Source organism: Symphalangus syndactylus, chromosome 4 (genome assembly GCF_028878055.3).
Source record: "Symphalangus syndactylus isolate Jambi chromosome 4, NHGRI_mSymSyn1-v2.1_pri, whole genome shotgun sequence".
In the NCBI taxonomy this organism is placed as follows: domain Eukaryota; kingdom Metazoa; phylum Chordata; class Mammalia; order Primates; family Hylobatidae; genus Symphalangus; species Symphalangus syndactylus.
This window is the reverse complement of record NC_072426.2, coordinates 84,165,451-84,236,500: the sequence shown is the minus strand read 5'-3', so window position 1 is coordinate 84,236,500 and position 71,050 is coordinate 84,165,451. Positions and strand designations below refer to the sequence as shown.

Here is a 71,050-nt window from a genome sequence, read left to right as displayed (position 1 = left end):
TTCTGTGTAGTACCCTGGCCCTTTTCTATGAGTATGACCCCTCTAAATGTCTCCTGGGGAGAGGACATGGAGGTGGAGCACCTCCAGGAAACCGTTGAAGGTCCCGGGTTGTTCAGCTAAACATGACCAAGGGCTCACATTGTCAAGCATGTACCATGCGCTGGCCCATGAGTGGGGAGCTTGAGCCTGGACTCGATCCTCCCAGCAAACCCATGAGAGAGGCCCTTATTAGCCTCATTTTACTGTAAAGGAAACAAAGGTGCCAGGATGGGATGTAACTGCCCACAGTCAAAGAGCCACTAAGTGAGGGGCCATGCCAGGGGCTTGGGCCCCTCTTACTTCTAGGTGGACTCTTTAATACTCAACCGGTACTTCATAAGTGCGGTCCCTGGAGCAGCAGCCTCCACATCACCAGGGGCTTGTGAGAAGTCCAGAATCCCTATCTCCATCTTCACAAGCTTCCCTGGGTGGTTGATCCATTTGTGCATTGAATTCTAAGTGCTGTCAGCCTCTGCTTAGCCTGGATAAATTTTGGGGAGGTGCATTGGATGTCTTCATGTCTCCACAGCAATGTCTTGTGCAAAGGAAGAGAGCAGCACATCTAGGTGGGGGAGTTGCAGGGAGCTGATTGACACTCAATGTGAGAAAGGCATCACTGAGGACGAGCATCATCTTTTTTTTTTTTTTTTTTTAATTTGTGACAGAGTCTCACTCTGTTGCCCAGGCTGGAGTGCAGTGGCTCGATCTCAGCTCACTGCAACCTCTGCCTCCCGGGTTCAAGCAATTCTCCTGCCTCAGCTTCCTGAGTAGTTGAGATCACAGGTGCACACTACCACACCCGGCTAATTTTTGTATTTTTAGCAGTGACGAGGTTTTGCCATGTTGCCAGGCTGGTCTCGAACTCCTGACCTCAAGTGATCCACCCACATTGGCCACCCTAAGTGCTGGGATTGCAGGCGTGAGCCACCACATCCAGCCACTAGCATCGTCTTGACATTACGTCAACTGCTAGGGATAGATGAGCTCCCTGCCACTGGAAATGTACAATGGAAGCTGATGACCCCTTTCCTAAGACAAGGATGGATTCAGATATCAGAAGGGACCTAACTATCTTTTGGGACACCAGGCTACTTTTGGGGCTCCAGTATGCAAGTGGCAAGGATGCAAGGTCTCAACAAGGGGTGGCCATAGGCACACGATGGAAAACATTTGCATACAAAAGGGGAGCTCTGTGGCGAAACCTGAACTCTGTGCACGTAGGAAACATTTTGGCCCAGATACACCATGAAGTTGAACACACCTGTTTGTACAGGTCTTCCAAATCATTCAGATGGGAAGTCCAAAGTGAGTGGAGCAAACTCGGAGCCACATGCCCGAGCTTGTCACCACCAGAGTCTTGTTTAGGCTTCCTCAGTGTCACCTCACAGAGCCGCCTGAACGGAGGGCTATTCCCTTCCACCAGGTGGATGGGTGTGCTTCTCCCTTAGCTGCTGGCTTCTAGCAGAATGTTCCAGCCTGCCTAGGCCTCAGAATCATCTGTGCACTTGTTAACACTTATTATTCATCCCAGCCCTATTTCCAGTTCACCTCATCAGATTCTCCAAGTGTGAGAAAGAGTCACTGTAGAGCTGCAAGTTCCTGGGAGGTTCTGGTTCAACCAGTCTCACAAATGCCACTCCAGAACAGAGTTCCACATCTGGGCCCCACATACTGGCCAGGCACTGCCAGGCCCAGAGTTCTGCTCAGAGGACACCCTCCTGTGGATGGTTAGGTGGAGGTAGGACCTGGGGCAAGAAGAACTCAGAGGCACTACTTTCTCCATGTGGAAGCGGTGAATGGGGAAAGGCATGACAGCCCTCGAGGGCCACCCAGTGCAGCCTCCAGCCATGCCCAGAGCCACCTGGCCTGCTTCCTCTTGCCACACCTTCCTCTCCTCCTCCAGGTGTGCCCCAAAGCTCTATCAGGAGGCTACTCTTCCACAGAAGGGAGGAGGGACATTGTTAGAAATAAAGACTTCTCTTTGAAAGAAAGTTAAAACTTTCCCTCTGAAGGTTCCATGATTGAATCTGCTGAGATAAAGTGACAATAGATGGATTAACCAGAGAAAAGGCCTACAAATTTATTAACATGCAAGCCCAGGGGAGCTGCACGAAGTGTGAAACTCTAAGAAGAACCAGATGGTTGAAACTTAAATATCCTCTTCGTAGAGGAGAGGGAGTTGGGGGTTGTAAATCTGAGGAAGAGTAAGTGATTTTTTAGGGAAGATAAATGGGCCCAAAGAACAAACAATGGCCTAGAGCAAAGTTCCCCTGGGTCCAGGGTGTGGTATCCACTCCAGTCTTCTTTCCAAGCCTTCTTTCCTGTAAGTTCATCTCTGTTTGACAAGCTAGGGAGGGGAGTCCAAGACAATTGCATTCCTTCTGGAGGAACTTCCCTTAGTCAAGAAAGCCCATCTTTGCCCTCTGGGACAGGCAAAGAGGCGTGGGACAGGGTCTAGAGAAGGTCAGAGGGATCTTGGTTCTGGGGCTGCTTCTTCAGTTCAAAGTATTCAGCATGTCAAGGCAACCACACTTTAGGGTAACACTTTAAACTGGGTGAAGCCTGGGGCTCTGACCAACGCACGTAGATGTATGAGGATGAAGGTGCTCCACTGACCACTATCCCCAAACAGGGAGTTAACCTTCTTGTGCTCATCATTTGCCAAACTGTGGTTTAGTTTTTAAGTCTTTGCACTGTCTCAGAATTTTTCTCGAGCCTCAGCTTGCTCCGGGCACTGTCACATGGATGCCATTTCCCTGGGTCCTTGTCTGGCAACAGTCCTGCTCCTGGGTCCCAGCCCCAACTCCCATCCCTTGTGGCCATCCTTCCTGAGCTTTAGAGCCCTCCCTTAGGCCCCTTCATGAGAACGTTGTCAGCACCTGCCTTCCTGTCATTCGTGATCATTCTTCTATTGGCTCATGTGGTCCTCTTTCCCATTTACAAAGGCCATATATGTCATCGGTCTCCTTCAGCATTCCCGTGCTTTCACCAGCCCATTCCTCCTCACTGATGTAGCCTGAAAGAGTCAGCAGGCCAAGTCAATAGTTAATTGAACAGTTGGCTTCTAGCAGAGACTGCCAGCCGGTGCTGACAGAAGTGGAGACCTCGTTGCTGCTTTCTTTCACTTGTAGTCCTCATGTACTTGTGTGAGGAGTGACCCCTGCACAGGGCAAGGTGATCGCAGTGCCCCCGCCCCCCATCTGTCCTGACTCACACACAGTTTCTACATCTCCATGCACAGGGCAAGTTGATCTCAGTGGGCGCCCCCATGTGTTCTGACCAACACAGTTACCACATCTCCACTGTCCAATGTGCTGGTTTCCCAAAAGGCGGATACCTGTTGATTGAAACCTTTTGACCAACGCTCCACATCACTAATCATTAGGGAAATGTAAATCAAAACCACAATGAGATACCACCTCATACCCAATGGATGGCTACTATCAAAAAGAAAATGGAAAATAGCAAGTGTTGATGAGGGTGTAGAGAAATTGTACACTGACTGGTGGTCCAAGCCATAGTCCTGGTTGCCATCCCCCCTGCTCCCAATCTCTTGCCCCCAATTCAGTTAGGCCCCAAACCTGTCAATTATACCTCCAGGTACTTATCAGTCCATCATCCATCTGCACCCACCATCATCCCTCACAGGACTGTTGCTGGCATCTCTTCACTGCTCCCACTTCTATTATGACCTCCTTCCCAACTGCTCCCACAGGGTAGCCTGAGGTCCTGATTAATGCACCTTCCTGATCCGGGAAATACCAAAATGTTCCTGCTCACCTCAGGATAGAGCTGGGCTCCAGGGCACAGCATGCAAGGTCATCATGCATTGGAGTCTCCATCCTCTCCAGCCTCACCGCCTGCCTGTCCCTACAGCTTCTTTACACCTCGGCTTCCCAGAGCTACTCCGAGATGACCAAACAGACCATTTCCATGCCCTTTCTTTCCACATGCCCTTTCTTCTGTGGCTGTGTTAAACTCCCCCTGCCTCAGAAGGTGAGAAACTTTGACCCCCTCCATCAAAGGTGGGAAAACACCATGCCACTTCTGCTGGTCCTCTGGGATACACACTCCTGAAGTCCCAGTGGTCACAGAGGCAGTCTGTGTATCCTAGGTCACTCCACCATAAGGAAAGCCACATCAGTCCATATGGAGAGATGGTCTGGAGGAGCCCTGGGACCATATGTATGAGAGGGTATACTAGGCTGGTTTTATGTGTGTGTTTTTTGGTTTTTTGGTTTTCTGTTTTTGTTTTTGTTTTTGTTTTGAGAAGGAGTCTCATTCTTTGCCCAGACTGGAGTGCAGTGGCACAATCTTGGCTTATTGCAACCTCCACCTCCTGGGTTCAAGCAATTCTCCTGCCTCAGCCTCCCGAGTAGCTGGGACTACAGGCAGGAGCCACGATGGCCAGGTAAGTTTTGTATTTTTAGTAGAGACAGGGTTTCACCATGTTGGCCAAGCTGGTCTCGAACTCCTGATCTCAAGTGATCCACCCGCTTCACCCTCCCAAATTGCTGGGATTACAGGTGTGATCATTGCTATAAAGAAATACCTGGGGCAGGGTCATTTATAAAGAAAAGAGGTTTAATTGGCTCACAGTTCTGCAGGCTGTACAGGAAGCATAGTGGTATCTGCTTCTGGACAGTGGGGTGGGGGATCTAAGGAAGCTTCCAATCATGGCAGAAGGCAAAGCAGGGGCAGGCACATCACATGGCAAAGGCAGAAGCAAGAGAGAGAGTGGAGGGGGAGATGCCACACACATTTAAGTGACCAGATCTCACAAGACCTCATTGTCATGAAGACAACACCAAGCCACAAGGGATCTGCCCCCATGACCCAAACACTTCCCACCAGGCCCCACCTCCAACACTGAGGATTACAATTCAACATGAGATTTGGATGGGGACATATATTCAAAGCATATCAGAAGGAGAGGTGGCCAGCCAGTTTGGCATGCTCATCAGTACTGTTTCAGCTCCATCCATGGGCTGACAGAGACCAGGTTCCTGACTCCCAAAGCTGTGAAAAGCAATGAAGATTGTTGTTATTTTAAGCCACTAGGTTTTGGAGTGCTTTATGACACAGCAACAGATAACCAGAGCCCTCCCTTTCTCCCAGTCTCCCTTCCCTCTCTACCCTCACACAATCCCTGAAACCTCACCTTCTTCCAGCCTTCTCTTGTCCACTCCCTGTGGGTCCTGATCTACAGACTTCTCTTGACTACTTCCTGTGGGTCCTGACCTACAGCCTTCTCTTGTCTGCTTCCTGTGGGTCCTGACCTGCAGCCCCCTCTTGTCCACTTCCTGTGGGTCCTGACCTACAACCTTCTCTTGACTACTTCCTGTGGGTCCTGACCTACAGCATTCTCTTGACTACTTCCTGTGGTTCCTGACCTACATAGAGCCTGCTCTTGACTATTTCCCTTGGGTCCTGACCTACATACAGCCTTCTCTTGACTACTTCCTGTGGGTCCTCACCTACAACCTTCTCTTGACTACTTCCTGTAGGTCCTGACCTACAGCCTTCTCTTGACTACTTCCTGTGGATCCTGACCTACAACCTTCTCTTGACTACTTCCTGTGGGTCATGACTTACAGCCTTCTTTTGTTCACTTCTTGTAGGTTCTAACATACAACCTTCTCTTGTCTGTTCCCTGTGGATTCTAATCTACAGCCTTCTTTTTTCTAAATTCTATGGATCCTAATCTTACAACTTTCTCTTATTTACTTCCTAAGGATCCTAACTTTATAGCCCTCTCTTTTCTACCTCCTGTGGATCCTAACCCTACAGCTTCCTTTTGTCTAATTTCTACACATCCTAACTTTACAGTCTTTAATGTCTTATTTCTACAGATCCTAATCTTACAGCCCTCTCCGACCTAATTCTTATAGATCCCGACCTTATAACCTTCTCTTGTCTAATTCCTCCAGAATTTAACCTTGCAGTCTTTTCTAATTTCTAGAGACCCAAAACAGATAGCCTTCTCTTGTATATCTATTATGTACCGTAAAGTACCCTAATTAGATGCCGTGTCCCTCTAGGAGGCTGTCCCTGATGCCCTAACTCCTAGCCACTCACCTCACTTTCTTAGTCCACCAGCACTATGTACTTCTCCCATCACTGGACATATTGTCATTGCCTATTTAACTGTTTGTCTTCCTAACTCAGGCAATGGTCAGTTTTGGAGGGAGAAATTTTGCCTATCCACATCATGTTGTATCCCCAGAGGCTAACACAGTGCCAGGTACAAGGTAGGCAACTAGTAAACATCTTTCAACTCTTATGTTGAGTTTTTATTTTCTTATTTTAAATTGTTGGGTTGAAGCCAGTAAAAAGAATTTTTTGGAAGAGCAACCAATGCCATGTTGATTGTGTTTCTTCACTTTTCCCAACTAGCTATTAGACACCATGTAGATGAGCTCCAATTCCAAGTCACAGTGAGTGCTTTCCCCCAAACCCCCATGTGGTTTCTAGACTGAACCCCACAGACGGGATCTCAGGTATCCAAGAACAGGCGTCCTGCAACGTAACCCCTACATAAGTACTTAATCTAACTAATGTTCTTTGATGAGAAATGTCATGCCTGCCAAGAAAAGGAGGCCAAAATTCTTGCCCAGCACTCACAACAACATCCAAAGCTCAAATTAGAACTGAAGTATTATTTGGTTTTGTTATGATGAAATGATGAGGACATTAGGCAAATTGTATTAAGTGAAAGTGGTGGATATGCCTGAATTCTGTGTTTATTACCACAGGGATAATTCAGCTTCAGACTACAGTCTTCATTGTGTTTGTTTACCAAGTGGGAAGGCCAAGTTAGTACAGATGTGCTTTTAACTTTTAAGTCACCTAAGAAAACACAGGGGTGCTATTCTTCAGGACCAAGAAGGTAAATTAATTAGTTATTTTATTTCTCTTCTCACTCAATCCAATGAATCTGTCTAATTTTAGTTTCATAGATGAAGAAATAAATATTATCACAGGAAAAAATGGCTCCAAAAGATAAATAACATCACTACCCAAAACATCCACACATCCATGTTTAAATCTGTGGGTAGAATTTGAACATTATGAAGCACAGAGGAGCTTTCAAAACTTCTAGAGCATCTAAAGGATGCTTTACATGTTCATATCTCAATCAATTTTTCTATGAGTTTTTGAAACAGGTGGCTTTACAGGTCAAATCGGGTGGCTCTTAGGAAGTCATATTAGCCACTAAGAGTTTTTTAATGTCCCAGAAAATTCCAACAGCTTCCTTTGAGCATGTTCTTGAGGCTCCAAAAACTTTAAACCAGCTGACCCAGCTAAATGAATTTGTTGAAGGAACCCAGACCACTCTGTGTTCCTACAGCATATTATCATTGCTGACAGGGATGGCCCACCCAGCTCCCACACTCTGCAAGGGTCAGGGGTGGGGCAGAAGCCACCAGAAGCAAGGAGAAGGTAGGAAGAAATTCCCTCCAAAAAATGCCCACATCATATTAGAATCTAGTCTCAGTCCTCCAGGCTGTTGGCAGAAGATGCTAAAGCCTATGGTTTGATTATGGCCCCCAAAGTCCATGTGTTGGCAACTTATTGCCCAATGCAACTATGTTGAAAGGTGGGACATTTAGGAAGTGATTAGGTCATGAGGGCTCTACCCTCATGAATGGATTAATACTGTTACCTCAGGAGTGGGTTCCTGATGAAAGGATGAGTGTGGCCCCCTTTCCTTTATCACACACATGCCCCCTGAGCCAGGTGATGCCTTCTGCCATGCTATGATGCTGCAAGAAGGCCCTCAGCAGATGCAGCCCCTTGATCCCTAGCCTCCAGAACTATGAGCCAAATAAACTCTATTGTTTACAAATTAACAAGTCTGTGGTATTTTGTTATAGCAGCACAAAATGGACTAAGAAGCTAAGGGCAAGGGTTTTTCTAAGTAAACCTGAGCCCTGTGTTGATGGCTGTAGAAAGGATTTACTAGGTATGAGACTTTCCTCTCTGCCACTTAGGCAGGGACTCCAGCAACCCAGGTGAGATGTGTCCTTTCAAGGTATCATCATCAGTAGACCCATAAAATTGGGTCATTCTGATTTACACCAAAAGCCTTTTCAACTTTTAGTGGGACTTTTGTATCAAAAGGATATGAATAATTTTATCATGCTCCATGAATAAGCTCTTAGCTGAATTTACCAGCCACTAAAACTAACCACCAAAACTAACTGAACTATACATCATGAAGGCATGTCTCTTCTGTCTTCTCTTCCTTCTGCATGAAAAAACTAAACAATTTTTAGACATTGGGCAATAGGCAGCATAGGACTGGAATCCTGAAGAGAGGGCACAAGCACAAGGTGAGTCCCGGGATTTTACCAGCTTATTATCTGAAGGAAATTTTCAGGCTGCGATGCAGCGAGGGGAAACCCAGCAAGAGCCTGGTGGTTTGTCTTTGTAGCCACAGAGATCAGAGTTTAAAGAGACCCAAAAACCCAGAATCTGCAGGGCAGAATACTGGGGAGAAGGAAGCGTCACAGAAGGAAAGCTTTGGAAGTGTGCAGAGAGGTCTCCTCAAGTCTTGGGCTTAGTAGTGTTATACATACATGTGAGAAGAAACTGCTAGGAAATGAAGTACCAGTAATGCATATGCAGAATAATCCCCAGGGCTCATACAAAGCTGGGAATAGTTCACGTCCTACCCATCAGAGTGGAAATACCTCACAAGACCCAGGTCATCGGCTAGAATCTTCAGAAGGGTATCACTTTGGAGTGAAGCTAAATAAGTCTTAGAATAAAGGCTCACTGGCTCTACCTTTTAGAAAGCTTGAAAGCAAGCTTGAAATTCGCAGTGTCCTATAGGGTAGCCACTAGCCAAATATGGCTGTTTTAAATTAAATGAAATTCAAACTTTAGTTACTCAGTTGTACTAGCTAAGTAAAAAGTGTTCACAAGACACATGTGAGTAGTGGCTATCCTTCTGGACAGTTTATAGAACATCTATCAAAATAAGTTCTAAAGGATCCAACTAACTTCAAGTAACTTAGTTGTTCACTGTACAAAATATGACTCCATTTAGAAGAATACAACAAAATCCAGCAATTTTCAGTAGCCAATCAAATATTACCAGACATGTAAAAAGCAGAAAAACACAACTCATAATCAGGTAAAAGAATTCACTCAATAGAAACACACCCTAAATAAAAGAAATAATAAGCAACCAGACAAAGGCATTCAAACAACTATAATAAACATGTTCTATACATTCCAGAATGTAGAGAAAAACATGAGCATGATAAGGAGACAACTGTAAGATATAAGAAATAATCCAAATGTAACTTCTGGAGATAAATATTACAATATCTGAAATGAAGAATATATTGGATCAAATTAACAGCAGATTAGACAATTAGAAGAAAATGCCAGTGAACTAGAAGATATAGCAAGAGAAATTATATAAAATAAGACACATAGAAAAGAACTTTTAAAAAGTTAATAGCATTAGTGGCTTGTGGGACAATATCAATGGGTTTAATATACACTTAATTGGAATCAAAGTGAGGAAGAAAGAGATAAGGAAAAAAGTTCAAGAAATAATGGTTGATTTTTTCCAGATTTGGTGATATAGTTTGGATGTCCCCTCCAAATCTCATGTTAAATTGTAATCCCCAGTGTCGGAAGTGAGGCCTGCCGGGAGGTGATTGGATCATGGGGCAGATCCCTCATGGCTTGGTGCCATCCTCACAGTACTGTGAGTGAGTGAGTACTCATGAGATCTGGTTGTTTAAGTTTGTGGCACCTTTCCTCCCCCACTCGCTCTTGCTCCTGCTCTTGCCATGTGATGTGCCTGCTTAGCTTTTGCTTTCCACCATAATTGTAAGCTTCCTTAGGCCTCCCCAGAAGCCCTGCAGATACTGGTGCCATGCTTCCTTTACAGCATGCAGGACTGTGAGCCAAATAAACTTCTTTTCTTTATAAATTACCCAGTCTTAGGTATTTCTTTATAGTGATGTAAGAATGGCATAACACAAATTTGGTAATAAATATATAACCAGAAATCCAAGAAGTTCAACAAATGCTATGCAGAATAAATCTGAAGACAACCATGCTAACCAGTGATTAAGAGAAAATTTTTAAAGTGGCTCTAGGAAAACAAGACATATTACATTCAAAAGATCAAAGATAAGAATCACAACAGACCTATCACCAGAATCTATGCAAGTAAGAAGACAGTGTAGCAACATCTTTAAAGTATTAAAAGAAATACTCTGCCAGTGTGTAATTGTTTGGCCAGCAAAAATGTCATCCAAAAATAAAGATTAAATAAAATCAGACAAAAAATTCTAGGACAACTTATCTCTGGAAGATATGTACCTCAAGAAATATAAAAGTAAGTTCTTTAGGCAGAAGGAAAATGACATATGATGGCAAGCTGAGAATCTGAATATACACTAGAGATTAATGAACCATAAAAATGGGAAATACGTGGGTAAGTAAAACAGCCATTTTTTACATTTAGCATATTTAAAGATATTTGTTTAAAGCAAAAATAATGCCAGTGCATGTGGGATTTATGTAAACAGAAACAAAATATATGTCAACAATAGCACAAGGGATAAAAGGAGGTAGACAAAAATATTGTAAGGTTTTTATAAGAAGTATGATAATATTGGAAGATTGTTTTAAATTAAGGATTAAATTGTAAATTCTAGAGCAACTACAGAAAAAAAAACGTGAGATTAAACCAACAGTGGAGTGAAATGAAATTATAGAAAATAATGTTTTCAAAAGAAGAGAGGGAAAGACAGAAAAAAGAAACAAAGAGGATACGAGACAAATATCAAGATGGTAGATTTAAATCCAAAATAGATAACTATATTAAATATAAATGAGAGACAGAGCAGGTCAGATTAGACTGAAAAAGAAAAACCCAATTATAACCTATCAATAGACATTCAAATTCAATGTAAAGTCACAAACAGTTTTAAAAGTAAAATCATAGAAAAAGACATATTATGCTAACACCAATAAAAATAAAACTAACTTGCCTACATCAGAATTGAACAAACAGGCTTTAGAGAAACAAAGATTACAGACTGAAGGTGATAACATACTTATAGGGGTCTTAAGTAAAAACAAAGCTTCAAAATACATGAGGTGAAAACTTATAAAATGAAAAGGATAAATTTAAAAAATTTTAGTCAAAGTGTATTAGTCCATTCTTGCACTGCTATAAAGAAATACCTGAAGGCTGGGCGCAGTGGCTCACACCTGTAATCCCAGCACTTTGGGAGACCGAGGCAGGCAGATAACTTGAGGCCACAAGTTCAAGACCAGCCTGGGCAACATGACCAAACTCCATCTCTACTAAAAAAAAAAAAATGCAAAAATTAGCTGGGTGTGGTGGCACGTGCCTGTAATCCCAGCTACTCAGGAGGCTGAAGCACAAGAATCACTTGAACCCAGGAGGCAGAGGTTGCAGTGCACCGAGATCATGCCACTGCACTCCAGCCTGGATGACAGAGTAAGAGTCCATCTCAAAAAAACAGAAAAAAAAAAAAAGATATACCTAAGACTGGGTAATTTATTTTTTTTAAAAAGGGCTTCAATTGACTCATGGTTCTGCAGGCTGTACAGGAAGCATAGCAGCTTCTGCTTCTAGAGAGGCCTCAGAAAGCTTCCAGTTACAGCAGAAGGCAAAGGGGAACAAATGTCTCACATGGCAGGAGAAGGAGCAATAGAAAGGTTGGGGGTAGGTACTACACACCTTTAAACAATCAGACGTCATGAGAATTCACTCACTATTCCAAGAACAGCATCAAGATAGTACTAAACTGTTCATGAGAAACTGCCCCCCATGATCCAATCACCTTCCACCAGGCCCCACCTCCAACACTGGTGATTACAATTCAACATAAGATTTGGTGGGAACACAGATCCAAACCATATCACAAAGATTTCAACATCAGTCTCTTAATAATTGATACAAGTAGACAGAAAATCAGTAATGATATAGAAGACTTGAAAAACACTATTAACCAACTTGATCTTATTGACATTTATATAGCACTTCAACCAACATCATAAAAATATTCTTTTCAAGTGCACATAGAATATTTACCAAGATAGGACATATTCTGGGGCATAAAACAAATCTCAATAAATTTTAAAGGGTTCAAACAATAAGAAGTGTGTTCTCCGACCAAAAGAAAATTAAATTAGACATCAATAGCAGAGATGGAGGGTCAGAGCAAGATAGCAGAATAGAAAGCTCCACCAATCATCACCCCTGCAAGGACACCAATTTAACAACTATCTACACAGAAAAAAACACCTTCCTAAGGACCAAAAATCAGGTGAGCACTCATAGTACCTGGTTTTAACTTCATATCGCTGAGATAGACACTGAAGAGAGAAAAAACAGTCCTGAATTGCCAATACCACACCTCCTCCACCCCTGGCAGTGGCTTGGCACAGAGAGCCTCTCTGGGCCCTTGGGGAGGAAGAACATAACAATTGTGAGGCACTGAACTTGGGACTATTCTGTTAGAACAGAAAGGAAAACCAGACCAAACACAGCTGACACCCACCCACAGAAGGAGCATTTAAACCAGCCCTAGCCAGAGGGGAATTGCCTACCCCAGCAGTCCAAACGTGAGTCCCTGCAAACCTCACTACTGAGGGCTACACTACTCTGTGCCTCCAAGTAAACTTGAAAGGCCGTCTATGCCGTAAGGACTGCAACTCTTAGGTGAGGCCTGGTGCTGAACCAGACCCAGAGACAGTGGACTGGCGAAGCATGAGACATACTGAGACACCAGTATGATAAAGGGATCAATTTAGCAAGAGGATTTAACCATTTTAAATATATATGCACCTAACACAGGAACATCAGATATATAAAGAAAGTATAATATGAGCTAAAGAGAGAGATAAGCCCAATACAATAATAGCTGGAGACTTCAACACCCCACTCTCAGCATTGGACAGATTATCCAGACAGAAAATCAACAAATAAACTTCAGACTTAATTTGCACTATAGACCAAATGGATCTAATAGATATTTACAGAACATTTTATCCAAGAGCTGCATAATACACATTATTTTCCTCAGCACGTGGATCATTCTCAATAGACCATATGTTAGGTCACAAAATGAGTCTTAGAACATTCAGAAAAATTGAAATAATATCAAGCATCTTCTCTGACCACAATGGAATAAAACTAAAAATTAGTAACAAGTGGAATTTTGGAAACTACACAAATGCATGGAAATTAAACATGCTCCTGAATGGCCAGTGAGTCAATGAAGAAATTGAGAAGGAAAGTGAAAAATGTATTGAAACAAATGATAGTGGAACCACAACATACCAAAACCTATGGAATACAGCAAAAACAACACTAAGAGAAAAGTTTATAGCTGTAAGTGTCTCCTTCAAAAAAGAGGAAAAACTTCTAATAAGCAATCTAATGATGCATCTTAAAGAATAAAAAAGCCAAGAGCAAACCAAACCCAAGATTAGAAGAAAAGAAATAATAAAGATCAGAGCAGAAATAAATGAAACTGAAATGAAAAAATATAAAAGATTAATCAAACAAAAAGTTGGTTTTTTTGAAAAGTTAAATGAAATTCACAAACCTTTAGCCAGACTAACTAAGAAAAAATAAGACAAGATCCAAGTAAATAATGAAAAAGGAGACATTACAACCGATACTGTAGAAATTCAAAGGATCATTAGTGGCCACTATGAGAAACCACATACCAATAAATTGGAAAATCTAGAATAAATGGACAAATTCCTGTATACATACAACTTACCAAGACTAAATCAGGAAGAAATCCAAAACCTGCACAGATCAATAATAAGTAATGACATCAAAGCCATAACAAAAAGTGTCCCAGTAAAGACAACCCCAGGATCTGATGGCTTCACTGCTGAATTCTACCAAAGAGTTAAAGAAATAATATCAATCTTACTTAAACTATTCCAAAAAACAGAGGAGGGAATACTTCCAAACTTATTCTATGAGACCAGTATTACCTTAATACAAAAACCAGACAAAGACACATCAGAAAAAGAAAACTACAGGCCCATATCTCTAATGAATATTGATGCAAAAATCCTCGACAAAATACTAGCAAATCGAATTTAACAATGCATTAGAAAGATCCTTTATCATGACCAAGTGGGATTTATCTCTGGGATGCAAGGATGGTTCAACATACATAAATCAATCAATGTGATACATCATATCAATAGAATGAAGGATAAGAACCATTTGATCATTTCAGTTGATGCTGAAAAAGCATTTGATGAAAATTCAATACCTCTTTATGATAATTCAAAAAATAAGGATAAATGAAACATAACATAATAAAAGCCATATGTGACAGACCCACAGCTAGTATCTTACTGAATGCGGGAAAACTGAAAGCCTTTCCTCTAAGATCTAGAACACAACAGGGATGTCCACTGTCACCACTATTACTCAACACAGTACTAGAAGTCCTAGCTACAGCAGTCAGATAAGAGAAGGATATAAAGGGCAACCAAACTGGAAATGAGGAAGTCAAATCATCCTTGTTTGTAAATGATATGGTATTATATTTGGAAAAACCTAAAGACTCCACAAGAAAACTACCAGAACTGATAAACAAATCCACTAAAGTTGCAGAATACAAAATCAACATACAAAAATTAGTAGCATTTCTATATGCCAATAGTGAACAATGTGAAAAGGAAATTTAAAAAAATAATCCCATTTACAACAGCCACACATAAAATTATATACCTGGGAATTAACTTAACCAAAGAAGTGAAATGTCTCTATAATGAAAACTATAGAATACTGATGAGAGAAATTGAAGAGGATACAAAAAATGGAAAAATATTCCATGTTTGTGAATTGGAAGAATCAATATTGTTAAAACATCCATACTACACAAAGCAATCTACAGATTCAATGCAGTCCTTATCAAAATACCAATGACATTCTTCACAGAAATAGAAAAACCTAGCCTTAAATTTACATGGAAGCACAAAAGATCCATAACAGCCAAAGCTATCCTAAGCAAAAAGAACAAAACTGAAGGAATCATATGACCTGACTTCAAATTATACTACAGAGCCATACTCACCCAAACAACATGCTACTGGCATAAAAACTGACACATAGATCAAGGGAAAGGAATATAAAACCCAGAAACAAATCCACACAGCTACAGTGAACTCATTTTTAACAAAGGTGACAAGAACATACACTGGGGAAAAGACAGTCTCTTCAATAAATGGTGCTGGGAAAACTGAATATCCATATGCAAAAAAATGAAACTAGATCCCTGTCACTCACTATATACAAAAATCAAATCAAAATTGATTAAACATTTAAATCTAAGACCTTAAACTATGAAACTACTACAAGAAAACGTTGGGGAAAATCTCCAGGACATTGATCTGAGCAAAAATTTCTTGAGCAATACCCTGAAAGCACAAGCAACCAAAGCAAAAATGGACAAATGAGATCACATCAAATTAAAAAGCTTCTGCACAGCAAGGAAACAATCAACAAAGTGAAGGGAAAAACCCACAGAATGGGAGAAAATATTTGCAAACTACCCATCTGACAAGGGATTAATAAGCAGAATATATAAAGAGTTTAAACAACGCTATAGGAAACAATCTAATAATCTGATCAAAAAATGGGCAAAAGATCTGAAGAGACATTTCTCAAAAGAAGACATACAAATGGCAAACAGGCATATGAAAAGGTGTTCAACATCATTGATCATCAGAGAAATGCAAATCAAAACTACAATGATGCCTGGCATGGTGACTCATGCCTGTCATCCCAGCACTTTGGGAAGCCGAGGTGGGTGGATCACCTGAGGTCAGGAGTTTGAGACCAGCCTGGCCAATATGGTGAAACACCATCTCTACTAAAAATACAAAAATTAGCCGGGTGTGGTGGCATGCACCTGTAGTCCCAGCCCTACTCCAGAGGCTAAGAGAGGAGAATTGCTTGAACCCGGGAAGTGGAGGTTGCAGTGAGCCAAGATCATGCCATTGCATTCCAGCCTGGCCACAGAGCAAGACTTCGTCTCAAAAAAACAAAAACAACAACAACAAAAAAACTACAATGATGTATCATCTCACCCCAGTTAAAATGGCTTTTATCCAAAAGACAGGCAATAACAGATGCTGGCAAGGATGTGGAGAAAAGAAACCCATGTACACCTTTGTGAGAATGTAAATTAGTACCACCACTATGGAGAACAGTTTAAAGATGCCTGATAAAACTAAAAAAAAGAACTACCATATGATCCAGCAATCGCACTGCTAGTTATGTACCCAAAAGAAAGGAAATCAGTATATTGAAATGATGTCTGCACTCCCATGTTTAATGCAGCACTGTTCACAATAGCCAAGATTTGGAAGCAACTTAAGTGTCCATCAACAGATAAGTGCATAAACAAAATGTGGCACCTATACATGATGGAGTAGTATTCAGCCATAAAAAGAATGAAATCCTCTCATTTGCAATAGCAAAAGTAGATTTTAGAACAAGGAATAAATAGAAACATTTCAGAATGATAAAGGAACCAATTAATCAAGAAGACACAACAATCCTGAATGTGCATGTGCCTAACAACAGAGCTCTAAAGTTCATGAAGCAAATTAAAGTCTAAATCAAACAGCATTGCCTACCCATCAAATTGGAAAAACCATCAATTCTGACAAATTCCAAGTGTTGACAACAATAGGGAGTTATGAGAATTCTAGTGTAGACTGCTTGAGAGAACATTAATTCATACAAACACTGTATTAGTTATCTACTGATACATCACAAAATACCAAAAACATAGTGGCTTTAAAAAAAGCCATCTTACTTCCTCACACTATCAAGGGTCAGGAATGCAAGAGTGGCTTAGCTGCATATTCTGGGTTAGGGTAACTCATGAGATTGAGGCAAGATGTCAGCTACGGCAGCATTTGTTGGGGCAGCATTTTTCTGGCCTTCTTCATTCAAGGGGTCTGAGAGAAAGTATCCCCCAATCACCACCTCTCACTGAAGGAGATCCCCGAAGACATGCAACCTAAGCATGCCAGAGTAACAAACACTTACCCAACTCCTACTCCACGAGGCAGCTCACAGTCACTACCGAAAAGAGGCCCCACCTATGAGGAGCTAAGGCACAGGCTTAAAATCAGATTGCCTGGGTTCACATTCCCACTGGATTACCAGTTACTCAGTGATTGGGCAGGCCACTCTGACCCTCAGTATCTTCATCTGTAAAATGAGGATCATTCTAATCCCAACCTCATACAATGGTGATGAGGATTAGGTGAGTTAGTATGCCCAGGGTCTGGCACCCACTAAATGTTCATAAGTGTCAGGTACTGTCACCATCACTTTCTGGTTCCTTTGGCCACAGGCCCTCACTGCTCAGCAGAGGTTTATTGTCCAGTGATGGCCCTGAGAGCCTAGCAGGGCTGAGTCAGGGGCAGGACCCCTCCCGATCCTGGAGGCTGAGAAGGTCACTGCTCGCTGCACTTCCTCCCACAACACGGGCCTGAAAAAGCTGCAAGAAGAGCTCCAGGAGCACAGGGCCTCTCAGAACCCGGTGGAGGCTCTGGATTCTGCAGCAGCTGCAGTTGTAGCTCATGCATAGGGAAGGCCCAAGTTTAATAAAGGACGGAATTAGATTCAGACAACAAAGCAAATGAGGCTTAATTGGAAAAATTTACTCCCTCCTTCCTTGCACCAACTCCAAGAACATAATCTGGAGAAGCAATCATGGCAGAAGTGGCCATGGCCTCTGAGGAGCATCTCTGCTTTGGGGATGGTGTTCAAGGCTTAGGGCTCAAACCCTGAGCAGAGAACCTCCTCATGTTGTCTGTGAGCAATGCTGGCTGTGAGATACAGGCTGGTGCTCTGCTTGAAGCTCCCAGGCAGGCCCTGGACTGCACAGCACCTGTGTGAGAAAAGCCAGAGGGATTCAGACTCCTAGAGTTCCTGGCATGGGGAGTGTCATACCAGGCTTTGCAGTGGCCACCAGCATCCCCCACCCATGAGGGCTTCCCATTCCTCACCACCTCTCTGTCTCCTGTCACCCAAGTCCATCATCCCAGCACTGCCAGGCTCCCCTCCCCTATTCCTCTTCATTACTTTTTCCCCAGGTCTTGTCACCTGAAAACATACCATGTGTCTTAGTTTGTGTTGCTATAACAGAACACCTGAGACCGGGCAATTTATAAAGAGAAGAAGTTTATTTAGCTCACAATTCTGAAGGCTGGAAAGTTTGAAATTGCACGTCTGCATCTGGTGAGGGGCTTGGGCTTCTTCCACTCATGGCAGAAGGCAAAGGGGAGCCAGCCTTTGCAGAGATCTCTTGGTGAGAGAGGAAGCAAGAGAGAAGGGGAGGTGCCAGGCTCTTCAACAACCAACTCTTTGTGGGAACGAACAGAGTAAGAACTCACTCATCTGGGATGAAGAACATTGACCTCTTCTTGAAGGACCTGCCCTCATGACCCAAACACCTCACATTTGGCTCCACCTTCAACTTTGGGATCAAATTTCAACATGAGACTTGGAAGGGACAAACATCCAAGCCATAGCACCCCATAATTTAGGATTAAATTAGGTCTACCATTTATTGTCCCTTTTCTCTCAACAAGAATCCAAGCCAAAAAAGGCAAGCATCTCTGTCTGTTTTGTCCTCCACCGTATCCAAAGCACCTGGAACATAGCAGATGCTCAGTAAATATGTGTGGAACACTGGAAGGACAGAGGGAGAGAGCAGGGAGGGAGGAAGGCAGGCAGAAAGACAAGAGCGTGGATTAGCATCAGATGGTAGACCACCAGTCACAAAGCTCATGAAGAGACCAAGGAGCAGCTTGGCATGCCAGTCATGCCCCCACCAATACGCACCCTGAGCTAGTGGGGAAGATCACAGTCAGAGCCAGGTGGGAGGGAGAAGAAAATGGACGTCACTGGGGGAACTCTCAGAAAGACAAAGGAATAAGAATTTTTTCTCCCTGCTCACTGCTTGTGGACTTGTTAGGCAAGAGGGTCAGCACACTCTGTAGGCCCCAGGATGAAGCTGCCTCTGCTGCTGGACCAGCACTCCCTGGAAGTGGAACACAGTGTCAGTACATAGGCCTGTGGCTAGAGCAGTTCTTCCTAGGCTTGGGAGGGGCAAGGGTAAAGGGGGATCCTGGCGTCAATCATAGGAAAAGGGGTGGATCCTTAGACAGGAAGTGACCTTGAAAGGAAGGCCTGGGACAGAGAGACAGGTCAGCCTGACTCTCAGATCTCATTTCCTGGGAACTTGACTGAGGACACAGACTGTCCTTAGTGGGGATTGCTGAGCTGCTGCCTGTGGTGGAGGTTAGAGGTGGAACAGAAAGAGGAAGGATGCAGCCATGGTGGCCTCCAAACTGAAGGTGCAGTACCCTGTGCTCTGATGGCCCTGGGTCATAGGTCTCTTTGCAGCCCACTTCCCTGTAGGATGAATGTGACAGATTGTATTTTCCAAAATGCTATTAAATTATTTCCCATCCCACATACTCTCCTGGAAATTTTTCATTTCCACAGTAAGAGATAGAGTCTATGTTTCTTCCCCCACCTGCCCCTGGATGGGCCTTTGTGACTGCCTCCACTCATAGAGTACAGTGGAAGTGACCCTGTGTGATTTCTGAGGCTGGGTCACAAAAGGTGATACAGCTTCTACCTGCTTCTCTCTTTGTAACCCAGGGCTGTCAAGTAAAAAGTCTGAGGCCACCATGCTGTGAGGAAGCCCAACTAGCTCACATAGGCAGACCACAGGGAGAGGCCCTGAGACTATGTGACAAGATGCTGGATCTCCCCTGGTCTGCCACAGCCCTTGCCCTTCCAACTCCAGCCATGACCCCAGGACAACCACATGAGAGGTATGGTGCCAGAGACACCAGCCAAACCATTCCCAAATTCCTGACCCACAGACCCAAGAGATATAAGAAAGCATTGGTGTTGCCTTAAGCCACTGTTTCTAAAATAATTTGTCACTCAGAAACAGAACAATGGAACATTTCAGCTGGTCTCCACCATGCTCCACTGTGCAATAGGGAATAGGGGAAAGATGGAGTGTCTGTTCTCTGGTCAGAGGAGCCACATCCCTCAGGGACAGCATGGAGGAGGTGGCTGATTAGTAAGAGAGTAGTATGGGAATCCTCCATGGCAGAAGTTGAGGCTGTAAGCCCTGGCCGGCCAGCCCTCCTTGCCTTGAAGGGCAGGTCTCACTTTTTAGAGGCCTGGTAAGCCGCTTATTGATAGCAATTATTCTCTCCATTGTGCTGAAGAAAAACCTGAGGCTTAGTGCACACCAAGGTCATTGTGCCCACACAGAGTGGAACTTGGATCTGAGCCCTGGGTTTCCCCAACTACAAGCCTAAGTGGCTTTGCCAACACCACGGATGCTCAGGGAAGAGCCCAGTCATGCTGTGCAGACTGCAGCAGTGTGGGAGGAAACAGGGAGGGGTCCTGCATGGGGCAAGCTGAGGCCAACTCACGTCAGGGGCCATGCATGGCAAGGTCCCCACCCTGAACAGAGAACTGGACCAGTCCTGTCCAGTAACCTCCACTCCCTCCACAAGCAGGCATGACTATATCCGTCCAGAGACATGCTCCTCCCCATGATCCCCTGCTGCCAGCCTGCCTTGCCCCTGCAGCCCTCCACATCCCTTCTGCAGAAGAATGTCCTCTCCATCAGACAGGGAATAGGTGCACTGGGAAAGATGCCCTGTGCTAGGCAAGTTATCATGAGGGTGTGAACCCCAAAGCTTGGATTCTGCAGGCTTCAGGCAGTGTTGGGGGGCATAGCTGTCATTAAGGGCTGCCACAGTGGAAGGTCAGATTCACCCAAAGTTAGAAAGCTCCATGCCTGGAACACACGTGGGGTGAGCAGCAATAGTGAATGGGGCAATGAAGAATCTGCAGGTGGTAGCAACAGCCAATTCCCCACTGTCCCAGGTCTGCTGCAGGAACACTTTCCCAGCACAAAAGCCTCCTAAGAAGTGAAAGTTAGGAGATGGTGCTTGGAGGGACAGAAAGGGAACTCAGAAAGTGTTATGATTCTAAGTTCCTCTAAATGGGGATACAGGAAGTAAAGTGTGAAGCTGTTCAGGCGCCCCCTGCCCACTGAGGCATTCTGATGAGGAGGCAGAGGCGAGCCTGCAGGAGTATCTGGGCCCAGCCAGGAGAGGAGGGTGAAAGCCTGGCAGGGGCAGCCTGAAGGTGCTGTAGGCACTGGACACCTGGAGCTGCTGGATGAGGGAGGCCAGTGGGGCACCAGGCTCTGACAAACCACTACCCTCCAAAGTCACCCCACTGAGTAAACAGAGATGAATCTTCACCATAAAGAGGGACTCCAACTGATGCCATTACTAATCACTGGCAATAAAACTGCTAAATAAAGAACGGAGACGGAATGATAAATCTACAGGAGGGAGGCCCAACAGAACAATTATGCTTGAGAGGCAAGCATGCATTCACAGACATCACTGCTAGCCATGTATTATTAATAAAATAGTCATTGAGCTCAGTCAATAATAAAAGAAGAGGGGACCCCAGCCTCCCCCACCCTAGTGGAGTCTTCCATCAACTCTCAGCCCTAGCACTGAGCACTGACAAGAGCTCCTAGGTATGGGAATGTGCTGCCCTGCCCTACTCATGGGGTCACAGGCAGGACCCTGATGGTTCCCACTGCCAAGCACACCAGGTCCAAGTCCTCCTTTCTCAGTTGTAATGACAGCATCCCCCACTACTGTTGCATAACAAATTATCCTGAAACTTAGCAGCTTAAAAGAACAAACAGTTATTATCCTGCAGTTTCTCTGGGTGAGAATTGGGCATGGCCTGGCTGGGTGTCTCTGGCCTTCAGTGTCTCATGAGGCTGCAGTCAAGCGGTTGACCTGGGCTGCGGTCTCATCTGAAGACTACTGGGGAAGGGCACTCTTTCAAACTCATGCAGATGGGCCTCTGCTCCTCTGGGGCTGTTGGCCTGAGGCCTCCCTCAGTTCCTGCCTCATGATATGGCAGCTGGGGGCCCACCCTCTCCTGAGGGAGCTATCCAAGAAAAAGTGGAAGCACACACCTGGGACGGAAGCTGCCATCATTTTCTACCCTAATCTGGGAAAGTGGCATCCCATAGCTTCTTTTATTCATCAGAAATGAGTTACTAAATCCAGTCCACACTCAAGGGGAAGGGGCTACAGGAATCACTGGGGGACATTTTAGAAGCTGCCTGCCACACCTACTACATATAGAGGTGGGGGGTGAAAAGACCAGCTGAGAGGCAGGTGGTCCTCAGAGTCAAAGAAGGCAGGCTGGGCGCGGTGGTTCACCCTTGTAATCCCAGCACTTTGGGAGGCCGAGGCGGGCGGATCACGAGGTCAGGAGATCGAGACCACGGTGAAACCCCGTCTCTACTAAAACTACAAAAAATTAGCCGGGCGTGGTGGCGGGCGCCTGTAGTCCCAGCTACTCGGAGAGGCTGAGGCAGGAGAATGGCGTGAACCCGGGAGGCGGAGCTTGCAGTGAGCCGAGATTGCGCCACTGCACTCCAGCCTGGGCGACAGAGAGAGACTCCGTCTCAAGAAAAAAAAAAGAAGGCATCGGGGAGTGAGGGAGGGATGGAGGGAGGCAGGAGGATATTCATCAACAAGATGAAATATTTCCTCCCAAGTTGTGTTTGCTTCTCCCCCCTACAACCCTGCAGTAAAAAAGTACCCTAAAAGAACAAAGGAATTTGAGAATTTGTGTGAACCCCACGTCTGCTCTTTAATCCCCTCATACACATGGTGACACAGATACCAAAAAAGGTAGTGTGAGGGGGCTCCTTGGAGCATGGCTGGCAGCCGTGCCTGGCTGTTGTGTGTGACCCTCTTCTCTCCTGACACTCCTCTGCCTACAGAGAAATGGGAACCAAGAAGCAGGTGGCCTTTCCAGGATAGGAGACACATGCCCAATGTGGACTGCATTTGGGGTCCCGCCTGTGCTCAGGGCTCTGTCTCTCTTGCCTCACTCAGGGCTCATCCCAGAGCAGCCATCACTCTGTCTGCTTCGTGGGAGGGAGGAGCCCACCAGGAACACTGGTCTTTGACCCAGGCCCAGCACTGGGGAGCCAGCTCTGTACAGACATCTGGAGAAAGAGATCTGGATATTAATGAAAGTGAGAGTGGAGGTACCACTCATTTCCATGAGTCATTGACGGCCACTTGAGATGGAGCTCCAGGAAGCTCACAGAGCCAGGGGTGTAGACAGCCTCTGGGGGCCTAAAGGTGAGCAGAAGTATCCCAATAGCCTCCTAACTCTGCCCAGGACTTCCTGACTCTCACGCTTTCTCCCACATCTCATTCCTCTACCTACCTGCCCACCTCTGAGTTGGCCAGCGGAGGGCTGGCCTAGAGTCAAGCTTCCCTCCCCATATTGTGACAGCTGGGGATCCCCCACCAAGACAGGCTGGAAGGCAGAACCCAGCCCCAGTCTTGAGACACCAACAGAATGACCTGCTGCCCCGTCTCCAGCTAGCTTCCAGCATCCCTCCCCACACCCTCCAGTCCCCTCCACTGCAGTGACGGGCAGTGCAGGATTGGCCGGGAAGCAAAGCAGGAGGAAACCACAGCAGGAATATGTGTTCCCTGTCCCTCTCTGGGACTCAGGGCTGAGTGTAGTGGAATGCCTGTCCCCAGGCCAAGACTCCTATCCAGCAGCCCCCGTCCAAGCTATAGGGCCCACTGGCTCAGGGGCCCTGCCAGCCCTTATCTGCTTGGGCCCAGGGGTGTAATGGCTCTCCACTGTTGCTAGCTTCACCTACACACCTGAAAACCCTCCCTCCATGAAGCTCTTTGAAACCACCTACAGGAAGGCACCTGCAGGACCCTGACCCTGACCCTGGAGATGGGGTGGACTCAGCCCAGAGCTGGGAGCTGGTGGAGACAGGGTGGGAATAAGAATAGGACAGAGACAATGATGAAGGCTCCAGTGGCCATAAGATGAGCTGCCAGGCCCATCTGACAGCTGTGTGGACATGTCCGGCTGCCTCAACAAGCTGAGGTGAGCGTGGAGTCTCCTCCTGGGACCCCACCTGGCTGCTTAGGTCTGGCTTTTTACTGCACAGCTCCCAAGAGGTGCAAACAGGAGTGGCAGCATCCCGCTCCCAGCTCTCTGGGTAAGCGCCCTCTCTCTAGATCAGTCTGGTCACTCACCTGCCTCAGCCAAGTACTCTCAGGACCACAGTTGATGTAATACTTTTTCTTTAAATCAACTCCCTTTTTTATTCCACTAAAATATTCTAAAAGGAAACTTTATCTCAATGTTTTGCTGTACCAGTTTTCTGTTTCTTAATGCATGTCAACATGGATACACATCTACATAAAAACTGTGTTGATGCAGGAACCGTCTAAGTGTTTTTCATACCAGGAATGCAGCACTCCCCACACTCTGCTCCAGCTCTGTGCCAGGGACACCCAGTCTTCTCACAGCCAGGGCATGATCCCTGCAGCCACCTTGGGGCACAGGAAGTGGGGTGCCTGGCTCCTTGTGTTGGCAGTCAGGATTCAAGCTCTCTGTCTTGGAGTGGGCAGGGCTGAGGGGTTCCTCAGCTTGGCAGTCCTGGGAAAGGAGCTTCTAATCCACTGGCAGCACTGCAGACAGCAGCAGGCCCACCTCTCTCCGGCAGGGCAGGGGGGCTCAGGACAGGTTGCCGATCCCTGAAGACCATGCCTTTGCTTTGGGACAAATTCCCAGGAAAGGAGGGGGCCTAGGCATCTGCATCAGATGTATTTTGGCTCTGCTGATCACTAGCCGTTTTGTCTCTAGGTAAGTCACTTAAACCCTTTAAGCCTCTGCTTCTTCCAGATGTAAAGTAAAAAACATAAAATAATGCCAGCCTTATAAATGTATGTGTGTATCAGAAATAATAGGTGAGAAGCCTCTAGCCGAATGCTTGGCACATAGATGGTATCCATAAATAATCGTTATTTTCATAATCAAAGACAAAGTCAGCCCAGCAACCCTTGATATTCCAAAACTTCCTTGGTATTCCAAAACTTCTTTGCAACCCATACAGTGTAAAGCTCAGACCCCTACTCTGCTTCTCAAGGCCCCTGGCCTCTGGCCTAAGCCTGTGTTCTGGACCTCCCCCACCACACCCTGGTCACCTTTGCTCTTCTCACATGGGACTACATTGACTCTTCACATAAATACATCAATTTTCCCACAGGACAGGTCTCCAAACATTGTACCTGCACCCCTAAGTCAACTTTCTAGTACCGAAGCTCGACTTCAGAGCATCAGCCTGTGCATGGACACTTTAAGCTAAATAGTCAGCGCTTTAGTGTGAACATATTTTTATCAATACCGCAGTGTTGGTGCTATACCAGATTACTGGCCCTTATTATCTTTTTAAAAAGTGGGAAAGGAGACATTAAGTTGCTAACTAAAATTAAAGCAGAAAAAAATATTAATCATGAGGCACACTGCTACCAACAAGCCACTGCTTTCACTCTGATGTTCACTGGAACAGTCTGGGCACTAGGTGTCCTTCTGTGTAAGGAACAAACCAGGAGAAGAACAGCGGCCAGATGTCAGGAAGAAGCAGAAGGGAAGTTTCTAGAGGTTAAGTGCATGGATGGAGGGAATAGAGATGCATGGATTGAGAATGAACTGCAAAAGAACATTCCAGAAGCAGAAGCCTAGGCCCTGTCATTCATCCAAGTGTCCATGGGGGATGAATTGTGAAGCTAAATGTGGGGTACACTTATAATGAAATATTACCCAGTCTTAGAAAGGAGGGAAATTCTTACACCTGCTACATATTTTGGGACTCCCTCCAAAATATGTATTTAAGAAGGAAAAAGCAAAGACCCATCAGTGTATTTGACATGCCAATATTTGTTTGAATGGGAGATATGCTATACACTGTCTCTGGGTGGATACGAGGAACCTGGTAGCAGAGGACATCTTTAGGGAGAGAGGCCAGAAGAGAGAAGGTCAGCAATGGGGAGAAAACATCCAACATAATTCACCAGGCTTCCTTCTTTTTTTCTTACCATGTAAGTAGGTTGTAGCATACGGATCCAAACGCAAAAAAGATTCTTGAGTCCATATGTTACGTTGTGGCTTCCCACAGACTCCTCTGCCAAGCAGGCTGGCATTGCATCTCCTCTTGACAAATTGTTCCCAAAAGTTGATAAGACATCACCAAAGTCAATTTTGCATTGTCCTACTCAATCCTATACACCTTGAAAGAATCCCCATCAGCAAGGCTTTTTCCACATCAAAAATAATTTCCTCCAATAAGCACATGAAAAGATGCTCAACACCACTAAACCTGAGGAAAATGTAAATCAACACCACAATGAGATGTCATCTCACTCCCATTAGAATGGTCACTGTAAAAAAATAAAAAATAACTGGAATCCTTGTGCATTGTTGGTGGGAGTATAAAATGATGCTGCCACTATGGAAAACAGTATGGTGGTCCCTCAAAAAATTAAAAACAGAACTACCATATAATCCAGTAATCTCACTTTGGGGAATAGGAAATATACCAAAAGAACTGAAAGCAGGGTCTCAAAAATGACAAGAGCCCAAAGGCAGAAGCAACCCTCGTTTGGTTTCTTATCCATTCATCCAAGTGTCCATCGGGGATGAATTGTGAAGCTAAATGTGGAGTATACTTACAATGGAATATTACCTAGTCTTAGAAAGGAGGGAAATTCTGACACATGCTATAACATGAATGCCTTGAGGACATGGTGCTAAGTGAAATATGTCAATTGGAAAAAGGCAAATGCTGAATGATTCCACTTAGATGAGATACTTAGAGCAGTCAAACTTATAGAAACAGAAAGTAGAATAGTGGTTGCCAAGGGCAAAGGAGAGGAGGGATTGGGGAGTTACCAGAGTTTCAGTTTCGCAAGATGCGAAGTTCTGGAGATGAATGTTGTTGATGGTAGCACATCAATGTGAATGAACTTAATGCCACTGAACTCTATACTTGGAAATGGTCAAGATGGTAAATTTTATGTCATGTGTATTTTGCCACAATAAAATATATTTTAATTAAAAATTTTTTTCTGTTTCATAAATGTCACTTTATGCTATCTGACAGAACTAGATTCAAGTGTTTAAAAAGTATTTTAGAAATTATGTTGTGTTGACTGTTTGTGTCCCCACCCCCAACTCACTGGCTTCATATGTTGAAGCCCTAATCCCCCAGTGTGGCTATATATAGAGATGTGACATAAAGGAAGTAATTAAGATTAAATTACATTATAAGGGTGGGGCCCTGATCCAACAAGATTTGTGTCCTTGTAAGAGGAGACACCAGAGAGTTCTCTCTCTCCCCTCCCCTACCCCATGAGAAAAGGTTACTTAAGGACACAGCAAGAAGGCTGCTGTCTGCAAGCCTGGAAGAGAGCCCTCACCAGGAACCAACACTGCTGCCACCATGATCTCAAACTTCAGCCTCCAGAAGTGGGAGAAAATTAATTTCTTTTGTATAAGCCATCTTGTCTGTGGTATTCTGTTATAGCAGCCCAAACTGACTAATACATGTTGTATGTAGTCAATGTTTACTCTCTACAGTTAATGTTTTAAATCACCATGAATAACAATCATGTTTAACACTCTTCTTTAAAAAACATATAGCCCCTGTGTGATCTCATGTATATAACAGTCTCAAAATTTTTTAAAGTATAATGATGGAGGACAGATGAATACTGCCAGGGGTCACAGCTGGGGAGGATATGATTGCAAAGGAGTAGCATGAGAGAGTCTCTTGCAAGTGAAGGAACAGTTCCACATCCTGATGGAAAATGTATATGTAATGACATTTCATGCAATCATTACCTTCCTCCCCCAAAATAAGCATATGTAAAAATTTATGAAATCCAAATAAGGTCTGTAGATTAGTTAGTAGTATTGTAGCAATGTCCATTTTCAGTTTTGATCATTGTACTATGGTTATGTCAGTGTTCTCTTTGGGAGAAGTTGGGTGAAAAGGACATGAGAACTCTGTACTACTTTTGCAACCTGTAAGTGATTCAAAAATTATTTCAAAATAAAAAGACTTTTAAAATGTATCCACAGTTAAAGTAGCTTTTATCAAAAAGATAAAAAAAAAAAAAAGCTTGTAATGGCATATACATGGAGACAGGAGAACACTTGTATACTGTTGGTGGGAACATAAACTAGTACCACTACCAAGGAAAAGAGTACGGCATTTCCTCAAGGAAACAAAAATGAAACAACCTTATGATCCAGCAGTTTCACTGCTAGGTATATATCCAAAAGAAAAAACCTCAGTGTATTGAAAAAAGACATCTGTCCTCCCATGTTTATTGCAACACTATTCACAATAGCCAAGAAATGAAATCAACCTGAGTATCCATCAACAGATGAATGGATAAAGGAAACATGGTATATATACACAAGGGAATAATATTCAGTCATAAAAAGAATGAAATTCTGTTGTTTGCAACAACATGGATGGAACTGGGGGACATTATGTTAAGTTAAACATGCCAGACACAGAAAGATAAATATTGCATATTATCTCATATGTGGGAGCTAAAAAAAATGATCTCATGGAGATAGAGAGTACAATGAATGTTACCAGAGGCTTAGAAGGGTGGTGAGGATGTGGGGATTAAGCGAGATTAGTTAATGGCTACAACAATACAGTTAGATGGTAGGGGTAAGATCTAGTGATTGGTAGCACAATAGGGTAGCTATCATTGACAATAATTTATTGTATATTTCAAAATAACTTGAAGAATGGATTTGGAATGTTCTCAACACAAAGAAAGAATAGTTGATTTGGGGTGATGGATATTCTTGATTTGATCATTACACATTGTATTTTTGTGTCAAAATATCACATTTACCCTATAAATATGTACCACTATTTCCTGACCCTAAAAAATTAAAAATTAAAACATGTATCCAATAGTTAGAGAATTTGTGATATTCTGTAGCTCCTTGGAGATGGAAGCCACTTTATCATGTGTAAGGTCTTGTTAGACTTCTGTACACAGGACTTTCATATCATCCCAGGTGCACTCCTGGTGAAAACAGGGGCACAACACGTTCAGTGCCCCAGAGTCGCTGAAATTCTGCATCCCTCTCACTTATAGAGGCTTCTCTCTGCCCAGAGGATTCTTCTCCAGTTCCCTCAGTCTGAAGACGCTCACCATTGTCCAGGACCCTCCTCTGCAGCAGTAACCTCACTGAGTGCTGGCCACAGTGCCCCTCACTGTCTCATCCCACCTAATCCTCATTGCCCCCATTTTACAGATGAGGAAACTGAGACTTGGAGAGGGCAGGAGACTTGCTTAGGTGGGTGGCGTGGGATCCTGGACTCAAGGCTGGGTCTGATGACACCTCCTCTGGGCTGCCATCGTCCCACACCACCACCACCACTCAGGCTGCCACCCGTAGGCTGGCCTCTGGCAGCAGGTGTGAGGGAAGCCAATGGGGAGAGGGCACTAATTCAAGTCTGCAGCAGAGCAGCTGTTCTCAGGGTCCCTGTGGCCTGAGGCCATGCTGCTCTTATGTTCCCGGGTAGATAAAGTGCTTCACTTAGGAGAAAGTCTCTCCCGGCTGCAGGGCCATTAGCTCCCTGACTCCTGAAAAAACCATTTGGCCAGTGCTGACAGATGTGGCCATTACACAATCACTTAGCCCCCTCTCGCTGCCCCATCCAGATCTTGGGAGGGGGAGGGGCCTTGAGGCAGGCAAAGCCCTGGGGAAAGTCCACGCGATTCACTTCCTGGCGCTGCCTCCTCTCTGCTCTTAGGTTGCATTTTGCCAGGCCACACTGATGCAGCAGGAGGCAGCTTCAGACAGCGTCATGTGCTGCCAATGACCTTGTTCTCCTGAGAGTGGTTCAAAAACTTCTTCACATGCATCATTTCCTTGACTCCTCACAATAACCCTCTGTACTTGAAGTTACGATGATTCTTTCCATGATACAGATAAAGAAATGAGGCACAGAGAGGTTAAATGGCCTGCCCACGGTCACATAGCTAGGAATGTCAGGCCTCTGATTCCCAGGCCTGTGATGCTTCCTCTGCCCCAGGCAGCGGTAACCCTGCTGGAGTGTTACCATGTATGGGGAACTCTACCTCAGAGGAGGGTCTCCAGGGCCAGGGCTATGGCAAGGGCTGCTCCTCTCTGCTGAGTGGAGGAATGAGGCCACCAGAGACTGCAAGGAACGCCTTGACCCCTTGGCAGCTGCCAGGCAACCCTTGACCTGGTGGGCCCCCAGCTTGGGTAATTTCCTCCTACACCACCCCCCTTTGCTCTCTAGACCCTGGCTCAGGGTGGATGAGTGCCCTCTCCCACTCAACCCCCCACCACCGTGTGGCCCAGGCAGGGTTGGCAGCCTTCCAACAGCTGGCAAGCCTTCTCTCCCAGCCACAGCAGAGGTCCCAAGATAGGGGTTGCTGTGGCATCTGGGCCACCCAGCTGAGCCAGGCCAGGGCCAGGCAGCCGCAGCTCCAGCGCTGTCTGACAATGCACCCAGCAAGAGGGAGGGGGTGGTGCCCAGGACCTAAGGAGGTGTGCTAAAGAGCAATGGCCCATCCTGAACACAGCCAGGCTCTGACAAGAAGCAGCTTCACCCGGCAGGGGCCCTGTTGTCAGCTAAGAGGCCGGTGAGCAGGTGGCAGGCAGCAGCAGTAAGCACAGGCTGGGTTCCCAGGCTGGTCTCCTTGGTCCATACGGCAGGGTGCAGGACAGGCCCTAGGTGCTTCCAGGGTACCAGGGCAGGAGAGGCCCTAGGCACTTCCGGGGCACCAGCCAATGCTGCTTTCCACCGGGCTGCCTCGCTTTGTCTTGAGGTGGCTCAGAAAGAGGCAGCTAAAAAGCCCATATCTGGGCAGGGGCAGCTGCCTTCTCTAAAATGCTCTTCCTCAGGACTGGGGGATGGATTCTGGTTTATCCAAACCCGAGCCGGAACAGCTCAGGCTGGGAGGAATGTTGGGGCCACCGCTCTTGGCCACAAGGACTGCAGGCCCCAAGCACCTGCCAGTCTCGCACTAATTATGTCGTCCCCCTCAGATGGCAGTTGGTGGTGCTGGGGCCAAGGACGTCCAAACTCGAAGGCCAGGGCTTTGTTGTCATTGGGAGTATGATCTGGACACAGGCAGGCAGCTGAGAACGGCTCCAAAGGGACACCTGGTGTTCCACAGCCCTAGGGTCTTTGAGCTTCCTGGGTGCAGCAGGCACACCCTCCATTCCTACAAGTTTGCTGGAGCTGCTGTAGAAGGTATTTGGCCAAGTCTTGATGAGAAAAACAGCCAAATGTGGAATTCTCTGAAGTAGGCTGACGGTGTTCATCAGTGGAGACCAGAATGAAGGTGCATTATCATTTAAAAATAATGAAAGTATAATCCCTTATAGTCCCTGTCTCAGGGAAACCTATCATCCTTTGGTTTAACTTGCCTCAGCAGGGACTGGGTTTTCTACATCTGTGCCCTTCTCTGCCTCTGGTGCCATCCCTGTGGAGGTAATGGGGGTATACGCTGGGTGTCGACTCAGATTCCCAGCGCAGAGACTTAGAACCATGTTCCCTCCCCTGGGCAGGGCAGGGCCAGAGTGGACATGATTGACCACTCCTGATGAGACCAGAGGTGTCTGCCGGCTCAAGTCCCCAAAGGGTGTGGCTGAGGCTGGAAAATCACAGTGATCCCGGCCTGGCTGGTGGCTGTGAGAGAGCAGAGAGGGCCAAGCTTCGGGGGAAAACGAAGGAGGTTCCTGACAACCCCCTGCTTCTTGGTGCCTGTCTCACTGGGATCCCAGGACTAGAGTCTCAGCCATCCTGAGCTCCATGAGATCACTTGGTATCCTCCTCCTAAAGGTGCTTTTTGACATAAACTGGCTTCAGTGCTTTCCTGTACTTGCCACTAGAAGAGCTCTCTCTAAGACACTCTCCCTGACCCCAGCCTTCATGCCCACCCCTGCCTCTGGGTACCGCAGATTCCCTTCCAAGCTCAAGTGCCTGGGCACACGCCTCCTCCTGAAAATCAACCCTCCTACAGCCCACAGAATTTGCTCAGGAAAGGCAGTGGCAATCCCAACTCCCTCTGGAGGCTCAGGCGCAGCTGAGAGCCATTCCATCGTTTCCTTCTTGAGAAAGTGAGGTTTTCACCTGAAAAAGGTCTTCAAGCCTTTGACATGTGTGAGGCTTGGTAGAACAAGAGCTGGCTTTTATACTGCACTTCGTCCATGCCAGGCACCATGTAGCTATCCACTCATTTAATCTCCAAAGAGCCCCGGGAGGCTGGTGCCATTATTATGTAGATGACTGAAGCACATAGAGGTTAGGTGACTCACCCAGAGTCACACAGCCCTTAGGGCTAGGATTCTGAAGAAGTGAAACATGCTCTTAACCAACTTCAACAAAGCTCTGAATCTATAAAGGTTTCACTTTTTCTGGTGAAGCCAGAAAATTAGGAAGAAAGAGAGTTTCCATTACGTAGACTGGTTGAGTCTCAGGCACCTTCTTGGTGTCCCGTCTTGCTAGAATATCCATCGGAGGGGCCCAGAAGCTCTGGGCACCACTGAGTTCAGGGATTGCTGCTGGGCCTGCTCTCAGACAGGCACACACCTAAGGCCAGGCGCAGATAAAATGGGGGCAGGCTTGCCCCGGCCCCTGCCAGGCCAGACCCAGGGGAGGGAGACACTGAGGTCTGACAGGGCGCTGGGGTGGTTCATTCTCCCCTTCCACAGGCCCATCCAGGACAGAACCCAAAAGACAGTGAGCAAAGTGAAACCATGACTCACCATCTGTGAAACCTGCTGGGACCGACGGGTCCTCATATGCCTCCGTGGAGCTCCTGGCCTTGAAGACTGAGCCCAGTTGATCTCATCAAGTCATTTATTAACCACTCTGTGTGACAGCCAATGAAGCCAAGCTTTCCCTCTTCCTATCAGAGCCTATCAACTATGTAGCTTCACAGAAGTTGCCCGATCTTAATGTGCCTCAGTTTCCTTAACTGTGAAACGGGAATAGTAGGACTTACATTGTGGGTTTATCATTGGGATTAAATGTGCTAACCTATGTAAAGTTCCCAGGAAATGAGACAGTGGCAGAGTCAAAGGAAGTTCTTTCTACCCAACTGAGAGATCAGACACTGGGCACCCACTGAGGAATGGAGAAGGAGCCCCCAAGTCCCCCAGGTCCTATGCCAGGGCTGACCGCCCTGACTCCGTGCCATGCCACGGTTGCTCCTCCTCTGGGCAGGCTGTCATGCCCAACAAGGCCAGGCTGCTGCCCCAGTCACAGTCATAACTTAGTGGTTTCTAGGCTCCTTTCCCATAACCTGGAGTGCATTCAGGAATGGACTTCATTTGCCTCAACTAATAAATGAATAATAATAATAATTAATTAATCAATCAATCCCTGGGGCCCGAGCCTCCTTCCCACGCTGAAGTCCAGCTGCCTTTTACAGTCACATGATGAACTTCGGCAGACAGGGCAACCTACGGGGGCCCCAGCGAGAATGATCCTGCAATGCAGTGCTTGTCAGTGCCTTGGGGAGGGCTCTGATCTGCACAGGGGTTCTGATCCACTAAAAGGTTCCTGAGCCAAGGCCTCAATGCCCTCCTCCTGGAAGTTTCCAGGTTTCCATTTGCACATTAGCCAAAGTGGAAGATTGAAGAGCGCAGACTCCACCCAGCCCTGCAGCCTCAGGGCTGGGAGGAACAAAGAGAGGACCTGAGCTTTTTCCGTCTTTCTTTTAACTCCTCTAAATTTATTTGGGTATTTAAACAAACAGAAACTACATCATGCATTGTTACTTTTTGCCTTTGTACAACAAAACTAAGTACTCAATATCTCTGCAGAGGTTTGGTGCTCATTTTCGTTCCTTTCTTTCAGTAACATCAGGCAGACTTTTCGATATGATCCAGTTTTGCACAGTCACTAGAGTGTCGCATCATGAATTATTAAATCAGTGCTTCGTGGTAATACATAATTTCTTATCAATTATTCATGCTAATGTGTGTGTAGTTTACTTAATTGTGTTATTGACGATCAAAAGTAATTTCCTGAAAGTCCTCAAGGACACAAAATTTAATCAGCATAACTACTTTTCAGATGCAATGCTGTTAAGTATTCTTAATTTGCTCAACAGTTCACTTATTTATGTACCTTTCTGGAGGAAATACGAGTTTAATCAAACAATTAGATTGAAGAGTTAGTGTGCATAAGGGCTTGAGCTTACATCCCTCAACCAAACATTCGTAATTACAGGGAAACGGAAGCAACTTTGCCGCTTTTTGGCAAATCATTTCATCTTTATACTCAACAAGCAAAATACAGCAGGAAGAAGGATTTGATTTTTTTCTTTAAAGGAGACAGTGTGTTTTATCAAATGCTTCATAGTGATCATAGATGAGGCATGATACACTCAGGAGTATTATTTGGGGGTCATGGAGTGGGGGAAGGTAAAAAGGGGACAGGAAATGTGAAAGTAGAACATTTTGATGATAATAACTGAAACCAAAATAACCATCATGAAGGCAATAACTATCCGCATGGAAACACCATCAGCAAAAGCCACCAAAGACTGCAACCTTTCAGGTGCCAGGCACCCCTGCCAGAAAGCGGCAGAGCTTATGCTATTGCACGTTCCCCTTGGGTATCCTCCAGGTCACCATCCTCACCAGAGAAAATAGCCACACTAGACCAAAACAGAAATCTCTGTGAAATTTGGCCCTTTGGAATTAATGCTCTCCACACCATGAGAAAGCTGCCTTCCCCATGCTCCATATCTGCACATATGCAGTTCCTATCTCCTTTCCTACTTTTTTTCCCCCAGTAAAAAACCACCAGCACTGAAGAGCCCCCTCTACGTGCCAGGCATGTGGGGAAAGGTAGTTCATCTGTATGCATAATTACTTCAGAGGCATTCCTGAAGGGCTTCTTCCCTCTCCAAGGGCCCTCAGGACCTCCTGGACCAGAGAGCTACTTTTCAGTTGCTTAACTTCCCACCAATCCACAAGTCTATTTGGGAGAGAGGAAGGGCTTGCAGGTGAGTGCTTCAGGTACAGGGGCCACACTAGTTCCACACCCACAGTGTCAAGACAGCAGCCCCCAGTTCATGGAGCAGGTGGCCTGGGTGATTATCCCAGCCCCCTGGCCAGATGTGTCAGTGAGATCTCCTGGGTCAGAGCCACCGTGGTCCTCTGGGACAGGCTGTGTCCTGTTGGCCCCTCCCTACCCTACATCTTCTCACTTTGTAATGAAGCCCACAACCAATATTCTCCAACAAGAGAAAAGGCATTACTGCTCATCTTGGTCCAGGGGAGCAAGAGTCGCTTGGGGTTCCACCAGTTCCCCAGTTCTTAAACACTGTAAGCGGGACAGGCCCTTTTCTTTTCATGAAACTTCAGCCCATGCCACAGTTCCTGGGTTTGACAAGACCTTCAAAGGCAGCCCAGGGAGGAAATAGGAAGGGAGACGGATGAGGAATCTACCTCCCTCCGAGACTCTGGGCCTGGATGGAAATCTCACAGAGAGGGCTCTGCTGCCACCAAGTGCCATCGGGATCTGCTTCCAAAGAAGCCAGGACAACACTGCCGCACTGGTGGGACTCCAGAGGGACCCTCCAGGTGCCAAGGGAGCTGTGGGTCTCACTTGCCCGTCTTGGGTCCATGCAGAGGCCCTGGGGCCGCTGGCTTCTCCTTGCTATTTGGAGAGTTTTCTGTAGGGGCTGAGGCTGGGAGAAGCAGGGGCGGGGGAGGGCAGGCCGGGCGGGGCACTGTGGACCCTCATACACTCTTCTCTGCCTCGCTCTGTTCCTTGGTGGGAGAGGTCTTGTCCTGGCTGCCATCTGGGGGTGCTGGCTTGGCGACAGGGCCAGGGCTGCTGCTGGTGGAAGGCAGGAGGTTGGCCGACTGCAGGACGGCTTCTGAATGCTCGCGGGCCTTCATGCGCAGGGCGGCCACGCTGGCCGTGCGGTTACTCTGGCAGCCATAGGTGGGAAGGAAGGAGAGTCCCATGGGGTCTGGGACGCAGCAAGAGCACAGTGGGCCCCCTGGAAAAACGAAAAACAACAAGCTCCCATCACTGTCTACTTTCTGCCTCTCAGGGCTGGGTGACAGGAAACGATCTGAGTTCTGAAGGACAGAAAGATTGATTCCCTCTGGTGCCAGATACTAAAGGGAGAAGGACAAGTGCTCAGAACCTCAAAGACACACAAATAAGGGACCTACTTAATCGTTCAAAGGATTGTCAGAGCATCAGGCACACCTGGCCAGTCCTGGCTCCCTTGCCAAGCAGCTGTGTGGCCTTAGGCCAACACCTTGGCTTCTCTGAGGCTCAGTCTCTACTTCTGTAAAATGGAATACTACCTACATCGCAGGATTATAAGGAGGGTCCCATTAAGTCATTCCACACTCCCAAACTGTGTCAAGGCACCCCTAAGAACTCACTGGGGCACTGCGGGGATACCTTGAATGGAGGGAAACCCAGCCACACGTGTCAGGTGCCGGGCAAGCTGCTGGCTGCAGGCAGTTCCCGGCTTAACCACGAGATCCTGCTGCATTCCTGTCAAGAATGTTATCGCTTTGTGAAGCTAGATTTTGCAAGCACCACACAAAATTCCACATTGGAATATAAAACGTGTGTGGCGGAGTCTAATAGGATTCCAAGATTAGAGAAGCTGTACAAAGCTTATAAGGCACATAAGCCCCTTAGAAAGGAATAGCAGCTATTTAAAAATGAAAGCAGTCAGGTGCAGTGGCTCACACCTATAATCCCAACAGTTTGGGAGTCTGAGGTAGGAGGATCGCCTGAGCCCAAGAGTTCAAGACCAGCACGGGCAACATAGTGAGACCCTATCGCTACAAAGTAAAAATAAAAATAAATTAACCAGGCATCATGGTATGTGCCAATAGTCCTAGCTACTTGGAAGGCTGAGGCAGGAAGATCGCTTGAGCCCAGGAGTTCAAGGGTGCAGTGAGCCATGATTGCATGACTGCACTCCAGCCTGGGCAACAGAGCAAGTCCCTGTCGCTAAAAAATAATAGCATTAAAAAGAAAAAGAAAAGAAAAACATTATTTTTCTTTCAATTTATGAGTATTATTTTTCAAATGGCTACTAAGTTGTCAGGACATATTTAGTGAGCTGCTTGGACCTAATCATGGAATGAACAGAGCTGTTAACTGTTAGATATTGCTTATGGCCCAGGGGTGTCATGAACTGAGGTTTGAGAACCTCAGAGGGAACCAATTCGGAAAGTGCTTAGTGTAGGTCCAAGCCCAGGTCAATCCTTCTCACCCACGTGTTGCCTCTTGGCTGGTGATAATGGAAAATATGGAGAAGAGGGAATTTCTGAAGTGGTCTCAGCCGAGGCTGAGGGCTGCAGCAAGGTCAGCACCAAGGTCAGCACACTTGTGTCCCAGCTCCCCTGCAGTCCTGAACATGTCCTCAGGCTGCAAGTGAGCTTTGAGCTGCTGTCTTGCCTTTCTGAGCATGCTCTGGAGTCCTTCCTCAAGCCACCAAGGGGCAGTAATCGTGAGACAAATGCCTGTGCTCACTGGAGCCTGGAAGGCCACCCAGGCCTGGCACCCACTTGTAGAGATCAACCTCAGGGGCAGCCGGAGCTGCACCAGCTTTTCCGGCAGCTGGGACGTCCCCACCCTCCCTTCCCAAGACAGCCTTCCTAATGCCAAAGCCAGGGTACATTCTGCTCCCCTCAAGCATATACACATATCCTCCTCTTCCTTTCCAAGCCTGCTGAGAGACAAAGGGAAGCTCACCTTTACCACCCGCTGCTCCTCTCATCACATTATGGCTACCCATAATGTAGGCGTGGCTCATTCCCCTCTCCAGGTAAGAAAACTGAGGCTCCAAATTTGCACAGTTTATTGTAGAGATGGGACCAGAACCTCCTGGTGTCCTTTCTCTCTCCTGTATTGTAATGGGAGGTTTAAATGCAGCTTCACCTCCTACCTCAAGTTTGACTGAGGGACTGATCCAGTAGGCAGCAGATACGAAGATGAGTGTGAGGCAGCACATGCAGAGTGTGCAAGGGAGCTCTGAGACCAGCCCCACTGCCCTGCAGGCCCACTGGCCTCCGGCCTGTCATGCTTTTGGTCAAACCCCGGGGCCTGGCTGCTCCACTTCTCCTAAGGGCTCTTACACAGGCATAGCCACACCCTGACAGCAGTCACTGAGAGACTCTCATGGGGAATGACAGCTTTTGCTGGGAACAATGCCTGCTATGAGCCTCAGGCCTTCCTGATGGTTAGAACCCACCCCACGGGGCCTTATCTTCCTCCAAGTCTCCCTGCCCAAAGGCACTCACTGGTGAGGAGCACCTAACGTGTGAGGACACCAAGTTATTAAGAATGGTGGTCCCCCTTGGAGCGGGTATGCTGTAGATTTGTATTTTCCTCTCTAGGTCTATTTAGAATTTTTCTTGTTTTTCTACAATGAAAATGAATGTCTTTTAAACTTAGAAACGTAATGTTAATTTTAAATGAATGTTAAAAAGAAGGAAGGCTGAAGACAGACCTAGCAGGCACAGCTGAGAGCAGAGACTGGTTGGGGCTGTAGGCTCTCAGGGACCTGGAAGGGGCCACTGTCCTCAGGCTTAGCCCTGGGTAGCCGGCCCTGGGTCAGGCCAGTTGAGAAAGATGAGCTAAATCCATCTCAGGCTGGTATTAACCCAGTCAAGGGCTTGCTCCAATGCAAGCATCAGTGGTGAGTTCAATGCTCTGTAACTCAGTGGCAAATCTAGCCATGTGCCAGACATAGAAGTGACAGAGACTCCTTCCCCTGGAGCCATAGCCTACAGCTGCTAGGTCACGTCTGCAGCGGACCCCAAGAAAGCTACCCATAACTGTACTCCTGGCCCTCAAAACCCAAACTTGGAAGTCAAGAGGAATAAATTAACTCACAGAACCAAGGCTGCAGCAGGGTAAAGAGTCTACTTGTGCCTAGCTCACCCCCCACACACATACACACACAGCACTGGACTGATGGGAAACTGAGGACCAAGTGAAGCCAAGGACCCTGTGATTAAAAACCATAAGGACTGTACATACCATGGAATATGATTCAGACTCAAAAGGAAGGGAACTTTGACACTCGCTCCAACAGGGGTCAACCTTGAAGACATTATGCTAAGTGAAATAAGCCAGTCACTAAAAGAACAAATCCTGCAGGAGTCCTCTTCTGTGAGGCCCCCAGAGTACTCAAATTCCCAGAGACAGAAGTAGAATGACACGGACCTGGGGTCGGGGAGGGGAAGTGGGAATTGTTCGCAGGTAGAGCTTTGGTTTTGCAAGATGAAGAGTTCGGGAGATTGGCTGCACAACAGCAGGAATGTGCTTAATACGACTGAATCATACACTTAAAAATGTATGGTAAATTTTATGTTACGCGTATTTTACCATAATCAAAAAGAAAATAAGACAGTTTGTGTTTTTTTTTTTTAAGTGTACTGGCCAGAGGGGAGTTGAGGGCAGAGTGATCCAGGAAGATGAAGTGCACACAGGGCAGCCTCGGCTGTTTTTATGGCTCCTGCAGTGAGCAAGAATCTTCAAAGCCCCTCGAGCCGCCAAACACTCACCCAGCCATACCCAGTCCCACGTCCATGGGGCTGGCACTCTCAACCCACCGCACTCACCGGGCCTTTGCCTAAGGAAGCTTCGCAGGGTTTTCACACATCCCTCCAGCTCTTGCCCATTGGTGGCAGGGGCAGGTGGGGGTGGAATTCCTCAGCAGGCAGCTGACCCTGATAGGTGCGCACTGACCAACAAGAGTCTTGGGGGCTGGCACGGGGGCTGGCACAGTGGCTCACACCTGTAAAACCAGCACTTTGGGAGGCCTAGGCAAGTGGATCCCCTGAGGTCTGGAGTTCGAGACCAGCCTGACCAATATGGTGAAACCCCGTCTCTACTAAAAATACAAAAATTAGCCGGGTGTGGTGGCATGTACCTGTAGTCCCAGCTACTCCACAGGCTGAGACAGGAGAATTGCTTGAACCTGGGAAATGGAGGTTGCAGTGAGCCAAGATCATGCCACTGCACTCCAGTCTGGGTGAAAGAGTGAGACTCCTTCTCAAAAAAATAAAAAGAGCCTTGGGCACACAGCCCAACATGTGCCATCGCTCCCTTTCTTCATCTGCACCCCAAGCCTGGACTGCAGCAAAAGTGTCCGTCAAAGGGGACGGATGCCTGCAGGTGGACGCACAAACACGGTAACAGCCACACCCAGGAATGTGGCAAATGAGCCCTGGGCATCTGAAGGGAGGTCCTCAGAGGCTGCCAAAGGGGCTTCCCCTGGACCTGCCCAGACCTGAATGAGAACTGGGAAGATGTGTGGATCCAAGACAGAGGTATGGACAAGACTGAGAGCGGCCATCTGTGTGAGAGACAAGATTAAAAGCAGAGAGGGGACAAATCTAGGAGATGGTTAACAAGGAAAAGTATAAAATCTATAATCTGCATCCAAGCATCCAACTGCACAAAGGAGACACGGCTCAGCAATCAATCATGTGGTCAATACGACTTCACAGTAACGTCACTGCCATCCCACAGGGTTGTGGGTTGCCTTAACAGAGACAGAACCTGCAGAAAAAGGGAGGGCAAAGTCCTTCTCTCTTGTGTGATGGTCACACCATGCCTTATGTCTCCCATCAACAGACACCTCTGTCATCACCCTAAAGAGAAAAGCAGTGGGGAGGATAGGAACTACAGTGATCTGGGCACATACACATGTTAACTTAAATTGTCCAACAACCAGCATCTCCCTTGAATTCTATAGCCATTTTTTGCAAAGGAAAAAAACGATTTCCACAAGCAGGATTCTTAAAAAACTGACTCTTGATTTCTCAGTGATCTGACAGTATCAATATGCTGCCTGCACAAACAACTTCATGGACCCTGAACACTGCTGAGAACTTGAAATAACATGATGGAGCTTCATCCTCTGGGGTTCCCAGGGTGACTCATTAGTAAATAGCTACTGAGTAAAAATCCAGACCCAAAGCTCATGCACTTTGGCCATGAAATGTGTGCTCAAGTAGAGGCTGGGCATGGTGGCTCACACCTGTAATCCCAGCACTTTGGGAGGCTGAGGTGGGTGGATCGCTTGAGCCCAGGAGTTTTGAGACCAGCCTGGGCAACATGGCAAAACTCTGTCTCTACAAAACATACAAAAAAATTAGCCAGGTGTGGTGGCAGGCACCTGTAATCCCAGCACTTTGGGAGGCCAAGGCAGGGGGATCACCTGAGGTCAGGAGTTCAAGACCAGCCTGGCCAGCATGGTGAAACCCCATCTCTACTAAAAATACAAAAATTAGCCAGGCATGATGGTATGTGCCTGTAATCCCAGGTGCTCTGGAGGCTAAGGCGGGAGAATCGCTTGAACCCAGGAGGTGGAGGTTGCAGTGAACTGAGATTATGCCACTGCACTCCAGCCTGGGCAGCAGAGTGAGACTCCATCTAAAAAAAAAAAAAAAAAGCCAGCTGTGGTAGCTCACAGCTGTAGTCCCAGCTACTAGGACCCTCATCAAATGCTTGAAGATTCTCCTATGTGCAAAGTGCATTTCTAACATAAGTTGTCTGATTTCCAAGACTGCCACAAACTAGAAAGAAATGTGGCTACTAGTGGCAGACACATTGATGGTTAATGCTGAGAAAAGAGACAAAGTTTTATAAAACAGCCAAAAACACTCAAAATGCACAATAACCTGGAGCCATTTGCACAGAGGCAAGCAGAGCAGAATCCCAGGATGGCCCAAAGCCATCACAGCGGTGATTGTGCGTCGCAAGACATGATGTTTGACAGGGCTTTGAAAACTGCACCAAGCCTGTGACTATTAGTCATGGGGCCACTGAGTTGGCTATGAGAGGAGCTAGGCACCACCTCTTTATTACGTCATAAGGTGACAAACACACTTAGAAAAGGTCTACCCTAAAACCAAGTCATCATTATGGAAATCCTATAAACGAGTGACAGTAGGACGTCTCTGGGGCCAGAAAAGCCAATGCAGCTGTGTAGGGCAGAAAAAGGTGATCAAAAGAAGAAGGTGGTCAGAAGAAGGAGGTAGAAGAAGTCTGGCCCCTGACCCCACTGTTAACCAGACACGGGACCCGCCTTTATCCACTCAAGCTTCAGCTTCTTCGCCTTAACACACCTACTTTGGGGATAAATCCTATAAAGCACCTGGTACTTAATCCTCAAACAATTATTTCCACAATTCCATACAAATTAAAGGACAATTGTAAGTCACAGTTCACAGCTTATTCCAATTTCTGGTTCGATTCCATGACCAGCTGAAGAGCCCAAGTTGTCCTGAGTATCCCCCAGAGGACACCACGTTGGACACGAGACCTGCGACAGTACTCATGCACACACACGTAACAATACATACATGCACATAGGGTACACGCAGTGACTGCGCTCACCAGCACTGCGTGCCTACCCTGCCATTGGCACAAGCCATACACTTTTTCACAGCTGTATTTGTTCCTCAGTGAAATCTTCCTATCTGGCCAAAAAGTAATTTATACTGCCAAGAGAATTTTGAAGAGTAAGCCAAAGAAACTTTCAAAACCCCCTCCTAATTACTTGATTTCTAGACATGGGACTCTAGAAGGGAATAGCAGAGTATTTTTTTTTTTTTTTTTAATTTATCAAAAAGCTATCATGTGCTCACTTCAGCAGCACATGCACTAAAATTGGAACAATAAAGAGAAGATAAGCAAATAATATTTTTTAAAGATAAAAAATTTAAATAAAAAAATTTTAAGCTATTATGAATGGGCTAAAAATTAAATTAGCTATTAAGGAAGTCATCCTTTTGCACATATAGCAACAAAAAAACATGAATCAGCCCATGGCCCAATAATAGGGAACTGGCTGAATAAGTTATACCCATATAGAACACACTGCAAATGTGACAAATTATATTAAAGGAGGATATTTAGTACCATGAAAAAGATACTAACGAAATAAGACATTTAAAAAATAGGTAAAGGAGCAGTAAATAAACAATAAGTCATCAGTAAGTCAACATGCATACATTTTGGAATATGTGTGCCTGTGTATAAAACATACACATGCGATAGACTGAATGTTGATGTCCCCCCACCCCAAAATTCATATGTTGAAATCCTAAACCCCAAGGTGACAGCATTGGGAAGTGGGGCTTTTGGAAGATGATTAAGTCATGAGCACAGATCTCTCAGGGACTAATGTCCTTACATAAGAGACCCCAGAGGGTTGCCCTGTCTCTTCCTCTTCCACTATACAATGACACAGCAACAAGACACCACCTATGAATCCAGTGCCCTCACAAGACACTGAGTCTTCCAGCACCTTGATCTTAGACTTCCTAGCCTCCAGAACTGTAAGAAATAAATTTCCATTGTTTATGAGTCCCCGGGTTTATGGTATTTAGTTATAGCAGCCCAAACAGACTAAGATGATCCATATCCACATATACTAAAACACATATATGCATGTAGTGTACATATGTATATGTACAGCCATGGACCACATCAATCTAGCATCATAGGTGTATGTATATAAATATAAATTTACTTAGAAAAATGTATAAATTTAAATTCTTAATTTAAACTTTTTAATTTAAAAGTTATTAAACATGTTTATTAGAGATATATATATTCATAAATGACATTTTAAAATGTTCCAAAACCAAAATATTCACAGTGGCTGGTTCTGGGTGTTGAGGCTACGAATTTTTTTTATTTGTTTTATTGTATGTTTTGCTCTTTCTAAACTGACCAGGTATTACTCTCATAAAAAGGGTAATCTCCTTGGGGTTTGTGATTTCCTGTCTTCTCTCATTCAGATGATGGCGACAGATGTTCTCCTTCATCACAGAGTCCCACACAGTTTGCAAAGGGATAAAGACCGTGTCTTCATCACCCAGTGAAGACTCCAGGATGGCTAATGGCCTCCGCCTGCGCTCAGGGTATTGACAGCAAACATGGGGCTGAGGGTGCGCCATGAGATTCACCAGTGACCTTCTATTCATCTCCCTTCCCATTTGTGTGGACCGAAGTCAGTGAGTCCCTTCCTGCCTGCCCCCACCCCATGAAGCCCCTAAAAGGCCATGACTCCCTTCCTCCCCCTGGCAGGCTTGTGCCATCACAAAAGTCTATGCAAGAGCCCTCTGGTCCTTAAATGCAGCCTGAGAACATGCTACTACCTCCTGGACACTAAATTAAAACCCACAATTTGATTTCCATTAAGTTACAGCAAATTCTGCTGAATTGATCTAATCGGCCTCCATTCCTATATGACATCATGCTTTAAAGGCTTGGTCTGAATATAAATACTTAATGTAATAAATACAGTCTGAAATATTTGATTTCCTTGGCAGTTTAATTGATCTACTACCAAGACTGACAGGAAAAATTAAGTTAGCTCTGTCTTGTCTCTGCCAATAGCACATTTTCATCATAAAGGTATGTGGACTCCAATGCCAGTGACAAGGAGAGCTCTCACACACGGTTTTCCTGTTGAACGTTCAGATTAGGGTAACAAGAGTTGAACAGAAAATGAATACATGGATTTATGAGATGTCTAACGCAAACAGCATAGTTCACTTATTTCCACTTTATCGTAAAATAAATGAACTAATAAACATTTTGTGAGTCATCACACCAGTTCCTTATAGTTCACATGGAGAGTTTAAGTGGGAATATTGGTAGATGCCTACAATATTTAAGCATATTTTTAGCTGCTGTGTTTAAGTGCAGTCACCAATAATCAAACAAAAAACAAGGCCAAATTCACACCTGGACACACTATCTTCTACTAACCGAACTCCTGAAGTACTTTCTCCTCCTCTTGTTTTATGGTTTATTTCTTGTCTTTTCACCATGAGCTGTGTTTGTTTTTGTACACACCTCACCTCTCAAGCTTGATGTATGTGCTTCCCCCATCCAATCTCACAGCCCTGATTGCAGAACAAAACTGTCCCTTTTTGGTACAAAGTAAACACTCAGTGAATATTTGGTGAAGGGAGAAAAGGAGAGAGAATCTATCTTTCTTGACCGAGTTGGCACATTTTAGTTCCTCAAAGTTACCATCTCCCGGGTTCTAAGCTTCCTCAATACCCCATGGAAAGAAAAACTGTATTCTTAACGAAGTTACCCAATCTGATCAATGTCAAAGTACCTGAGCTAATTTGGAAGGGGTTTTGGTGGAATCAGCTCTAAATCCCACCCATCCCTTAATTCCACCTATTACATGTAAGGCCTCTGTCTCGACAATTACGTATTCACTCAGCAAACACTCATTGATGGGGGCCAACTCAGCTGACCATTCCAACCAGAGCCTTGTGCTGTGACACAGTCTCAGGGCCAGTGCACGTGTTCTTTTTCTGCTTGGATGTCTCTGCAGGGTCAAAAAAATAATGACAGTGGCCCCCAGATCCAAGGACCCTCAGCACAGCCAGAGCAGCCACAGGGATGCACGTTCCTAGCAGTCAGATGCCAATTCACACAACCCTCCCTCCTTCCAGCGGCAGCCAGAGCTCGGCATTGGCAGGCTGCTTCTCCTGCTGCCTCTGGCACCAGTCAGAGCCTTCTGCTCAGCTCCGTGCACTCCAGGGCCCCATTGATTAGCAGGAAGGGCAAACCCATCAGCACCCATAGGAAATGGCTTCTGGAAAGTGAGTTGCAGGTTTTCAAGCCAGAAGATGACAGAAGATGCCTGTCAAAGGAGCAGAATCAATACAGGGTGTAGGGAGCTGGAAGGTTGCACACCCAGGTCACTGAATTGTTGTGCCTCTGACATTCATGCTATGTGATCTTGGACAGTTCTATCTCTTCTCCAGGCCTCAGGCTCCCCCACTATATTCTGCAGAAGCAGTGGACACATGCTCAACAAAGAGATTGCCTACAAATCTTAAGTGCCAGGATTCTCCACCTGTCTTCCTGACATCAGCTAGGCATGGAGGGGCCAGGGTTGACCCAGCCACTTTCCCCATGAGGAACGACCACTTCTGTCCCTTGAGTCCTCTGCTCCCCAAATACCTGTATCCTCAGTAACGAGCCAGGAGTCCTGGGAGACTGTGTTGCTTTCCTGGAGCCCTATGTGCTGCCCACACACCATGAACCCCAGTCACCATGCACTGGGTACTGGGAGACTCTCCCATGGGAGAATAAATGCTTGCAGGAAGCATAAACCTCTGCCTCAGTGATCCAAACCCAAGCCCTAATCAGATCCCAAGTGACTTTTTGGGATCTGACATCACGACTCTAACAACAATTATGAGCACTTAGGTGGATTTGGATGTGCCAGATACATGGGCACCATTAGGCATGGCCGTTACAGTCTTTGTTTCACAGGTGAGGAGCCTGGCATCTACCCCAAGGTGACCCAGTGTCAAGAGGGAGGCAGCACTGCCAGGCTCCTTCCCCGTGTTCATGTTTCTGTCTGCCTGGGAGACCCTCACCCACTGCACAGCTCAAGCATCTCCTCTGGAAAGACTTCTTCCTGTGGAGAAAGTTCCTCCCTCCTCTGGGCTTCCCCATACTTTGTATGCCCTTGTTTGCTTCCATGGGAGTCCATGACTGTCACCTGAACTAGGATTCTTGGTGGACCTGTCTGTCTCTCCAAGCCCACCCCCTAGCCCTCCAGATCCTTCGGGTAGGGATGAGTCTAATTCATTGCTAGATGCTCAACCTGTGGTTCAGAGCCTGGCAAAGTGTAGCTGCTCAGTGGGTGCTGAATGAAGAACAGGAGAGCCTCGAGGTCTCTGGAGTCCAGCAGGTGGCCAGCAGTGCAAAGCCAGGGCCAATATCTTTGGAATCTCCTAAGAGAGGACCTTCTCCCAGGCCCAGAGCAGCACAAGATTCTTTCCTTCTTTTCCCAAACTGCATTACATTTTACTCCGCACCAGACTCTGTGCTGGGGCAGAGGTAGGTGGAAGGATCCAGAGACATGTTGGATGTGACTAGTGCCCTTAAAGTGTAAACAGTCCCAACTGGAAGTATGGGTGGTCAAAAACAAACACCCCAACTCATGGCAGGGGCCAGCATAACCTTGATACCTGTGGCAGTTAGTGTCTGCAGTCAGTCTTCAATGGACCACACCTCCCAGGACTCACGCCCACGTGCTGTCCCCTCTGCCTGAGTCTGGGCTGGCCCGGCGATTGGCTTTAATCAATAGGATGCAGCAGCAGTGACACTGTACCCTTTCTGGGTGTGACCTTTAAGAAGGCCTGGCATCTTCTGCTTTTATACCAACCACCATTCAACCCTACCCCAAGCTAACCACAGGAGAGACCATGTGAAGAAAGAGGGAGAGGTTCCAGCCTCTCAGCATCTCTGTAAAAGCACCAGACACCTAAGTAATGTCATCTTGTATATACCAGGCCCAGCTGCCATCTGACTGCAGCCTCACGAAAGATCCTAAGGAAAAGCAGCAGAACTGCCCAGTTGAGCCCAGCCAGCCCTCAGAATGTTGAGAGATAACACAACAGTTGCTATTTTATAATACTAACTTTTGGGGCAACCACAGTTAAGTAAAACCATACCAAAACCTGGAATGGAGATTATAAGAAAGAAACCACAGGCCCATCTCCTCATGATCATAGCTTCAAACTCCCTAAAGAAAACATTAGCAAACCAAATTCAGTAATATGTGAAAAGAATAGCATGTCACATCTAATTTGGATCTATTCCAGGAATGTGCAGTTATTTTAACATTTAAAAAAAGAATCAATATAATTCATCCTACTAATATATTGAGAAAGAAAAAAAAAATCATGCAGTCAGCTCAATAGCTACAGAAGAAGTGATGATATTCAATATTCATTAATATTAGTAATTTTTAAAAATGATAAGATAAAATTATTAGAAAACTAGGACAAGAAGAAAATATATTTAATTGATAAAGGGTATCTTTAAAAAAAAAGGCAGCAAACACAACTGTGAAACCCTAAGAGTTTCCTCATGAGATCAATAAAGCAACAGCAGGTCACACACACCACGTATTGCATGACTCCATTCACATGAGATGTCCACAGTCTACAGAGACAGAGGGCAGAGTCAGAGTTGCCCCGGGCTGTGCAAAATGGAGAAAATGCCAGTGACTGATAATGGGTACAGAGTGGTGAAAATGTTCTAAAATTGATTGTAGTGATGGTGAACACTCAAATGGTGAATACACTAAAATTACTGAATTGTACACTTCAGTGGATGAATTGTACAGAATGCAAATTATATCTCAATAGAGCTTTAAAAACATTAGAATAAGGCCAGATGCCTGTTTTCACCACTTCTGTTCAATACTGTACTAGAGGTTCTAGCCAGCACAGTCTAACAAGAAAAAGAAATTGAAAAGTATAAGCTTGGAAAAGAATAGACAAACTGTCTTTATAGACATGATTGTGTACATACAATATCATAAAGAATCTATGACTAAACCTAATTGCAACAAATCTTGTAAACATAATGCTGAGCCAAAGAACTCAGACACAAAAAAATACATACTGTAGGACTCCATGTATATGTGTGTGTGTATATGCATATGTGTCTGTGTATATGCATGTGTGTATATATATGCTGTATATCTACTATATATATATATAGTATGTATATGTATATGTGAAGTTCAAAAAAGTCAAGACTATAGATTGAGCCTCCCAAGTCCCAAATTTGAAATGCTGTAAATCTAGAACTTTTGCATGCTAACATGACACACAAATAAAATGCTCATTGGAGTGTTTCAGATTTAAGATTTTCAGATTTGGGATGCTCAGCCACTAAGTAAAATGCAAATACTCTGAAATCCAAAAAAAAATGCAAAATCAGAAACACTTCTGGTCCAAGCACTGTGGATAAGGGAAACTCACCAGTACAGTGTTTCAGAATGCCTACTTCAGTGGTAAAGTTATATTATCATAAAAGTCAGCAGAGTGGTGTCTTTTGCTGGGAAGAAAAGTGACGTGAGTAAAACGAGGCACATGGAGTTAGGAGTGTGGAGTGCAAGCAAGGTCATTTGGATGCTTGAAACCATTAATAAAGTCCTAGGTGCATGCTTCACACATTTTTCTAATGAATATTCTATTTTACAATAAAACCATTATAGAAATTGTTTTTAAATTTTTTAAAACATCACAATTTTTTTAAAGAGGAAAATATCATTAAAGAAGAAGAAGGGAAAGATGATTTCGGGGGGCCTCAGAGGAGGAAAAAGTCACTTCTGACTCTGAGGTCAGCCTTTGTGGACAAATGCTATGGGCAATACAGCCCTCAGAAGCTGGACATTTCAGCCTGGCCTGGAAGTCCAGGGGCAAAGGCCAAAGCAAAGCAAAACATCCTTGACTAATGCAAGGGCCTTGCCCTTAGGAAGGCCATGAACACCAACTACTATTGTTGACGAGAGTCCTCCATTCTCATGCCCAGCTGCAGTCCCTAGACCCCATTCACTTTTAAAGGACCCAATAAAGTACCTTCTCCAAAATTTCTCCCATTTCTCTGAACTTTATTGCTACTGAAATTTACCTTTTCCTTGTAATCCTTGTTGCTCCAATTTTTGATCATGTTGAGATGTCCTTTGTAGGATTTCCTGGTTGGGGCTCCCTGGGGCTTCAAGCGGTGATGTGCTTTGTCCTCTGGGATGGCCAGGCAGGATTGCTGGGCTCACTGTGGGCATGTTTTATTTTATCGAAACTCTCAAATAAGAAGAGAGCAGGACCCTACTCCTGTGCAGACCTTTGCTAGCACTCCCTTCCCCTGAACATCCTTCCCCTCATCCTCAGACACTCGGTGCAGGACCAGGACTGCCGCTCAATTGCTCGTGTCTAGTGAGTGCCATTGCATGACTGCACCACGCAGGGCACGTGACCTACAGTAGCTCCTTCAGTCCTCACAGTGTCCAAGGCCTCTGCGGGGAAGATGGAGCCAGACTCCAGCCTGTCTGCCCCCAGACTCCACCCAGCCTGGGCCTTACCTGCAACTGGCTGGAACCATGTCACCTCTCCAGAGGGGATGAGGAGGAAGGCAAGGAGTCAGATCTTACTCCATTGTCCTGCCGCTGTTCTCTGGCCTTGGGCTCTGACTCTAGGGAACCACACTGGGGATGAGGGTCCCCATCATGTCCACCTTGCCCAGAAGGCTGACCCCTCCCACCTGGGAAGGTCAGCTATGATGCCGCCACTCGGCAGGCTGCCCTGCCCAGTGCAGGGGGGTAGCTGTGACTCCTGCAGCGTGAGCCTGCAGTGAGTTATGAAAGCTCTCCCCTGGCAGCTGTAATTATGTCCCACCTCACACCCAGCTCTGTGAATCACAGGTTAGAGGCAGACCAGCTAAGTGCACCGGGGAGAGCACCTCCTCCACTGACTGTGGCTCTCCAGCCCCAGCCACTCCCGCCCGGCCTGTGGCCAGCACTTCTCCGGAACAAACCCAAGTGCCTCCCTGGCCATTAATAACCTCCTCTGCGTTAATGAATTGTGAATGAAATCCCGGCCATTAAGACAGCCTAAGAAAATTCTTTGTATTGGGACAGATTTTTCTCTGAACACCCATTATTGTCATGTTAGTCCTCCCTGCACAGGAGTAGGGTCCTGCTCTCTTCTTATTTGAGAGTTTCGATAAAATAAAACATGCCCACAGTGAGCCCAGCAAGCCTGCCTGGCCATCCCAGAGGACAAAGCACATCACTGCTTGAAGCCCCAGGGAGCCCCAACCAGGAAATCCTACAAAGGACATCTCAACATGATCAAAAATTGGAGCAACAAGGATTACAAGGAAAAGGTAAATTTCAGTAGCAATAAAGTTCAGAGAAATGGGAGAAGTTTTGGAGAAGGTACTTTATTGGGTCCTTTAAAAGTGAATGGGGTCTAGGGACTGCAGCTGGGCATGAGAATGGAGGACTCTCATCAACAATAGTAGTTGGTGTTCAATGATGGTTAGTGATAGTGTCGCTTCCCACTTGCTACCCACTGTCCTGAGGGCCTTGAATGCTCTAGCTCGTGTTCTCCTCATTCAGTCTTACGAATTCAGTGCTATTATGATCAAGATCCCCATTCTGCAGATGAATGAGCAGAAGTACAGAGCGTTTCAGTGATTTACTCAAGATGTGCATGGCTGCAGAATAGAAGAACTACGGTTCACACCAGCAGGCCCTTGCTGGAAGCCACTGTGCTAGTCAGCTGCTTCAGAATTAAAGGAGAAAATCCCCCAAGAGCCTGGTTTCTGATTGCCTAGCTCTGTCCCTGATGGGCAGCTTCCTGACTCGAGGCAGCCGGTTGCCTCACTGCCTGATGGGGGCAGCCCGAGGGCCATCCAGGCGCCCACCTGGTAACCCTGCAGACTGGTCTGCCACACCTGCACCTGTGGACACTCCACCTGGCCAGCCTCACTAGAGGGGCCAGGACCTCCTTCCCAAAAAGGGCTGCCATCTCCCACACCCCACCTCCAACCCTTGCCCAGCTCCCTCTGGCCCAAGCAGCCCTGCTGACCTTGGCAGCCACATCTTTCTCATGCACGTGCTACCCCACAGGCCCCAGCACTAATCCTGCTGTGCTAGCATCCCCAGCTCTCTCAATATGTGGAGGCTGTCTCAATATGTGCAAGACAAGGACTTCACATCCATGACAACCATGCCCAGAACCAAAAGACCAGGACCCCCTGCTCAGAGTCCTCTGATGTGTAACCACACGTAATGCTCTCGGCAGTGCCCCAATTGCTCACTGGGAGAACAGGTCTTGCCCTGGGGCATTGGGAGCCCTGCATCGGCCTCACATTCTAGCTGGGGGCTGGTGCAGCACAGAACAGCCTTGGCTTGGATCCTCAGTCACAGGGGAGCAGCACCCAGGGGGTATCTAGGGCTGGGCCCGAACCTCCGTGGCCTACCCAGAGATATTTGCTATCTTCTGTCCAAGGCTGTGTGATCCCAGTAAGACCACAAAGCCTGGGGAAGGAGACTAGCACTGATTTGGGTCTGGAAGCTGAAAACAACTTTGATTCATTTCTTCTGGGTGAATTGCAAGCTGCCACGGGCTTGGAGAAGTGGTTGGGATGTCTGGGCTGGAAGGGGCCCCATGGCTCAGCCCACATTGGTTCTGGTCTCTGTGGTCCTTGGCAAGTCCAGCCCCTCCCCCAGTAGACTTATGACTGTCCCTACTTGCTGGGGAGCAGCAAGGAAGGATGTCCAAGGCCTCTCATTGTCCCCCAACCAGCCATGCTCATCCATAGGAATTAATGAAAAAGTGGTGTCTGGTAGTGCCAGGCAGGGAAGGAAGGACACATCAGGAACCTGAGGACAGCAGCCTCCATCCCAAGGGGGAGACCCACCCGAATCAGTGATGTGTGAGCAAGTGACCTCCCCTCCCCAAGCCTCGGTTTCTCATTTATAAAAAGAGCTCAGTCAGGTGCCTTCTAGCACCAGCATGCACGTTGTGCCAGTCCCCTAGTTGGCTAGCAGGCCCTAGGAAGCAGGGTTCAGGCCTAAGAAAAGGAGAACTGGTTCAGCCAACAGCTGTGCCCAGCTACCTCTGGGGATGCAGGAAGATGAGGGAGGCTATGTCATAGCCCAGAGCTCCTCAAACTGAGCTAGGACCTAAAAAATTGAGGTCTTTCCTTGCCCAGGCCTAGAATGGGCTGTGTGCTTAATTTCTGCAGCCTGGGGAAACCTAAGAGAAGGAGAAGCCTGGGCCACGAAAGTCAGAAAGCTGTGCTGGCCCCAAGCCACGTAACACATGTTCCACCTTCACCCTACCTCTGGGCACTCTCCCATAGGCACCCAACACACCAGCCATTCTCCAAAGGGGTCTGGTTCTCCTCCTCGCCCCTGGAACTCTTTACCTATGCCATTCCCTACACCCAGAATCCCTTCCCTCCTTCTTCCTGGACGCTGCCTAGGGAGACTCCATCATATTCTCCTTCTGTCTCCAGAAACCGCCTTTGCTACAGAGATTGCCACACTGTGTGTGTGTGTGTGTGTGTGTGTGCGCGCGTCCCACTTGCTGGAGAGAGACCCTCCTCGAGAGCAGGGAGACCTCAGGCCTTAGCAGAACATGCAGGGGACACCCTAAGGGTGTGTCTCCTACTTCCTATTATCAGAAAAAAAAGCCTACAGCCTGCACCTATGCCCCCACCTCCCAGACCCCCTGTGACAAACGAGCCCCCTAACACTCATTCCCCCAGACCCACGCTGGGGCCCAGCTCTGTTCCTGGCCAACACAGCTGCGCAGCCTGATCACTGAAGGAATAGGTTTGGGGCCAGGATCTGAGAAACACGGATAAGCCCATTCCAGCGAGGCTGCTCAGAAATCCCAAGGGCCAACCCACAGAGGCTCCTCTCTCTGAGTCTGACAAAATGCCCCTAACGATTTCCATCCTTCAGATGAAACAACAGCCACTGAGAAGAGAGCACATCCTGGAAAACCACAGATCCTAACGGCTCAGACCTCTGGCATCAGGAGACCTGGGGAAGGCAAGTGGCACAGCTGCATGCATGGAGAGGGAGCTGGGAGCAGGGATGATTGTCCCACACAGGCCCCACCCATGAGCTGCAGGTTGGCACCTAACAATGTTACCAGGGAGCAGGAGAAAGCTGTGAACATGGAAGGTCACTGTGGGGCAGCCTCCTCTAGGACCAGCCCTCTGTGGGTGGAATGATGCTTAGGACATTCTCTCCATGCTCAGGCTGCATGTAGGAAGCAATCAAGATAGCACTGGACACCACCAATGGCCCTGGCTGTGACTGACAGGAAGTGAGGAAGCTGCACGGGCCCAGGTGCAAGGACAGCCGAGCCGAGACCCAGGCTCACACAACCTCCACCACCCCCACGAGGTCACACCCACCAGCCCAGCCGAACCCAAACTCACCTTTGAGGGAGGCCACATGGGACAAAGCCTGGGCATAGGTGGCCGTGTTCAGGAGAGTCCCCGGCAAGCAGGAGGGAAAGAAAGGCCCTGCAGGACCTACCGTTCGCCCCAGGCTGGGAAAGGAAGGAGATCATATTGAGGTCTCGCCCTGTGTCTGCAGTGCTGCCCGCGGCCCACTGGGCCCAGAGACCCACAGCCTCACCTCTGCTGGGCCTCCAGCGCCTCCTTCTTGCTCCGGGCTTGGTCCCCAGGGGGCGGGGAGTTGATGTTTCTCACTGGAGGAGGCGTCACCTCTGCCATGGGCTCCTTGGCTCCTGGCTCCTGGTCTGAGGCCCCTCTCTCTGTCTTCCTCCATTTGGCCCTTCTATTCTGGAACCAAACCTGAATCCAAGATGGAAACATACACCCAGTGAAAATCAGACAGGAGGAAGAAGCCAGAACCCTGGACCCGGTGCTGGCACTCACAGCTCACCCTGCAGCCTCCTCTCCACACCATGCCCTCTGAACTACAGCGTCAGGCCCATAGAGGGGTCAGAAGATCCTCTTAAAAGGTTAGGACAGGCATTTTTTAATAAACGTTAAATAATAGAAAGTATCCGAATGCCCATAGTAAGGGTAAAAGCACTGTCTTGTGGAAATCCTTAATATTGAGTCACACGCAAGTTTCTTTATTTGATGTGAAATGTATTTCCTACTGGAGGTGGAGGATCACCAGCAAAGCAGCTTATGAAACCTGACCCGGGGCTTCCTCATCACAAAGACTCACTAGCTCTTCTGACAGCCGTGGCCTGGGTACCTGGATGTGTCTGGTCTGGCCTCGTATCTATGATATCATCTGGATACACATCATGACATATTCGTGATCAGCAGCCCAGTGCACCCATTAGAAACATTGACTCTGGGTCAGTCGTGGTGGATCAGGCATGCAGTCCCAGGACTTTGGGAGGCCAAAGTGGGTGGATCACTTGAGGTTGGGAGTTTGAGACCAGCCTGGCCAACATGGTGAAACCCCATCTCTTTTTGTAAAAATACAAAAAGTTAGCCAGGTGTGGTGGTACATGTCTGTAATCCCAGCTATTCAGGAGGCTGAGGCAAGATAATCACTTGAACCCGGGAGGTAGAGGTTGCAGTGAGCCGAGATCATGCCACTGCACTCCAGCCTAGGTGACACAGTGAGACTCCATCACAAAAAAAAAAGAAAGAAAGAAAGAGAGAAGAAAGAAAGAAAGAAAGAAAGGAAGAAAGAAAGAAAGAAGAAAGGAAAAAGAAGAAAGAAGAAAGAAAGAAAGAAAGAAGAAAGAAGAAAGAAAGAAAGAAAGGAAAGAAAGAAAGAAAGAAAGAAAGAAAGAAAGAAAGAAAGAAAGAAAGAAGAAAGAAAGAAAGAAAGAAAGAAAGAAAGAAAGAAAGAAAGAAAGAAAGAAAGAAAGAAAGAAAGAAAGAAAGAAAGAAAACACTGACTCTGGATCCAGCCGTGGCCTAGAATTTGGGACCTCAGTAAATCTGGTTTAGAATCCACTGCATCCCTATGAGGTAAGTAGTCCTATTATCCCCATTTTACAGATAAGAAAATTAAGTGCAGAGAGGTTAATTAACTTGCCTAAGGCCATTCAGGTGGTAAATGGCAGATCCACACAGTTTGAAGCCCAACGGCTTGGCTGGGAACTGTGATTCAAACTGTTTGGGGGTAATAACTGTGGCCACCCCGTAAGCCTTGTTAGGAAGATTGGCATGCCTGCAAAACACTGAGCACAGGGCCTGATGCATAGCCATCCATCACTCAGTAAACATGTACTCATGTCATCTCCGTCACCCTCAGGTTACAAAAAAGCCGGTGATTCACCTTGACCTAAGCACCTTCTTAGAGGTAGGTGCAGGGTTCTTTAAGCCTTAGAAACCAAAACTGTATGCTATAGGACAGCCTCATGGAAGCCGGGCAGCCCAGATTCAAGGAGTTTCCAGAGGTCAGTGAAATCCTGCTGCTATTTACTCCTTCCAGCAAAACCTCTTCCCTCCTCTCCTGGGAGATAATTCCTGACTACAAAGAAAAAAAAATGTTTGGCAAGACCTCCCTTCAATTCCCCAGGGCATCCTCTCCTCCCCTGGCTGCTGGCACACTGGCCCCAGAGAGAGCCTGGGCCCTTGAGGCTGAGCCCTCTGTTGGGTTGGCCCACCCTATCTCTTAATTTTCATTCTCCTTTAACTGGGTTTCTTTCTTTCTTTTCTAATCTACTTGGCATTTAATTGCACATATCAGCAACCATTGAATAATGATTTTATCTATATTCTAAATTTAGGGCAGTTAAATGCAAAGCAAAATGCAGACACTTTCTTGCGTCTTAATTGAATGAAGGTCACAGCTATAACAACATTTAATTGAGCTATTTTTCATTATCATATTTTAATGACTGCACTGACAGTTCGCCTGCTTCTGAGGAAAGAGCATGATGGAGTCGTTTATTTCCCTATTTAGTTATTGTTTGACAACATCAGCTTCCATTAAGACCCTGCTTTATAGAACATTAATCATATTTGAATGAGCAAGGGGTATAAATGTAAACACATCTCCCTTCCCGCCACCGAAGCCCACGTCCCCACACGGAGGCTCACTAAACAAACGCTTCACAGCCATTGTCTGTCTGCATAATAGCCAACAACAGCCTGAACAACAATTCCCAGCTTTAATTGTCACCACCCCTATCTTACCCTTGCACCTTTCAGGGAGAAGTTATGATCTTCCACTTCTGAATGCTCAATAATTGTGTCATTTATCTCAATTTGCAGTTCAGTCTTTAGGCAGCTATTGGCAAGCTGGCATTAAAAAAAGAAAGGATAGACGGTATCCTGGCCAAAGGAGATTTTCATTTCCAAATAATAATCAGTTTAATTTGCCCGCATATGACCAATGATTCATGTTCAGATTTAATAATCAGGATCACATAATCTGATTATAGGGGAAATAATTTGTTTACAACCCCCAATTTACTGCTCAGAATTCCATTATCTCTCTTCAGCCATTGGTTTTTAAGAGATACTAACATGACCCAGGGGAACCGAAAGCAAACTATTATATTTCCTACAATTAGATCTTTGCATAGTCTTAACCCCAAGCCCCTACATAAAAAAGAACAGAAACAGCATGGAGGAAACCCCATAAATAAAATGAATATATAATTGTGCTCAAAGAATAGCTCGCCCAGAGAGGCGGCACTGTGAATCCCTTCCTCTCGCACTTGGGCACATCTGCTGGGTTCGGTGGGCAGGTTTGTGTGCCTAAACGTAATCACCGTGTAGCTTCTAAACAGAAATCCTGTTTAGAGACGGTCGCCGCGAGCCATACTCATCTCTGAAGCAGCCCTATCACTACTGCTGTTTAAAGATTTTTAAATTGCACATCTTCTTCGGATCCACTTTGTTGAAAGAGTCTGAGGGCAGGGGAAAAGTTGGACATGATGCAATTTCTGGAAAGCAGATCCTACTCTGCTTCCCATCTGAAAACGCGGTTCTCTGCAATTGACCAGCCTTACCCCAGAGCGGTCAGAGCTGCCTTGAGAATAGCATCTCAGCTCTTTTCTTTCTTTCTTTTTTTTTTTTCCAAAGCAAGGAAATGGATGTGCATTGATGTAATTTAGTACCTTAGAGACGCGGACAAATTAGTGTAGAACATTATCACTAGTTAATTATGAATGACCGATTAATCAACCTAATCTAATATTCCACATTATGTTGATGTTATTAAAGTGCATCATGAAAATGACAGATAGTCTTCATTTGCTTTCTTTGGCCAAATGTGCACTCTGCAGTCATGATATCAAAAAAAAGTTTGCCAGTTTTAATATTAGAGAGTTAAATAATTAAAAAGAAGGTTTACCTGCACTCTGGCTTCTGTGAGGTTTATTTTCATGGCAAGCTCTTCTCTGGTGAAGACATCTGGATAGTGTGTTTGGGCAAAAACAGCCTCGAGAGCTTCCAGCTGGTAAAAGGAAAAAATATGTACTGGTGAGAGGCTGTGGCTAGGTGAGGGGAAGCAGATGCATATTTCAAATCTCCTGTGAGTGGTGAGGAAGCAGTTTCACAGATCAAATCGAGGAAGGACAGAGAGAAGAGAGCTCTTTGGAAACATCCCACAGAATGAGAATTTCAACCGCGGATGACTTAGGAGCTACGGCTTACTAGCAACCTCAGTGCTCTGGCAAGAAGTAGAAATAAGAGAGGTGTGAATATTTATATGCATTTACATTTAAGTATTGTCATAGGAATCAAAAAAACCTAATGGTCACCTTATGAACAGTTAGAGTAATTGGTATCGCTTTCACCATAGGAAGCCAGGGAACAGAAACAACTTGCAGAAGCCTCATGGTGTCATCAATGAAACGCCATAGGGATATTTGGTCACCTTCGCAGCCACTCCAGTTCACTCCAAGAGTAGGACAGAGGCTGATCGAGGGGAAAGAGCCCAGCTCTGGGAAACACAGCATCAAGGTCCCAGTTGTAGCCCTTCCACTTGCGGGCAACTATACCTTATCCAAATCAGCCAACTTCCAGGGATCCGGTTTTTCATCTCTGTACTGAGAATGAGAATGTCTGACCTGCCTTCCTCAGAGGATCACTGTGAGGTTCAAATGATATTGCTGACATGGAAGTGTTCCCCAAACTATCCACCTAAGGCAAGTGGGAGAGAACGTTGTTGCCTCTTCACTCATCTGGGATTACAAGGTTAGAGTCATCTGCACTCCTCCTAGAATAGATTCCTTGGCACATAAGTTATTCAAGAAAACAGAAAGATTCAGTTAACATAATCAATTGATCTTATTTTAAAGGACAAAGCAGAGTTGCTCAACTTTGATTTGGGGGAGGTAGGAAGTAGCTGATGTTTGAAAGGAGAATCAACATTGGTACCTGCTGAAGAGTGAATGTCGTCCGGTTCCGGCGCTGTTTTCTACGCAGAAACCCGTCATCAAAGTCCCCTGAAGAGTGGTTGCCAAAGGGTGCAGTGCCTACCAAGAGCAAACTGATCAACCTGGGCAGGAAGGGGCCCCAGTCCTCAGACCGCCCCCAGACACAGTTCAGAGGGCACCCACCTGACCCACCTGACCCACCAGACAGGATGCCCTGTTTGTCCCAAAGGATATTTTTCTGTTCCTCCTATTAAATCCCCCTCTTTTCCACTCTGTCCCCAAAACCTCTGACTTTAAATCCAGTTATCCCTATTACATAGGGCGAGTGGTGACCTTAATCCCCAAGATGGCCAAGTTCAATTCTTGTGAGATTCTAGACTCTGAACCAGGAAGGGTCACTGGCTTGAGGCAGAGCCTTCACCTGCTCTCCAGCTCCCAGCTCCACCCCTATTCAATGTGCCTTTATCTCACCCCCACTCCAGATCCTTTAATAGAAGCCTGTGTGTCTCCCTTTGGCTCATATGTTAGTTTACTTTCCCTTGTTTCTATTAACAAGAATTAAAATCTGGGAGTTGGGAGAGGCTGGGGGAGGAAAGAAAACACCAAGAGCTTTTCACGGCACTTTTCTCCTAGAAGTGCAGAACGCGAGGAGGTAAGAAGTTTATAAATGAATATTAATTACTGTTGGTCACAGCTCATCAGCACCATAGTGGATCTGTTATATAGATGTCAATTAACAAGAGATCTGCACCAATAGTGACTGTCCTGAATGCCAAGCAGACTTGCACAAGGCCACTCTCAAAGGGCACCCCGCCCTCTGGCCAGGCCTTATAAAGCACCTACTGCTTCTATTTCCCCACAAAAGAAAGACGTTGTCCTCCCCAGCAGGCTTCAAACCTCACTATAAACCCAGAACAGAGTTTGGCCCCAAACGTGCATTCAGATCGTTTTCCAAATGTGCTCTATTTACTTGATAGTCCACAATGGCTTCTTAGGAAAACAAATGAGCAAGTTGCCGTTAACCAGTGAATACTTTACCTGCCATGGGCTCTGTTCTCAGAATCACGGCATTAGGAGTTGTGGAGCTACACTGTCCCAGACAAGGACCCTCAGAAGGACCTCAGTCTCAAAGATTGAAAGTCCTTTGGGCTTCTTAAAATTCTGTCTACTAGAGGAAGTTCCTTTTAGTTATTCTTTCACCCTCCAGGGCCACATCCTTTGCCAAACACCCTAACTCTCTGCTAAAGCATTCTCCTTCCATCTTCCTGTGCAAATTGCATTGTTCCTCAAAACCTTAGGTACAGATATTTCTCTCCAGCTCATTGGAAACTTAAAAGAAATTGCCTCAAAGCAGTCTTATTTTCATAACTTTGCAAGAAAACAAATTGTCTTTTTTTGAAACAGTGCACTTGACTGGTGAGGATGGAATACAATCCCTGAGGATCTCCAATGACAATTTCCCTCAGTCTTCTAATTTATACCTCATGGTCCCAAAGTGGCTCACAATGTGTACATGCAGAATCTTTAAGTGAAACAGTGCATGTCGAACTGAATCCTAAAAAAGGCTGACAGTTCACCAAATTAATAAAAGACTGACAACCTAATAGAAAAGAGGAAAAACTGAGAATAACTTTTACTTAAAAATAAGTAGAATAGTCGATAATATTATGAAAATGTTAAACCTCGAAGATAATTCAACCAAACACAACAGAACAATGGAATATTATTTTCAACATTTTGACAAAAAAATGAGGTGCATAAAGACACCCAGTACAGATATGAGTGTCATAAGATGTGCAGGCTCATTCACCATTTGTAGGAGTACAAATTGGGTGCAGCCTTATTAGAAGATAATTTGACAACATCCATCAAAAATTTAAGTACACGTACAGGTATTTAATCTATAAATATATTTGTAATGTTGCCAAAATAGAAAAAAAAAGTGTTTCTGGAAACACTGTAGTTGAAAAAAATGAAAACAACCAAAATGCCCATCAGCAGACGCTTTCTCCACAACATACAATGGAATACTACACAGCAGTTTAAAAGAAATCAGTAGATCTATACGCATTGGCATGAACAAATCTCCAAGATATATTACAAAGTAAAAAAAGCAAAGTACAGAATGATGTAGCAATATAATTTCAGTGCAAATAAGGCAAAACACATATTTTAAAAATACATAAATGAGAATTAAATCATGTTTTTCTTGAAGGAATCACAAAAAAATAGCAGATACTTTTAGGAAAAGAGGTGGAAAAAGAGGATTTTGCTTTTCAATGTATAAATTTCTGTTGTATTCAAACTTCTCAGGCAGGTGCCAGTAGTACTTTTTAATGTAACATCAGCAAAATTGTCTGAGAAGTAAGATTATGAGCCATTCTTTTTTTTCTCCCTTATGCCTATCTAGATTAACAAAAAATTAAAATAAAAAAGATGATAGGCTATAATTATGTCATATTCCAAGGGTCTGTTCTCAACTTTTCCATTTGCAGGAGATCCCTTTCACCCAGCAACACTAAACTAAACTAAATTACTCCTTTCTGCAAAACTGGCATAGAAACACATCTACAAAGGGATGAAAGGCTCTTAAAGACCCATCTCCTTTTCTTCTGGTTATATCATAGAGTCAGCACTGAGGTGTGATGTGCCCGGGGTGTGGGGAGCACAGCAAGCCGGCTGAGCTGGGCTGAGAGCTGGGGTCACGGCAGGCCAGGCCAGGACTCTCCCTAAGTCACTCCTGCAGCCCACCCTGCAGACAGACATTCATAACGTCTCCTGCCTGCCAAATGCCCAAACATCTGCCTTCCCCCACTTTGACCAGAAGTGTGGGACACTGACTGGCAATTACTCCAGACCCCTGGTTCAGATGCACAGAGAAGGCATCCTCAACATACAGAAAGTCTCCCTCAACCCCTAGGGTACACTGTCACGGGATGCACGTCTGCCACCCTTCCATAAAACCCATCCTGCATAGGACCTTGGGGATAAAATGAGGTGAAATGCAGGCAGATGTGTGGCCTTCCCTTCCTAGGAATGCTGACAGAGCTAGCCGGGCTTAAACACTGGTCCTCATTAGCCTTCTTTAGAAAATCCTATTGGACTCTTAAGAGCTTTTATGAGAAAAACAAAAGCAAACTTTCTGAGGCTCAGCCACTGCTCAGGGAAGCCTGCGGCAAGACTGACAAGCATCACCTGAAGTCTCAGGTCTCCCAGTGCCTCACAACATTTACCCTTCCCCTTGTCTCTCACAACCACTTGGCTCCCCAAATTCTCCCACCACAATAATAAATCAAACGAGTAGGTTGCCAAATGCCAGTCCCACGGTTACAAAAGTCCCAATACCCCAGTGCTGAGACTGCTGCTCTGCAGAAGACCCCATTAAAGCCCACAGTGTGGCATTGGCTCACCTGATGGCTACTAATTGGCCCCCTGATGTGAAGACCCCATCCTTGGATCCTCCGGGTCCTGAGCAGGGGCATGCCAAGGTCCCAACTGTCTCCTTCTCACCAACCCACGCCCCCCCCCCCCCAACAACTGGGTGCAGAAGCCAGACTGGGGATCCTGAGGGGAAATTTCTTCTCAGGCCTGGAGACACTCAAAGATGGAAATTCTGGCCTGGGGGAGTGGGGAGTGGTCGACATTTAGGGTTAGTGAGTCACAGAGAAGGAGCCATGCTAGGTCAGTCCGGGCAGGTGGTGGGCAGGGCCACCTGGTTCCAGGGACAGCCAGGAGGCCGGGAAGGGAATTGAGCTGCCCAGAATCCAGGGCGCACGAGGCCCCTGCAGCGCTCTCGCCAGCGGCACCAGTGAGAGCAGCCCAGCGACGGGTCCTTCTAGGCTCGTGCAGCTCGTGATCGGGGCCAGGACGCGGCGGCCCACTCGCCTTTGCTTTCTGGGATGTTTGCAAAAGCACCGTGAAAGATTGATGCGGCCCCCTGGGTTGCGGAGCCCCAATTAGAGGCGTGACACCAGCATCTGTGCTGGGAGGATTTGGCCGGTCCCCGCGGCACGCATAGCCCGGGGCGTCCTGGTCCAGGCGGGGAGGGAGCTGGGAGGCAGGTGGCGACGGGGCGGGGAGTTGGAGCGGGGCTGGAGTGGGGTGTAGGGAGGGGGCCAGGGGCGCCCCTACTCACCGGCAGGCGGCTGCGCCCCCCGCAGGGCGGGGACCCAGCCACCCACCAGCCCTGCTGCCGCTCCGGCCCTTTCTGGCCGGCTCTGGCTTCATGGAGACCCTGGGGCGCGGCGCTTACTTACCCTCTAGCTGCGGCGGGCAGTGGAAATAAAACATCGCCGGCTTTCAGATCGGCTGGACGGCCGAGACCTGGGAGGGTGGCAGCAGAACGGACCGGCGCGCGTTGCTCCTGCCTGGCTGCAAAGCAAACAGCGATAGAGCTTCAAGTCTCCCTCTGTCAGCGCTCCCGCCCGGCCCTAGGGCGCACCCGGCGCTCCCCTCCTGGAAAGTCCCTCCCAACCCCCTCAGCTCACTGCGGGGGACAGGAGGGAAGGCGGCAGCCCCGTCGCAAGCAGCAACCCCACGGGGCAGTCCTTCGGTGTGTCCCCCTCCCGGACTGCCGTGCCCTCACCCTGGCCCCAGCACCAAACCCGCGCAAGGTAGTTTCTGGCTCTCCGGGGTCCCAGCCAGAAGCCCTGCACCCGGGCCACCGCAGCCAGGTCCGGCTAGCGCGCTAGGCCATCTGCGCGCTGCAGCTCAGGCCAGGAAGGCAGCCGAGCCCCAAGGCCCGGCGCTCGGGGCCCGGCGAGTGGGTCAGGAGCCGAGCATACCTCGGCGGGCGGCGGTCGAGGAGGCAGGAGCGTGACCGCCTCCGGTCCGCAAGCCCTGCTTGGCTGGCGGCGGGCGGGGCTCGGCGCGGCTGACGCCCGCAGGACCAAAGAAGTGACTCGGGAAGTGGCCAGATGTCTTGCTGTCTGTCTGCAGCGCGCGCCGCCGCTCAGCACTCGCCTTTATAATCTCACGCATAATTGGCCTTAATCTGATTATTTCCAGCGCTGTCTACAGCGAGTAACTTGGATAGGTCTATTGGGCCTTACAAATGGCCCACGTGGTGTTAAAAAAAAAAAATCCGTCATTTCTCAGCAAACATCAGGAATGTTTTTTCCTCTTTTAAAAGAGAACGATTCAACCACCACCATCATCACCCCCAAAAAAATACATTTTCCGAAGACACACTAGGCCCCACCCCCAGCCTCATGTCCCCTCAGAGGCAAACCTTTCTCCGAGAAAGCCTGGTTTGGGCTGCCCTTGTCAAAGGCCTGGCGACTCCCGGGCTGCAAATTGACAAAGCGCTGCTAATTGCCGCCGCCGGTTGGGTTTTGGGGGGACTCTTTGCACACAGCTTCCCTTTCCAAGCGATCATACAAAAGGAAAGTTTGATTTTGTTCTCAGCAAGGGGTCCCTGAATTTATGTTCGCTTCTCGATGCAAATGATATGCGGTGGGACCCTTTGCAATTACTTTTAAAATGCATCCGAGGCAGACACTCAACGGAGAGAGACCGCCCTTCTCTCTGCCTGGGTGAAAATTAAACTCTAAAGTACCGGGCTGAAATTTTCAAGTCAGGGGCGCGGGATTGGATCAAATCACATAAACTGCAAAAAAAGCAAGTCTAATGGCGCATAATTGGTTCTATAATAGCATTACACCAGGATAATAGCCCGTTACGGCCCCCTGCACTATTAAGTGCTTCCCTGGCGGAAAGCCTTTATGATATTAAAGGGGGAATATAATGATATTTTGGTTATTAAATGCGTGTAATTAATTTATGCACCACTGAAAATAAAGTTGGTATTATGACCCACTCAAGATGCATCAGAAGATGCAAGTCAGACAACTGTTGATAAGTTCTGGTGTCTGTGCTCCGTCTAGACTGCTGATTTTATTTTGGGACGATGGCTTCTTGGACAGACTACATAAATTGAATATTTTATAAACATTCTAATGCTGCGTTAGGGAGCCTTGGCTAGGTGGTGGGTCGGGTCCCTGCACGGCCCGGGATCCAGCCTTGATTTTAAAGACACAGCGCTTTGGAAACAAAAGGCCTGGCAGGCCCGCCGCTGGACACCAGCGCTGGGCGAGGAGCATCGAGCTGCAGGACAGAGCTCTGGGTCCCGGCCACCGTCGACGCCCCTCCGAAAACAGCCGGGAGGAAGACAAGTCCCGCTCTGGCCGAGGCAAGTGAGGATCTATTTCAGTGAAGCGGCCCTTCCTGGGCTCAGTCGCTCCAGAGCAGCGTCTGCTCTGCCTAGGGGAAAGAATCACAGGAAACTCCCGCTCGTTTCAGAGAGGAGAGAGCTCGGGGCGCCAGCTCCGCCAGGGTCACAGGCTCTGAGAGTCCAGGCAGCTGGCCCGGGAGGAGCGGCTAGCAGGTCCCGAAGGCGGGTGCGGTGGCAGGCAGGGGCCGGCAGGGCAGCCGAGGGCCTTTCCTATGTCATGCCGAGAGGGCTGGGAGACCCTGGAGCTGATCCTCCCTTAGCCCAGGTCAAGAGACTGGCTCACGCGCGCTGTCTCTCTCCATGTCTCCCTCAGAGGGCCCCTGCTCTCTGGAGCTCTTGACAAAAGCCCGAGGCTACTCTTGCCCCCTAGGTCTGCCGAAAGTCCCCTCGGGTTCCCTCCTGCCCTAGGCAGCAGTTCCCCGCCTGTGCGCTTTGGGAACCCGGTGGCCGTGAAGCGAGGTGCGGACAGCTTCTGGGCCGCCTCGGCCAAGATGCTCAGGCGCACCTGGGGGTGTGTGCGGGAACCCTCAGCGGCCGCAGCCCGGCGCAGGGTGCAGTGTTGGCCCCAGAAACCAATGAGGTCCAAATGCCGGTCTCAGTTCCCCATCCCTGACATCGACCGAGGCAAGTTCCTATTAAGGCCCAGAGATGACACCGGGACGAGACAGGCTTATCCGCGGTCTGAGGACCGCGAGCTCGCCGAGCATCCCGGCAGGTCAGAATCCTGGACAGCGGCGCCGGTTTCCGCACCCCACCCACCCCCGGCTGCTGCGGTGAAAGAAGCCGTACCGGGGGCCCAGCCGGGGCCCCTCACTGCTCAGGAGTGGGATCCGCCCGGCCGGACCCCAGGCGTCCGGGGACCGACCCCAATCCTCTCCCAGTCCAAACCTGCGAAAGTTACTCCGGACATGCGCTCAGCGCTGGCAACAGGGACAAAACTCCCTTCTCCGCGGTACCACGCGCCGCTCCTACCCGGCCGCTGCAGCTGGAAACCATCCCGCAGCCCCCGAGGCGAGTCCGGCCGCCTCCCTGACTAGATAACCAGCCGAGCTCCGGCAACACACCCACCTCGCGGGGCTCTAAGCCGGCTCGGGACCCTCGGCCTCGCCTCGCCTCGCTGGGCGCTCCTCTCCCGGAGCCGCTAGGCTGGGCTCCTACCCGTTGGCAAAACAGCGAGTAAACAAACAACCAAACAACCTTAGAAACGGAAGGCTACAGCAAACTTTGATGACGCCAGCCCCCTTTTTTTCCGAATGTCTCGACACCCGGGAGAAGGTGACTAATAGGTGTTCGCTACGGTCCCCCTCCCCCTAAAAAACGGCGTTAGTAAAAAAAGGTTATTTTTCATTAATTCTTGTGCGGTAAAATGTATTTTCCAATTAACCAAATTCGCCGATCTGTCTCGCTTGGACACTCTGATAATTTACAACCTAAAAGTGTACTTTCTTTATCTAAAGACCAAGGTGACTGCTTTTAATTTTCTCTAACCTCTTTACACTTGATGTTCACTAGACTCATAATGTTAATTGGCTTCATATACGGATCATCAGTTTAATGAAGAAATAAATCCTGTGTTGCTTTATGTTTTAACAGTGATTGCTTTAATGAGGAATGTGACGTGTTCCAAAACCAAACTGCAGGAGACATTAGAGGGGCTTCCACTAGGACGGAAATGCTTATTTAAAGTTAAAACCGCGGGGTCGTATTTCAGCAGATTCACAGTCCTCCCCTTCCGCCCCCCGCTCCCCGCCCTCACCTAGGCTGCCTCCCGCCTCTGTAGGGAGACAATCCTGGGTCCTCAGTGCCCCTTCTCTCTGCATCTCATACTCGCAGCCACAGCATCTGCATTCCCGAGAATCATTTCCTGGTTGCTAAATAAGGTGTGCTACTTTGCCTCCTGTCCCACAGGGAAGAGAGAAGCCAGCTCAGGATGGGGAGTTCAACTTTCAAAGTTGTTCATGTTTTAAAAAATAAAATGGGAAGACAGTAACACACACCCCTGAAGACTGGTGTGCAGATGTTGTTACAGAGGCAGCTCCCCCAGAGCCGCATGTCTTAGTGCTGAAAATTCGAGGCTTGGCTCCCAAAGGCTGACAGCTCCGGCTCAGGCCCAGTGAGTGGGCTGCTGACCCCCCAGGTTCTAGCCACTGCAACTGTCTGCAGGGATGCGCTAGGCTTCTGCCCAGGTGATGGAAGCTTTATATCTCTATATCAATTAATAGCAAAGTAAATCTGCTTTCTCTAATGGGTGTTTGATTTTTCTAATTTTAAGCTCGTTCTATGAAAGGAAAACTGTCATCTCAGAAACACTAAGAGCAGCAATAAAAAGCTGGAAATGCGAGCATCTATCTAAGCCCTCAATTGTTTTCAGTTGAATTATGAATCATTTTAAATTGATTCTTGAAAAGAATTCCAAATCCTTAGAAAATGTAGGGGTTTGAAGGCTCCAAGTTGAGGTCTTAAATACCATGCATAGTATTCATTTCTTAATGTTTGCCTTGTTTTAGGAAAATTGGAAAAATATTTGGAGACACCTCTGTCCTCATCTTTTGAGCCCAAATACAAAAATATGTGTTGGATTTGACATCTTAATTGTTCTCAGAAAGGATTTTCACAACCTCCCTTTTAAAACTTTCCGTAGCAGAAATTATTTCAGTACACATGGCTTAAACCCATAGCAACAGGGTAAAGCAGGTAAAATACTTAAATTACCAGGGAGGAAAAAACCACACTGAATTCCTAATTATATGTTTTGGAAGGGCCCAGGTTTGATATTTTTACAAAGTTTTAAAGGCTCTCTAGCATAATCCCCGGTAGATATATCTCAGTGTGAATATGGCATATTCTCTACTTGTTGGCAAATCTATCGTTATATTGTAGTTTTGGAAATTGCCAAAAAAGTTATCTTAGCTAAGCTAAACATGAGAGAATATGTGAAGGGCATAGCAGTTAATTGAAATTCCAGATTTCCCGGGAACTTGGGAACAGAAAATGTATGTATACAACAAGGGATAGATATGCATTTTATCATCCTGGAAATTCCCTATAATTCACTAGTTTTACTGTCATATAAAACATAGTAGCTGCTCAAATGCAAGCCAACTTCCAATAACTTCACCTGTTCTTGTCCAGTGACGACAGGACAAAGTATATTATTCCCATGTGGTTCCCAGGGATCTCAGAGCTCAGCTTCAACCTTTGGCCCTGTGTTTGCTGTGGAGCTTGGAGGGTTGCCCATGGCCTCCTAACTCTCACAAAGAAAGAGAGCACAGCCCAGGAGGAAGGCCCACCACCTGCGGAGTCTGTGCCCCTGCCTCCATTCAAGCAGGCTTCAGTCCTCAGGAGACCAGTGAGCTTGAGCAGGTCACTTACTCTCTCAGGACCTCCCTGTCTCATTGTGTGACATGGAACAACAATGGCACATCAAGTGCTGGAGGGAGGATTAAAAGACAGTGCTGGCCATGTGCAGTGGCTCACACCTGTAATCCCAACACTTTGGGAGGCCAAGGTGGGCAGATCACAAGGTCAAGAGATCAAGACCATCTTGGCCAACATGGTGAAACCCCGTCTCTACTAAAAATACAAAAATTAGCTGGGCATGGTGGCACATGCCTCTAGTCCCAGCTACTCGGGTGGCTGAGGCAGGAGAATCACTTGAACCCGGGAGGCAGAGGTTGCAGTGAGCTGAGATTGCGCCACTGCACTCCAGCCTATCGACAGAGCAAGACTCCGTCTCAAAAAAAAAAAAAAAAAGACAGTGCTAAAAGACTTTTAGGACAGTTAAAACTATTTTAATGGTAGATATATGTCATTTGACATTTGTCTAAACTCATAGAATGTACAACACCAAGATGAACCCTAATGTAAATGGTGGCCTCTGATGATTATGACATGTCAATGCAGGTTCACCCACTGTAACAAATGGGCCACTCTGGTGCTAATGTTAACAGTTGGGAGGCTGGGGAGTGGATATATGGGAACTCACTGCACTTCCTGCTCAATTCTGCAGTGCATAGAAAACTCTTCTACAAAATAACGTCTATTTTAAAAATTAAAAAATTTTAAAGACGGTGCCGAACACAATGCCCAGCACATAGCAACTGCCCTGTGAACATCAGCTGCAACTGTGGCATTATCGTTATCATTATTATTGTCTTGCTGCTAGGGCCGCGTTCCTGGAGAGATGCTCCTGTGAGCCGTTTTGGGAACTTACAGATGGCACCTGAATCTTCTGGTGGTCTCCTAAATAAGTCCTGTCCCCCACCAGGCCAAAGCCACACCACCCTTGGGAGAGCTCCCGCTTGCCTGTCTGCCACACTTGCTTCCTTACCATCTTTTGTTCTTCATACTTAATTGCCTGGTTTGTTGAACTGTACTCAAAACACCTATTTTGCTAGAAAACCTAAACCAAGGTCCTTTGAGCTGGATCAAGGGCATTTTATCCAGTTAATAGAAATGTTTTAGAAATTTAAATCCATTGCCTTTAGATTGGGTGTGGCAACTCTACTTGGTCACAGACCTCACTATTCCCTACTACTTTCCTCTCTCCAGGTTGTGTAACCTCCCTGGCTCCTGCAGTTGTCTGTCTTTCCGGCCCCCGACATAAATTCTATGTGAATCTATCATTATTTTCAGACTGATAATGACTTTTTGTCAAGCCTTAGGATAAGGAAAGGGTATGTTGAGGAAGGCCAAGTCCTCAGCTTCTAGCATTTCAGGGTCTCGTTCAGTCCATTTCAACCCTTCTCTCCTTCTCCCTTCTTTCTTTCTCTCTCTCCTTCTTTCTCTCTCATTCTCTCTCTCTCTCTTTTCTCTCCTTCTTTCTTTATCTGTCTCTCCTTCTTTCTCTCCCCTCCTCTCAGGTATCTAGCACCTTCTCTGTGCCATGCCAGGGGATGCAGATCTGAGCTCACAGCCCTGGGGAACCAGCCCCTAGGGATTCTGACTAGGGAAGGAGATGGGTACGCAGAGGGAAGGGAAACTCGTACCACGTGGAAACCACACCCAAAGGTACTGGATCCACAGTACCTTGTCTCCACCGCCCTAGAGGAACTTCTGGATGGGCAGCTCGGAGAACATAGCTCACCTGCAGCTGGGGAGGAGCTCCTATCCTTATGTGCTCTCTTGCAGCTTCCAGTGGAGAAGAGCCCAAAGACACAGTATCTCCTCTGTCCCCAGAGTTCTTGCCAGAGTCTTGTCAAGGGGTCTTGACAGGGCTAAGCATCAGCCGTCAGCCTCCTAATGGGACAATCTTGAGGGGCTGGACCCCACATTGGTCTTGGAGACCTCCTCCGGGTACAACCACAGGTTCGATTTCTAAGATCCCGGCATCCAAGACTGCTCTAATTGATTCACTGGAGTCACTGACTTGGAGCCAAATACTTTTATAAGTATTTAGTTGGTAAGTCTAGCTATTATTAACATGCAATAATGAATTGCTAATAAGAAAACTAAATCAATCTAAGGAAATCTCAAATTGGGACCAGCCAGAAATAGAAGAAAGATCTCAGTCTCCAAGTCTAAATTATTTCACCAATAAACCTCTAGAAAAAAAAATAGCTTTCAAGGTCAGCTCTTGGGTGCAAAGCTCTTTGGGTGCATTCATACGACTTGAATGGAGCTGTGGCACATGGAGAGGGGACCGAGAACAGCAAAGGCAGGGTTGGCAGCCAGTCCTCCTGATCCCCAGCCCAACACCTCCGGCTGCTCCCTCCTAAATAGGACGTGGCTCCCCTCAAACAAAACGCACGTTTGATTGCCCATATTAAGTGCTCGATAAATGTGTGGAATTTAATGGAAATGACTATGGAAGGAATGAAATAAGTTTGCTACATGAATAATTAGTAAACACAATGAATCTTTTCCATTTCTGAGACTTGGATTATGTACATAGCTGCAGCAGGAGGGGTATGGGTTTTCAACCAGGCGAACCTGGGGTCAAGTCTGGCCTCTTAAACCTCCCTATTGACTAGGTCTGCCTGTCAGTACTTGATCCAGGCATCGGTAGGTTATTTTCGCTGCCC

The 71,050-nt window shown here is 46.7% G+C and overlaps 1 protein-coding gene across 1 annotated transcript; it reads right to left on the bottom strand.

Annotated features, from left to right (window-relative positions):
* Nucleotides 1-33,798: 33,798 nt before the first annotated feature.
* Nucleotides 33,799-66,135, bottom strand: DRGX (dorsal root ganglia homeobox). Its single transcript, XM_063638068.1, has 7 exons — nt 66,096-66,135; nt 63,052-63,166; nt 58,797-58,894; nt 57,769-57,870; nt 54,103-54,281; nt 53,901-54,013; nt 33,799-36,105 (listed from the first exon to the last, which is right to left on the bottom strand). Exons 2-7 carry the CDS (start codon nt 63,083-63,085, stop codon nt 35,840-35,842), a joined length of 792 nt encoding a protein of 263 aa, XP_063494138.1. The 5' UTR covers nt 63,086-63,166; nt 66,096-66,135; the 3' UTR covers nt 33,799-35,839.
* Nucleotides 66,136-71,050: the final 4,915 nt, after the last annotated feature.

Coding starts and splice junctions, on each gene's coding strand:
- DRGX (XM_063638068.1), bottom strand. CDS start 63,085: ATGTTTTATTTCCACTGCCCGCCGCAGCTAGAGG. Junction 58,895..63,051: donor CTGCCCGCCGCAGCTAGAGG/GTAAGTAAGCGC, acceptor TGCTCTTGGTAG/GCACTGCACCCTTTGGCAAC. Junction 54,014..54,102: donor GCGCTGGAGGCCCAGCAGAG/GTGAGGCTGTGG, acceptor TTCCTTTCCCAG/CCTGGGGCGAACGGTAGGTC.